The 72089-nt window shown below is 33.0% G+C and overlaps 1 protein-coding gene across 1 annotated transcript; it reads left to right on the top strand.

Moving 5' to 3' along the window:
• Window positions 1-14474: 14474 nt before the first annotated feature.
• LOC139891953 (uncharacterized) lies at window positions 14475-41537 on the top strand. Its single transcript, XM_071874978.1, has 5 exons — window positions 14475-14805; window positions 15143-15192; window positions 39888-40011; window positions 40474-40581; window positions 40804-41537. The coding sequence occupies exons 1-5, from the start codon at window positions 14610-14612 to the stop codon at window positions 41424-41426; spliced, it is 1101 nt and encodes a 366-aa protein (XP_071731079.1). The 5' UTR covers window positions 14475-14609; the 3' UTR covers window positions 41427-41537.
• Window positions 41538-72089: the final 30552 nt, after the last annotated feature.

Raw genomic sequence — 72089 nt, 5'->3', positions numbered from 1 at the left:
TACCCCTCGCGGTCCGAATATGGTTGGCTTTGCCGAGAGGCATGTCCGTAAAATCAGTGTCTAAGGTACACTCAGTGGTCACCATGCGGTTAGCTGGGAAGGCACTGGGTGGGATGTGTGGTGTCCCCAACTGAATTTCAGTTGGTATTAGAGCGGTGGTCTTAGCGAACCAGGTCTTGCATTAGTGTGTCTAACTGATAGTTGTTTAGATGCATTAGTGGGTCTGGACTTCGAGCGTGTCTGCATGTCAAAAGTTTTGCTTATCATTTTGTGTCGAAAATTACCTACTTATCATTCTTAGGAAATAACTTGCTTATCATTCTTAGTCTAGACACATCTTACTGCATTGATTGCATGAATAGTGTATAGACAAAATTCATATCTTAGCGTATCTGCTAATTCATATCTTAGAGTATCTGTTACTGTAAACTTTGCCTAGTATATTCCGTGAATTCCTCCGTAATCTATGAAATCTTTTGTTCTATATATATATATAGATATTCTATATAATTAGAATACCACCCGATAGCCGAAAATCATTTTATATCGAAAAATCCTTTACTCATTCGTACGAAATGGAACTCTTCATTAGTGCAAGTTCTTCAGAACCCGACAGCTATTCCGACATGGATGTTCACCTAAGCTCTGAAAGTAGCGTCACCAGAATGAATTAACCAATCAGCCATCCCCAATTCATCTGATGGGTTCGTAGTCGACTTAATCTATGGAGACGCGAAGAAGGCGATCCCTTCCACCAATCGAATTCACCTCTTGGTGAAGAACCTGAAGTACCTACCGGCGAACCCATTCGAAACACCATTTTCACTCGCATTTTCAGAATATCTTGCCACGATTATATTCTATCTAAAATTCTAAACCTTATTCATCCGCTCATTCCGACCGAAAATCATCCTGGAGTAATGGAAGAAGTCAACGAGCTTCGCGCCCGAGTTGTAGCCTTGGAAAATATGGTGCAAAATGTACCAGCTTCAGCAACATCACCGGCACCAACAGTACCACCAACAACCCAAGTTTCAACATCACATGCCTCAATATCTCATTCTGTACCTCGAGCAAAATCATCGTTCTACGTATCATTCTACCTCATTTATCTTCGTTCGACATGACGATTATGTAATCCCTAATTTTTTAGAGATTATGTACTCTAGTTCTAACCGTAAATCAGATGAGTTTAATATCATATTAACTCATTAAATCCATGATTATATATAAAGAAAATATATATGTATATATGTTTTCATAAAGATCGTAATTAAATTTTTTTTTTTGTACAAACTGTTAATGGTGAAAATATTTTAACGGGTAGGTAATACACGAGGAATATTTAGATTTCACATTAATAAGTACACTGTACATTCTTCGAATCAGATTCAACAGTCATTCACTATCCTACTTACATCCACAGATATACGTATCTGTTTACCGCAGAATAACTATTTTCATTCAATTTCATATTTGGATTTTGACCTATCAGAATCCAACAAGTGGCATAATGAATAAAACATTGGACAAAATAAAATTTGTTAGAAACAAACAAATTAACTATGAGAAATTCTGTTAAGAATCCACGCTAACAAAATCCTAGCTAACTGTTAATTCCTTATTACATTTATTTATCCCAATTTATATTCTCGCAATTTTATTTATCGTCATTTAATTTCTGTTATTTATTTTAGGCACTTTAAATATCGGGACACGTATACAAGGTTTTGACATATCATATCGAAGCATCTATATATATTATTTGGAATAACCATAGACACTCTATATGCAGTAATGCTTGAGTTAGCTATACAGGGTTGAGGTTGATTCTCAAATAATATATATACTTTGAGTTGTGATCGAGTCTGAGACATGTATATAATGGGTCACGACACGTATTAATTAATTCGAATATTATATATTAAACTATATATGAATTATTGAATTACTAATTGTGGACTGCTAACTGTGGACTGCCAACATTGGACAATTAAAATGAATTAAAATAATGATTATAATATATGAAACTAAACAATTCTTCAAGTTTGCCACTTGATTTCATCTTAAACCTCATTTGTATCTTGATAATTACAATCTGCGTTCAAACCTTTCATAATTCTTGAAAACACCTCAATCGAGAGGATGATCCGACCACACGTTATCTATAAAAGGGAGAACTTATGCATATGGGCATGCACCTGGAAAACTCTTGGAACCGAAGTGGAAGTTTAAAAAGAATTTATGATCCTTTGGCATTTTTATTACCGAAAATAACTTTGCAATTTCTTTTCAAATTAGCCAATTTTGTCACAGCTCCAGCAAGTCAATTTTGACTTTTTATTCGAATTAACCTTATTATAACCTTGATATATATGCATGCTCTATTATTGTTACTGGGGAATCTTTTATATTTCCCCATATTACCAGCAGACGTACTAGCAACCTCGTTGCTCTTTGGCTTAAATCCCTCCGACAAATCACTATATTTATCTATTGAAGTCTCATCATATTCTCATCCGCATCCGGTAACGAGAATTGCCATACCAATTACTGAGAATCAGCAATCAGTATTTTAAATCTCGCAGCATGACTACATCAACAGTTATATGTATACTTATAACATTTACCTCTTAGAATTATGATCTTTCATTCTGAAATCCTGAAAAGCACTCGGTCTACGAATCAATACTCTGAATTTTGAAAGAGTTGAATGGAAAAAAAAAACTGTAAACGACCTTAACCGTTGAAAGTATGATGATAAAGAATGGAGTATTAGAAACGCTCAATAGAAAATTTAGTACCAAAAAGTGGATTATGCGAAATAATGAAGGAGGTTGTGGACAAATCACAAGGACTAAACTTATACATAAAAAATCTTGATGATTCTGTTTCTGATGAAATCTTTAGCAAATACCTTACTCCTTAACCGCTCTAAATCATCGTGAATGAATTTCTTCATCACAATTTGATTCTGAAAATTCTAAGATATCATCGTATCTTTCTTTATTAATATCCTCAATATTTCTAAAGATATCTTCATAAATATTCTCGTCCAATATTAATTATCTCTCCGCGCTATTTATGTTATCTCATAAAAAGAAACTGTTTTGGTTTCTATATTCTTTAAATCTTTGAATTTAAAATATGAATGGTTTGAAGTAATGTTGGAAATTGATGCATGAGTTAGTATAATATAATGACACTTGATCAACGTGATTATATTACAGTAAGTCATGCTGAGTTTCTAATAGAACGTGATGATTCACAGATCATAACATCATCATGTGCCATATTACATACCTCTTTCATTCTGCTTAACTTCTGAACATATCAAGAAAGTATATTCTTGATAGTTCTATTCTCAGTGATTCTGGTAATTTGACAAATCAAATCGTGCTATTACATTCTTTCTTGTTTAGAACATTAAGTTCATTCAAAACTCCATACTTACGAATTCTGGACCATTACTCGTTTTACTTGAGGTCGAGAGGAGAATAAAAAAGGCAAAGAGCTTCAAAATATAAGAGAAAATATAAAGCCCAATAACAACACGGAGGTTACAAACCGTGGATATTAATACGAATAGCAATATAAAGACACGGTATAATTAAGAATAGTATCACCCCAAGGTAATAGTAGAAGTAAACAGATTTTCTGGTGGAAGATTGAAAAGAAGGATGACAGAAATGATAATTAGGAAAATATCAAGGAGTAGGACTGGATTAAGCATTTTCATAATCTTTTGGATGTATGAACTAAGAAAGAAAGTAGAGGAATGGTGAGAATAATGGAACGGAAGAGTCTAATTTATAATGGAAATATCAGATGTAGTAATCGGGACAGATCATCGCATTTAATTAAAGGGATCCTAATATCCTTAAATCACGAAGAATCAGATCTTATAGATTTTCATGATTTTCTTTTGAATCCCTTGAATTCCGGAATTCAAACATGACTACGTCAAAAGTTATGACGAAACTTATTTTTTTTCTCATTCCACTATTTTGTGATAGCTTCACTCGTACTCTTCACATAAACGATTTGTTTTATCCATATCACTCACTGATGATAAAAATCTATTTATCAACTCATATTTGTCATGAAATCATTCTTATTGTTAGCCATGACGACCTCACTCAAATTTCGGGACGAAATTTCTTTAACGGGTAGGTACTGTGACGACCCGGGAATTTCCGACCAAATTTAAACTTAATCTATATATGTTTCCAACACGATAAGCAAATTTTGTAATATTGAAATCTCAAAAATTTTGAAGTGTTTTCATTTATGCAAGTACCCTTTTGACTATTTTCGACGATTCACGAACAATAGTTATAAATAAATATATGTAAATATATATGTAGATATATAAGTTTTTGTATTAAATTAAAATGATGAAATACAATTTGATTATCAAAGTTAATTATGTAAAAATACATATAGACGATAAAAAGTTGTTATAAATCTATATGTATGATCTAAATTCATAATTAATGGAATATATAAATATAAATAATAAATATTCAATAAATGTTATATTATAATATGATACATGATTAATAAATTATGATAGTAAAGATAGTAAATGTAATTACAAGTTTTAAAGATATAGTATCATAATATTATTGTTATTGTTATTATTAATACTAATATCAATGTTAGTATTAATTATATTATTATTATTATTATTGTTATATTTGAAATTAATAAATTCTAATAATTTTAGGGTTATCATAATAAAGATCCTTATTATAAATATTATTATGAGAAAGATTAAAAATTCAAACTAATTATGAATTAAATAAATTATTAGTTATTATTATCATTAAAATTTTTAATTCTTATTATTATGTTTATCGTTACTATTATTAAATATTATTAATATTGTTATGTTAAAAATATAAGTATGAGATTGATATATAAATATTATTATCAATACAAATATAATTATTATTAAGTACTATTATTATAATTACCATTAATAGTATTATTATTATCAATACTCTAAAAATGATTATTATTATTATGACTTATTGTTATTATTACTCATATTATTATTATTATTATTATTATTATTATTATTATTATTATTATTATTATTATTATTATTATTATTATTATTATTATTATTATTATTAACATTATTATTATTTGTATTATTGGTAATAGAATAATAATTATTAATTATTAATATTATATATAAAATGAATTTAAAAAAAATAAAAATCTATTTTAAGTAGCAACCATCTTTTAGATTTCTTGTCTTGTAATATTTGTATGCACTAAATGGAATCAGATACAGCAAATTCGTTAACCATCTGTTTCTACTTTTTCTTTTAAATTTTGTTTGATTCCATATTCGATTTACTTGTCTGTTTATTATTTTTTTTCTTTTTTCTTTTCTCCACGTGATTGAACATGTTGACTCATTTGGCTATTTAAACAAATCAGATTGCTCGAGGTTAGGGAGAAAAACAACCATTCAGGTTACCACTGTCATTATCTATATTAACTGCTATCCTTAATTAAATAAGATTACACAGATATTTTTTTTTCCTTTCAGCGTACCTCTGTTCCAACTTGTTTTCTTCCAAAATTTGAATTTGAAATAATTGTTAAAATCAATTAATGCAAAGTTGTTAGTAATCCTTTATGCAAACTACCTGCAAAATCTCATGTCTCAATTCCTTTTATCGAATCCAAATTTCGGAGTCAAACTTTTAATTGTAAAAAGTCAACTTTTGTTCTTCAATTAAATTAAAGTTTTCTGTTACAATTAAGGTGAAATTGAGGATTTAGAAAGTTTATAAATAGGATTTAGAACCTTTTTCATGTTAGGATCATGAGCTAAAACTTTCTACAATTCAAAATCAATTTTTTTTTCTCAAACTCGTCGCACAGCAACTTCCGTTTCAATTTTTTTGTTTTTGTTTTGTTTTTATTTATCACTAATAATATTTTAGGCTTTTGATATTAAGTCCTAAAATTGATTTTTGCAAGTATTATTAAGACTAAAGGATTTGTTTCGACCCCTGGTTGATTTAAAATAATGAAGAAGATGAGTTAGTTAAATTACGGGTTAAATGAAATGTTTTATGTACAATTTCGGATAAAGGGCAGCAGCCCAGCTGGTTTTGTGTGATGACGGGTATACGGGAGGTCTCGGGTTCGATTCTTGCTGGTGACAACTATTTTGTTTAAACACTTTTTGAGGTAGTTTTTAATTTCAAAAATCATTACTATTATTGTTATTGTTATTATTACTTGAATATTAATTATTATCATGATTATTATTATAGTTTCGAAATTATTATTATAAATTTTAGTATTATTATTATTATTATATTTACTAGTACTATAATAATTATTAGTAATATAATTATTATTATAAGTATAAAAATTATTATTATTATTATCACAAATATAAGTATTATATCTATTATTATTATTATTATTATTATTATTATTATTATTATTATTATTATTATTATTATTATTATTATTATTATTATTATTATTATTATGAGTATTAGTTATGATATTTTTATTAATTTTAAAACTTTAATATTATTATCATTATGATGAAAAGGTTTATTATTATTATCATTATGAAAATAATACAAATTATTATTATTTTCCTAAATGTTAGTATTAGTACCTTTTTACAAATAATAGAATTGTTAATATTAACATAAGTATTATTATTATCACGAGTATTATTATTATGTAATTACTACAATCAACATCATAACTATCATTAACAGTAAAATTAATATTTTTACAAGTATTATTATTAATATCATTGTCATTATCACTAATAGAGTTATTATTAACATAAGTATATTATTAATGTTATTATCATTATTTTTACTAATAATAACTTAGTATAATTTGAACTACTGTTTTGATAAACAAATGAAATACATAAATACATATATTTAACACATATAACATAACAAAATATTTTATTATATAAAAGGAATATATGATATATAAATATATTATTAATATAAAATATAATATCATTAATAGGTTATATATATAAAATTATTCGATTATGATTATGTGTATTAATATATATATACAAATGATATATGTTCGTGAATCCATGGCCAACCTTGCATTGTTCAGTATCGTCGTATGAATATTTTTACTACAAAATATTGTAGAGTGAGTTTCATTACTCCCTTTTTATATATATTTTTAGGACTGAGAATACATGCGCTGATTTTACTAATGTTTTACGAAATAGACACAAGTGATCAAAAACTACATTCTATGGCTGGATTATAAATATTGAATATCACCCCTTTTTAGCTTGGTAACCTAATGATTAGGAAACGAGTATGGCCCCTAATCGACGCGAATCCTAAAGATAGATCTATGGACCTCGACAAGTCCCATCCGGGGTACGGATTGAAACGCCCCGTCCTAATCCATCAGGACGAAATCTATATCGATTATAAACGATTCATAACAGTTGATTACATCGCGAGGTACTTGACCTCTATATGATACATGTTTACAAACATTGCATTCGTTTTAAAAGACAACCTTTCATTTACATCGAACGTTGACAGGCATGCATACCATTTCATAATCTCCAAACTATAAATGACCTAATCTGTCATTTACTTAATAATAATCTCTAATGAACTTCAATGACTCGAATGCAACGTCTTTTGAAATATGTCATGAATGACCCCCAGTAATATCTCTAAATGAGCAAATGCACAACGAAAGATTTCTTTCAGACCTGAGAATAAACATGCTTTAAAGTGTCAACCAAAAGGTTGGTGAGTTCATTAGTTTAACATAAATAATCATTTCATAATTTTAATAGACCACAAGATTTCATATTTCCATTTCTCATAAACATACGTCCCATGCATAGAGACAAAAATATCATTCATATGGATTGAACACCTGGTAACCGACATTCACAATATGCATATAAGAATATCCCCATCATTCCGGGATCCTCCTTCGGACATGATATAAATTTCGAAGTACTAAAGCATCCGGTACTTTGGATGGGGCTTGTTGGGCCCAATAGATCTATCTTTAGGGTTCGCGTCAATTAGGGTGTCTGTTCCCTAATTCTTAGATTACCAGACTAAAAGGGGCATATTCGATTTAATAATTCAACCATAGAATGTAGTTTCGATTACTTGTGTCTATTCCGTAAAACAGTTATAAAAGCAGCGCATGTATTCTCAGTCCCAAAAATATATATTGCGAAAGCATTTAAAAAGGGAGCAAATGAAACTCACCTAATGTATTTTGTAGTAAAAATACATATGTCTATATTAAACAATGCAGGGTTGGCCTCGGATTCACGAACCTATATCATTTATATATATTAATACATATAATTGAAATCGAACAAATTTATGTATTATTCTTAGTGATATAACTATTATATTTAATAATTTATAAGTTTTCTTACTAATATATTTACTTTATTTATCTTAGATAGATAATTATTATTTATTATAAAAATACTAATATAGTTATGTTAATAAAAATAATAATAATAAAATATATAAAATTTTAATAATGAAGGTAATAATAAAAATAATCCTATTAATAGAAATAATATCAATAATAATCATATTAATAATAATAATAATGATAATAATAATAATAAAGTACAACCTTTGAAGAAAGGTGCTTTAAAAATAAAACGCCAGTGCCCGAGCTCGAACTCAAGACCTCTCTCTTAATGAACACACCCTCAACCATCCGATCTATCCTGCTTTTCTTGTTATTATACGCACGTTATATTTATTAATTATGTAGAAAGATGTTTTATCATCTTTTACATCATTACCATAATCATCATCTTAATTTGATTAATGCACGCACATCATCATCCTTACATCATTATGTCATCACCCCTATCATCATCAACTTCGTGATTCATTATCATCATCCATTATCATCAACTTACATCATAATCATTATCACTACCGATTATCACATAAACTCACACATCATAATCATAATCGTATATCATCATCTTCGTTCTTAATCATCTAATATCATTGTTACCGAAATCATCATCATCATCTAACTAAAACATCATCACGTTAACACTATACATCGACCATCATCATCATCATACGTTATTTGTCAACGTTGTTTGGCATTTTAATTCTACAGACAAATAGCTAACGGTTACCTTATGAGGTTTTGATATAATTACGACCCAACAAGAATAAAATAACGCAGCCCACTTGTGTATAAATAACTTTGGCCCAACATCTTAAAAACATAAGCCCGTTATCAAGTTTAATGAGCCTGGTTTGGTTTAAGTGTAATTACTGTCACATGAATCATCATCTTTACTTCGCTGCACAGCCTCCTTTTCATCCTCCATGACATCATTATCTTCTTCACTTCACTTTTCGAAACATAAACAATTGTAATAGCAGTAGTAGGAGAGTGGTAACGTGGTGGTTTATAGTGATGACTTGCAGTCGAAGAAACGAGGTAGGAACAAACGGGACTGCTGTAGCAGTAACCCAGAACATTATAGTAATTAATGGTGGCGATGGAATGGCGTTAGAAGGTGGTGAACGGGTGAAGGTTTGTAGCAGCAAGAAAGAAATGATCAAACGCAAACAAGCTGTAGGACGTACGTTTTAAGTGATTATTATCATCATTAACTTAACATCACATAATCAAATCGCCATCACCATGACACCATCACCATTCTATATCATCACGATATCAATATCATTATCATATACGTACCTCTTCATCATCATAATCACGATTAGATGAAATCATAAATCATATATCATCATCATCGCTTATCATCTTCTTCGTAACCGTTTCATTAAACGGGTTTCTTCTTTGCTTTCCCTTCGAACAACATCAATTAATAAAATGGATTTGGTGGTGGTTTTATGTTCGACAAAACAGAAAGAATGGTGGGTTGTAATGGTTTGTTGGGTAATCGGTTAGAAAACAGAAGAAGCTTAACCATAGTGGGTTTGTTTAGATGAGGTGAAATCAATATTACCCATTGTTGTTTTTAATTGAAAAGTTTTAGAGATTGAAACATTATGTGTCTTATGTTCAGGATCTAAGTGGGTTATTAAATATATGTATGCAAGTGTATATATTTATATCACCTTTTATTAGTGCTAGACAAACACTGTAGAGTTAATATATTAAATAGCTAATCAATTTGAAAAGAGTGGAATGTGACATAAAACATATAGTAAAGTAGCCAAGTGATGTCTAGTCTTCCAACTAAAGATCCGTGATTAATAATTGGTTTTGATGATGGCATAGTTCGGTTAGTAATAAAAGGTGAACAATCATCCCACTCGTTTTCGAATTTTGGTTTGGAGTGTCGAATAGCAAAATGGTTCAAGTAGGAGGATTATCATAAAATGATCTAGTGGTGTTGTGTTAGTGTTGGAATACACAGGAGTAATAATAATAAAAAGAAGATGTTTGTGTGTTTGATTTTAATTGAGGCAGAGAACCTGGTAGGGTAATGGTTTAAAGCATATACTACATATACATATTTACAAAAGTTAAAGATGCGACGAAAAGGTATACAGTAATATGCAATATAAATCAACAATTAAACAGTTGGCAGTCTATTAATTGGATTCTAATTACCGACAGTTTTCACGGACCGTGTATCGTCAAAATCAGTGGCGGATAAAAGTGTTCAGAAAAATCCCATATTTTTAAATTAACTATATTTATTTATTTTGGTCATTATGGTATAAAATTCGATTATTAATTTATTATATAAAAAATTACATCACATGTCCATCTCATTTATGGGTGAAATATAAAAAGTGTTAAAACTCAAATAGTTCCTAAATACATTTTTAATAAGCCTAAAATTTATAGAACTCATTTTCGTATCACCGTTTATTTTAAAATTACATAAGTTTGAATTTAACTTGCTTAATATCAATCGAAACATCAAACGAGTATTACAATCATTAAATATTTATTTTCAACATACTTTATTTATATATATAGATATATTTTAAATAATAAATATTATAATACCCTATTTTTATTTTATTAATTTTTAATAACAACAACATATAATACATCAAATTATATTTCGAATTATTATTTATATATACATACACACATATCTATTTACAATTAATTGTTCGTGAATCGTCGAGAGCAGTCGAAGGTCAATTGAATATATGAACATCGTTCCAATGTTTTCTAGACTCAACATTACATACTTTGCTTATCGTATCGAAATCATATAAAGATTAAGTTTAAATTTGGTCGGAAATTCCCGGGTCATCACACGGATGCTTTAGTACTTCGAGATTATTATTATTATACAGACGAGAGGTTCTGTTTGGGGATATTCTATGCATTAAAGTTAAGTCGGTTATCAAGCGTTCACCATATGAATGATTTTTAATTCGCGGGTTACGCGTGTTATTTTGTACTCGGGTTACATGTACAATTAAATATATGAAATCTTGTGGTCTATTAAAATGATGGAAATGAATGTTTATGATAAACTAATGAACTCACCAACCTTTTAGTTGACACTTGAAAGCATGTTTATTCTCAGGTATGAAAGAAATCTTCCGCTGTGCATTTGCTCATTTTAGAGATATTACTTGGAGTCATTCATGACATATTTCAAAAGACGTAGCATTCGAGTCGTTGAGTTCATCAAGATTATTATTTTGTCAATTATAGTTGAATGTATTATAAAATGGTATGCATGCCGTCAACTTTCATTGAAATGAAAGTTTGTCTTTTAAAAACGAATGCAATGTTTGTAAAATGCATCATATAGAGGTCAAGTACCTCCCGATGTAATCAAATATAATATATTCGTTCAGATGGATTAGGGTCCTTTCAAATTGGTCAAAAGATGAAAACTATTCAGGTTTGGGAACCAATTATAGAAAAGTTGCATGCTAGGTTAGCGGATTGGAAATCAAAATCAATGTCAATCAAAGGTTGTTTAACCCTTATCAAATTGGTAGTTTGTAGTCTTCCATTGTATGCCTTCTCCCTATTCCATACTCCTTTGTGTGTTATCAACTTGCTAGAAGGTTTGAGGCGTAAATTCGTTTGGGACAGGTCAGGTGATAATTTTAAAAATTTATGGGTTGAATGGGATGATATACTTCTACCACATAAAGGAGGGGGTTTAAATGTCGAGTCCCTTAAAGTCAAAACTAAGGCTTTGTTAGGAAAATGGTGGTGGCGTTTTCATCTTGACAAAAAAACTTTTTGGGTTAAAATAATAAGAAGCATATATGGGCAGGATGATGGGTTGGGTTCTTTTAATTAATATCGAAACACTGAAAAGGGAATGGTATGGCAAAACCTTAGGAGAATTGGTCAAATTATAGACGATCTAAACATTATTTTTTCTATATCATTTATGAGGGTTATAAACAGCGGAGATAACACTTTCTATTAGCTAGATCAGTGGATAAATGATCAGTTACTTGGCGATGCTTTTGGAAGACTGCACAGGCTCTAATCCAACAAGGAGAACTGCTAATGGATCGATTAATAAAATACAGATCATCTTGGATAGCTTCTTAGAACTGGATGAGATCTCCTATCGGTACAACACTAGCAGAATTCGAACCACTTAAATCAACATTTGCAGCTTTCAAATTCAGAAACAACGATAATGACTCACAGTCATGGATGTTTTAAAGTAATGGAATCTTAACACATTAGATCTCACAAAAGTGATCGATAAAAAGCTGCTTCAATTACCTTCATCCTCGACCAAAACAATGAGAAACTCACTGCTTGCACAAAAAAGTTAGTTTGTTCGTTTGGCGTTCTCAGCTTCAAAGACTCCCCGTTAGAGTAGATTTTTGATAGACGTGGAATAGATCTTGAACTGTGCTTTGCCCAGTATGTAATAGTGACATTGAGACCTCGGATCATATACTACTACACTGCCCGTTCGTAAAAGATTTATGGGCTTAAGTTTTTCATTGATGGAGGATGTATCTTATTCAATTTCAGAAGAGATGTTCCGTGGCAAAAATATCAACACTAGTTCGAATAGATCTTCAATTCTTTGACAAGCAATAGAATGGGCGTGCGAGTATGTTATTTGGCGTAATAGGACCCTTACTTTGTTCCAAAAGAAAAAGAGTAACGATCCTATGCTAAGCGAAATTTAAATCAAGTTGGATTTCAAGGCCCTCAAAAAAGATTAAGTTAGATTAGAATCAATGACTTATTAATTCAGTTTCCTTCGACGACCGCGATTAACTAACATAATGCTCAATTGATGCTACCATTTAAATTCGATGTATTATCATATACTGGTAGTGCTCGTATAGGTGTACATATTTAAAGTTTTAGTAATAAAATTACCTTGCCTTCGAATAAAAAAGAATTTTTACAATTTTATTCTTGTCTATTTATAAAAGTGAACAGTTAATTTAGTAAATTTTAAAAAAGAATCGTGTATAGGCACAGAGAAAGTATACCAATAGTCTTTTTTTATTAACCTGAATATTCAACATTTTTTAACTGACTAATCCCAGAACGACTACCCGCTTTGCGAGCAACCCGAAGTCATTGCAGTACGTGACCATGAGGGAAAATAACTTTGTGATAGTCATCTAGTTATCTAGTTATCTAGACACCTAGTCGTCTACAAAGGTATAAGACTGTTTTTAACCAGGCGTCAGATTTCTCCCATCATCCCAGTTGGCAAGTAGTTTGAAGCCCTTGACGCCCCTAACGCGGCGTCAAATTTGATGCCCCGGGCGTCAGTCGATAAGTTAACGGATGTGTCAAATATTTTTCAGCCAATTAGATTCACCACATATTTTTATATATTATTATTATTATTATTAATTAATAAATTATATACCCAACTACCAATAATATTTTACCACATAACCCATTCACAAATTTAACCCGCAAATTTGACACTCCCCTTTATTTAACTTCATCTCTTGACCTTGTCACATTACCAAAAAGTACATCACTTGACTTTGATGTCACCGCCACGGTTAGAAACAGTCTAAATGGCACTTTTTATTTTAATAAGCAAACGCAACCCAGTAAATAAAAAATATATTGACAATCTAGATCAAAAGTACTATACACCATATTATTTTTAGAAAATATATGTTATTATTATAAATTATACCAAAATCAATCACCTACAGCTTGTTTTTGTTTTTGAACATCTAAAGCTTGTTTATTAAGGAGTATTGCCTTATGAGTACGCATCTAATTCAGTTATATCTTGTTTTTTTTTTTTTTTTTTTTTTTTTTTTTTTTTTTTTTTTTTTTTGATTATTTCTCCGACCAATCAATATATCAATCAATTCAATATATAATATTATTACAAGATTTAATAAACCTAATACCTTACCTCACCTTACCTCTTATGTTGATAAGAACACCCGAATCATTTATTTCTATAGTACATATTCACTCCTTTGAAAACTTAAGACTGTTGATAAGAACACCCGAATCATTTATTTCTATAATATATATTCACTCCTTTGAAAACTTAAAAGACCATTTTTTTTTCTTACACAAGCTCTTTCACACTCGCTTTCTCTAAACTTATCTATTTCTTGCCCAAATTAATGACTTACAAAAGTCCAACTGTTTTGTACTATTCCATAACCACCATCATCATCAGTGTTGTGTTGTTATGGGGAGCTGTAAGTGCCTCAAAACATTTGGATATAGGAACCTATGAGCTCAACAATGGCCATTTTTCAGTTAAATTCACCAACTGGGGTGCCACCATTATCTCTGTTTTTCTTCCTGATAAATATGGTATAAAACACACTTCTCTTATCTCTCTCTATATTTTTTTAGCTTTTTATTTTATATTATATGAATTTTCTTTATACTTTTGAAAATATAAACAATCATATAGTAGTATGTTGAATTTTTCTTTTTTGGGCCTTTGTAGAATCTTTCGGTAATTCTTATGCACTTACAGAAAGTTAAGCACAATTTTGTTCTTCCTAACAAAAATGTAGCACATACACAAATTCCACCTTTATCTATACGTTTTATAATTTTTGAGTTCTTATTTATCTAGTGAAAAAACCTGAAACATTTTGTATGATTTTTGGGAAATAAGAATGATCTTTGTATATATAATCAGGGAAAGTTGCAGATGTGGTTCTTGGATATGAATCTGTGGATACGTACAAGGTAAGATATATATTTTGATTTTTATATATGTCACTATTATTCATTTCTATGCCAAAAGTGTACTAAAATTTACCATAATTTCCAATATCCCATTTTCATATATATTTTTCCAATTGAATAATTTCAGATTTAATTGTTCACATTTTTTCTTTTTATGCCCGAGATAAGTGTTCTTTTTTCACTTTTTGCCAATAACATACTGTTTTAAGTATAAAAAAAAATTAGTCTTACTAGTTAGCAATATAATGATTGTATTTTTTATGTGCAATGTACATTTGAATTGAGACGAATTAAGTAAAACATATATTGTGATAGTGAGCTTTACAAACATAGCTTTGTCTATGGTTGGATTAAAGAATTGAACTATACAGGGGATTAATATAGATAACAAAAGGAACCACTTTTTGGTATAACGTATTGAATTATTATCATGATTTTCTACCATGTTGGAAATCACATTAAAAAATATATGTTTGACCGATCTCAATAAATAATTGGTTCACCTATAATGACTCAGGTTATTCCCAAAGCGGGTAGTCGTTCTAGGATTAGTCTGTTAAAAAAAAAAAAGTTGAATACCAGGTTAATAAAAAATAAATAATTGGTAACCAAGTATGAATGATATTTATTTATGTATTTACATATTCATTAATCTATATATATAAAAGGTATAAGGCAAATGAATAGTAAATTTTATAAACTTCACAAATCCACTCTAAACTTTTCATTTTATATTAATTCACACACACACACACACTCTCTCTGTAATAGTTCACTTTATAGTTTTTATAAACTTAATACAAACTTTTCATACAAACTTTTCACATTTTTTAATTTTACCATCAAACTTCTCATTATTATAAATCGACCACATAATTTTTTCATATCTAATAACTATTCATTATTATTATTATTATTATTATTATTATTATTATTATTATTATTATTATTATTATTATTATTATTAAATCAATCACATAAATTTTCACTTTATTATTGTTTGATTTTTTTTCCTTATTATAAATTAACTACGTAACTCATTTTTTTAATAACTGTTTTATTGTTATTATTATTATATATATATATATATATATATATATATATATATATATATATATATATATATATATATATATATATATATGGGCAGGATCAATGGGGAAGTAACCAATCGGGGGGAAGCAATTTTTTTTTTTTCCGTTTTTTTTGAATTTTTTTTTTCCGGCATCAAGATCACACGAAAATATGAACATTTAGAAGAGACACTTCGTGATGAATGTTATTATTTAGGCGGGAAAACGATCGAAAAAAATAACATTCAAGTTAATATTGTTCGTGAAGAATATGAACGTTTTTTTTTTCTTCATGTTTTGTGAAGTAAAATTTAGCCCGATTTAGAGTTTAGGGTTTAGGGTTTGGTGTTTTGGGTTTATTCCATAAACCCAAAACACTAAACCCTAAACCCTAAACTCTAAACCGTTCGTGTTAAAAACTCAATCTAAATCCTAAATCTAAACCCTATATCTAAACCCTAAACCCTAAATTTCTAAACCCTAATATCTAAACCCTATAAACCCTAATATCTAAACCTCAATATCTAAATCCCAATAGCTAAAACCTCAAAATACGCTCGAAAAACATGATAATTGTTATATATTACTTCTTCGAGCGTTTTCCCGCCAAAATAAAAACATTTATCACAAAGTGTCTCTACTAAATGTTCATATTTTCATCTCATCTATAATGTTCGTGAACAAAGTTTTTTCAAAAAAGCGAAAAAAAAAATGCTTCCCCTCGCTTGGTTACTTCCCTCTTGATCATATCACTATATATATATATATATATATATATATATATATATATATATATATATATATATATATATATATAGTTTTTTCCTATTTTATTAAATAGTTTGTACCAATTGTTGATGTACGTCTCACTTTATTGATTGGGCATTTAGATCTTTTTCTCTCAACAAGACGAAAAGTAAAACAAAAATGATGAATAATTACTTTCACGCTTATTACAAATCAATTCCATAACTATTTTTGGTTCTTCCTCGACAAAACGAAAAATAAAAAAAAGATAAATAATTACTTTCTGAATAATTAGCTATGTAATTAATGTTAATTAAGGGTGAAGAACCGGCGCAAAGCCAGGTCGCCCAACTAGTTATTACTAATGAAGTATTGTTTGTATAGTTATTTTATTTATCCATGAAAAGCTTCATGCTTTTAGGCGATTTTCAGTTATTAATTTATGTGAAATTATTTGTGTGCTATTAACATGATCAAACAATAGAAAATGTCAATATTTTAGCCTTATCTTTCAACAAACAATAAGTTTTCAAACAAATTGTGAAGATAATATCTAAATTGTATACCCTACCATGTTGCAAGACGACATTTGTATATCCGTTTGTCAAAATAAGTCGTAAGTTTTGACTTGAAAAGTTCAATTTGTAGTTTTATGCAATTTAATTAGCTGTGAAAGATTCCTACTAATCATGTAACTCATCTGATGGTTACGTATTATTATTTACTATTATTAGTTTATAAACTCGCGAGTTTGCGGATTATAATCTATATGAATAAAAGTACTACGGAGTTGAAATTGAACGATGTTATGTTATTATGTAACTGAATACAATATAAAAAGACATTTAAAATATGGTTAAATTAATTTGAAATTCAACTGAAAAAATAAAACACGCATTTTTTTTTGGACAAGATTGCCAGCTGCATAATGTCTTAAGTCTGATTATTATGATTTATATTAAGGATTAAATTATAAGAATGATTATAAAAGATGTTATTAAGTGTTTATATGGATGACACTCACGGACACAAATTCCTTATATCAACGACCGGTCTACGTTTCTTTTACCCATCCAAAGATACCCGTTAACGAATTAAAATTTTTTACCCGTACAATTAACCCAAAGATACCAACGATCAATGATTTATAAAATTATGCAATCAAACTAATAAAAAAATTAACAGAGCCACCATAATTAAGAAATATAACTAATAAAAATGTGTGATTAAAAAATAAGTAATAGTTTGTTGAGTAGTGAATAGTTTGCTCAATTCTTCAAGTGGGAGAATTTGATCAAAGGAACAAGTAGAAGAGAGCTTGACTTGGTGAACAAGTCGTAGGGAGCTTGACTTGGTGAACAAGTTGTAGGGAGCTTGACTTGGTTAACAAGTCGTAGAGATTATGTTGTCTTAATTAAATCTTCTAGTAGGAATGAAGTACGGAGCAAGTAATAGATATTTATGGAATGTCTTTTGCTTGAAGGACAAGTTTAACTTGGTGGTCAAGTTTAACTCTTCTTATAAATTGTAACCCCTAGCCTCATTGTAATGTGTGCACAAAATTAATAGTAGAAAATCTCTGGTTTGCGTCCGTGGAGTAAACCTTTCTCCGTGTTTTGGAGTTAGGATATAACCACGTTAAATACTCGTGTCGTTTGTACTTTATTTATCGTTTTAATTCGTTTGTCGTTCGTGGGTTAGTGATTAAGATCAATCGCTTGTCTTGGTTGGATCCCTAAATTCCTAACAAGTGGTATCAGAGCTCAAGGTTCGAGTATGGGCACGATGGCGAATTGAAAGTATGGGGAACGAATGGCGGGTATATGATGTGATGCAACATGTATCATGATCATGGGATCAGTCAACGGGGTCGATGATCGGATCGACGGGTCTTGTTTCTGAGAGATTTTCGATAAGATCCGGGTATGAGATCATTATCATTCCTTGCGATCCCATTCGAGGGAATTATGAACTTTCAAAATTCGGATTCTACTGCGCAGATGGAGGAGAAAAATCGTAACAGATTCGTTAACCGTTGGATTGGTTTGAAATTTGTACTGAAGGTGCTAGATACATAGTTCTAGTGGCCGTAAAAATTTGAGAAAGATCGAACCGTTAGATCTCGAGATATAGTTTTTCGAAGCTGCTTCCATTCAGGTTTAAACTGTTAGGATTCGGAGCTGTTAGAGAAGAAAAATCATTACGGGTTCGTTAACCGTCGAATCGTCTTAAAAATTCAACTGTAAGTAGGGATGGCAATGGTCACCCGATCCGGTGGATATCCACCGATCCACCCGCTTCGTGATGGATATGGATGAACCTAAATGGATATGGATACGGATATGGATGAACTTAAATGGATATGGATATGGACATGGATGAAAAGTTTCATCCATGGATATATCCATTACCACCAGAAATAAATATACGAATATATAAATATAGATATATGCTTACATATTTACTATTACATGTTCATTTACCGTTAGATTTACGTTTTGTTTTCAACCATATAATGAAATAACTATAATATATTACAATAAAATACGAATATCTAACAAAATAAACTTACATATCTCATATTTAATTTTTCATAATCTATGTTTTATAGTATTTTCGACAAAGATTACACATTCTTATGGATATATTTTAATTATATCATGTTATATTTATTTTTTCTATACTACGTTTTTTATTTTAATCGCATATTAGAAATTATTATAACATTTTTTAAATATCCATTGGATATCCATCAACCCGTTTAATTCACTGGATATGGATATGAATGGATGACATGAAACTAAATGGATATGGATATGGATATGGATGAACAAAAACTAAATGGATATGGATACGACATCACCCGATCCATATCCGATCCATTGCCATCCCTAACTGTAAGTAAAAGATGTATAGATCTAGTCGTGGTCAAAATTTGACAGTGATCAGACCGTTAGATCTGGAATTATTTGTTTCGAAGTTGCAGTTGTTCGGGTTTGGAGCTGCAGTGAGAGAAAAATCATAGAGGGTTAGTCTACCGTTGGATCAACGTGAAACTTGGACTTCTGGTTCCAGAAGTATTGATCTAAGAGTGGTAAAATTTTGGTGATGAATGGATCGTTGGATCTTGAGATACGATTTTTTAAGTTGCGGCAGTTTTATGAGAGAGTTCCGGTTTTGATGTTGCTAGTGGCGAGACGATTTGTTTTGCGAATCTTCGAGCGATAAAGGCTGTGATTTTTCAGAGATGTAGCTTTGTTATGGGAGCCAAAATATATTCCGGATGTGATGGACGGCGCTGTGGGCGCACCTCTCAGCGTGCGTGCGTTCCCTTGGTAACGTTGAGTTGATCCTGAAGTCTTGTATCGAAATCTCACTGGTCCGCACACAGACAGTTTGAGAGTTCCGTTTGGCGGCGGTATAGGTTGGGTCCGAACTATCGTTGAAGGGGAGCCTCATATGGATTTGGGTTTGAGAGGAGGTTTGTTATAGTGCAAACAATAGTCGTACATCGGATATAGGGAAGAAACAAATGTGTGTTTAAGAGGTGGTTTCTCTCAGGTTTGGGCGGTAAGGTAGCAAACAGTAGGGACACTCGTTTGGAAATCGACGGTGGGAGTTATCGTAGAAGTTTGGATAATCGCGGGTTGTAGTCTGGATGTGTGGATAGCGCAATGTGACATTTGCAGCATGTCGACGGTTGGTGCACCCCGTACTTGGCGCACGCGGTTGTGCACCCTCAGTGGATGAGTTGATCTTGGAGCCTTGTACCGTAAGTAGACTTGATGTGGTCCCATTCAAGTTGTGTTTCGAGGTTACGACAGGTACTAAAGAAGGTAGGATCTTGACTATCATTTGAGGGATGCCGAGTTGAACTTGGGTTTGAGGGGAGGTTTGTTATGGTGCAAACCAAAGTCGAACATCAGATTATTGAACGGGTAGACTAATGTATTTAGTCGAATATTCTATAGTATATGGAATATGTGGTCAGGGTTAGAGCTTCTCTCACTGAAGAATTGGTTTGAAGTTGTCAGATTTGAAGCATTCGACTGACGCTTTGGGTTTGGTTGACATTAGCACAACAAAGCAAGCGGGTTTCCTTTAGGGTGACCAATTAGGAATCTTCATATGATGGTAGAAGTGGATAATCTTGTAAGTCCTGGAACTTGAGCTTTCTAGAGGTTGTCCGGAATTCGATGGGAGTTTGGTAACCGATGAAAGTACCGAGCTAGTGGGAGTTTGACGACTAATGGGAGTTATGGAGACGGTTATGCAACGTGGGTCTCTGGTATTCACATGATTAGTGCGTATAACACTAGGGTACTTGGATGCTGCAAACATACCCTCGAATGGCAAATAGATTTGCAACTGACCGGTGGAACGAACCATATTCTTCTCAGATAGCCGCAGTTTTATTTCTTACTCGTACAGTGGAGCGTGCTTGGGATGAGAAGATGGGGTTTGTGATATTCATAGCTATGAGGAGGTCATTGTACCAGCGAGAAAGCGGAAAGTTGAAAAATTAGTAGATTTCGAGGTTGTGACTGCGTTCTCACTGGAGCCTTGATGAAGAGTCTACGAGGGCGTCTGTTGGATTTTCTGATTGTCGGTAAAAGGAAATCATAGATAGACGGGAAATTCTGTACGAGGGTGATCACTGACATGTGAGTTCGGGATTGGACATGTCTAGAGTGATCAGTGAGGCGGTGTAGTCTCATGAAGAATCCTATAATTGAAGAGTTGCATACTTCAATTGATCTTCTGGTGTAAGAAGATGATCTTCGGGTAAGAAGATGGTGGTGCAAGAAATCGAGATGGACCATGTTAGTAACTGGAGATTGGGTTGAAGCTTAGCGGTTTTGATGTCGAAAGACTTCCTTCCCACATGTGTGGAAGAGCGGCGTGACCCGAATGTTTGATTCCAGCGGTATCAAAAGTCGTAGCTGATAGGAGACCGAGAGTTTCTATGGGTATTTGAACAACATTGACAGTTGAGGCGGTTATTGGTTTCTAGTTCTGACAAGTAGTGTTGAAGACCTTGTATCGAAAGTCTACTCATTCGACGTATGTGATGAGTGTGCGTGTCCCAAATAGAGTTTGGCGGTATAATGGTGGTTTGACGTTCTTGGTTGGAATGGAGATTGATGACCGGGTTTGTTCAAAATCTTCAAGTGGGAGATTGTTGAGTAGTGAAGAGTTTGCTCAAAGTCTTCAAGTGGGAGATTGTTGAAGGTGTGAAGAATTTGGTCAAAGGAACAAGTAAAAGAGAACTTGACTTGGTGAAAAAGTCGTATGGAGCTTGAATTGCTGAACAAGTTGTAGGGAGCTTGACTTGGTGAACAAGTCGTAGAGATTATGTTGCCTTAATTAGATCTTCTAGTAGGAATGGAGTATGAACCAAGTAATAGATATTTATGGAATATCTTTTGCTTGAAGGACAAGTTTAACTTGGTGGACAAGTTTAACTTGGTGGACAAGTTTAACTCTTCCTATAAATTGTAATCCCTAGCCTCATTGTAATTGTTGGAATTCATCATATTAACAAGTTATATTAACAAGCATGTCAAAACCCGATTTTAAAGTGAAGTGGAAGCAATTTTACATAAACAAAATTAATATGAGTTTAACCTTTTAAACATGAATTCCAAAATAGATCAAGTCTAGAAATATACTTACAAATATAAGAGTGCTAGTAATGGGATGTACCTACTCCAAGTTAGGAGGTTACAAGATGATGAAGATGATGATGAAATAGCAACTTCTAACTTGAAGTCTCAAGTGTGTAATACCCCAAGCTATAACCCCAACACTCTTGCCTTTAGTTAGGATTTGTATGACACTTGAATTGAGCTTGTAAAAAAAAATTGTGAACACTCCTTTGAGCTACAAAGGCCACGGCCTAGCAGCCTTTTTTGCTGCAGAATATTCAGTTTTTTTACTAGCTTAGAATGTGTATATCACTTGAAAGATGATGGTCAAGCATGGGTACAAGTAATATGCCATGCTCCTATGTAGTTGTGTATGTTGGAAGTAACAAAAAGAGTATGGAATCTTGTCTTGGAGACCAAAATTCTGCACTCTACTTATTTTATAAAACCATGTCTTAATAAATATATGAACATGTTATCTACATATATATAAAACATGTAATAGTTTTGTTACTTTTATATTTTATAAACCTTTTATAAAATATAACACAACATAATTATTTAAACTTATAAACAATTATATATAAATTATCCAAATAATTTATCTCAAGTGATATTATTTTAGAAAACCGATTTTCTAAAATCCAAGTGTCGCGTATTTATTTAATGATCCAACCGTTAAGATTAAATACTTGTAAAGTGTCGGTAAGCTTGTTATTGGGTATGACCCGACTTGGATCATAACATATCAGCCACATTAATTAAATATGTCTCTCGGGCATACGAAAAACCTTCAATCTCCCACTTGCACGAGGAACATAAGAAATTAATGCAAGTGATGGATACCACCTAACGACCGTCCATCACCCCCAATATGTTATGACTTTTGCCATTCAATAACATCATCCCTTTCGAGTTTCCATCTCGAATATGAATAGGTGAATCTTTCATTATTTCCTTTCGTCCTAGATGTCATGTTAAATCCAAGAGACACAGAGTGATCACTCTCTTCTAGATTTAACTTTATCAGGCCTTAGACATCTGACTCTCAACGAATAAGAGGGACAAATTCCATCTTGACTACATACGTCCTAAATATGTACCTTGCATTGTACCTGAGCTCTTCCTTATGAACTACCATATTTCAGAATAGCGAAGGAAAGAATCAAGGCACCATACTTGGTAAATATCCGAACCCAATATGTATCTCAGGTCAGAGGATACAATGATATTCGCCTTTACTCAAGATTACATGTGATCAACCACAAAGGCTCCATTTAGTAAATCTTGAGGGCGGGTCTTCCAATATTTGTATCCCACAAATATCCACGAACCTTGGTTGCAACCTTGCCCCACATTCATCCCGTGAATGTATACCAATCCAAGTTCATAATAGTCTAAACCTCACACTTGTTCCCACGAATGTGATCGACTACGGAATTTAGAATAATTACTTATTCATGGATAAAATATGCAAAATAGGAACATGACTCAAAATAAATTAATACCATAATTATATTAATGAGTTTGAATAATTTCGTTCCGTTACAATACTTAAAACAGATTATGACCAATCACTAGAATATCGAAGCCCTAATGCACAAACATGTCCTGTATGTTTTGCTCCATGTAAGAGCTTCGTGAGAGGATCCGCTATATTAAGATCTGTGTGAACTTTGCGAATACATATCTTTCCCTTTTCAACTTCATCCCTTATGTAGTTGAATCTCCGCTCAATGTGACGGGTCTTTTGGTGAGCACGAGGTTCCTTGATTTGAGCAATCGCACCCTCGTTGTCACAAAAGATCTCAAGAGGGTCCTGAATGGAAGGGACCACTCCTAAGTCGTCTATGAATTTCTTCATCCATGCAGCTTCCTGAGCTGCCAATGAGGCGGCAATGTATTCTGACTCTGTAGTGGATAATGCAACAACATCCTGTTTTGAACTCTTCCAAGAGAACGCACCACCATTTAATGTGAAGACATAACCGGATTGTGATCGAGAATCATCTCGATCAGTTTGGAAACACGCGTCCACGTAACCCTTTACAGCAAGTTCCTCCTCACCAGATCCATATATTAGAAACATATCCTTAGTCCTCCTAAGGTATTTCAATATACTTTTAACCGCAATCCAATGACTGTTTCCTGAGTTATTCTGGTATCTACTTGTCAAGCTTAGGGGGCATGACACATCCGGTCTAGTGCATATCATTGCATACATGATTGACCCAATAGCAGATGCATAAGGGACTCTCTTCATTCTCTCTTGTTCATCTTTCGTGGTAGGGCACTGAGATGAACTGAGAGGCGTTCCTCTTTGAATAGGTACCAAACCACTCTTAGAGTTCTCCATCTTGAACCTTTTCAAGACCTTTTCAATGTATGCACTTTGATTCAAACCTATCAGTTTCTTGGATCTATTCCTATAGATCCCAATCCCCAAAACGTATTGTGCTTCTCCAAGATCCTTAATGGAGAAGCATTTACTTAGCCAAGTTTTAACACTTTGCATTGCCGGAATATCATTTCCAAATAACAATATATCGTCCACATAAAGTACAAGGAACATGATTGTGCTCCCACTAGCCTTCTTGTATACACAAGCTTCATCACCATTTTTAATGAAGTCAAATTTCTTGGCTTCCTCATTAAAACGATGATTCCACATTCTAGATGCTTGTTTCAATCCGTAGATTGACTTATTTAGCTTGCATACCTTTTTAGGATATTTCGGATCAACAAAACCTTCAGGTTGAACCATATAGACATCTTCCTCAAGATGTCCATTTAGGAAAGCGGTCTTGACATCCATTTGCCATATTTCATAATCATAATGAGCAGCAATGGCAAGTAATATCCTAATAGACTTTAGCATTGCCACAGGCGAAAAAGTTTCATCATAGTCAACCCCTTGAGTTTGAGTGAAACCTTTTGCTACAAGTCTAGCTTTATATGTATCCAAGTTTCCATGTATGTCGGTTTTCATCTTGAAAAGCCATTTACAATCAACTAGCCTAGGGTCAGTAGGTTGTTCAACAAGTTCTCAAACTTGGTTGTCATACATGGATTGCATCTCAGCGTTCATGGCTTCCTGTCATTTATCCTTATCAATCCTTGATAAAGCATCTTGGTAGTTTGTTGGTTCATCCAAATCAACCACATAGCAACCATCCATGAGAAACCCATATCTCTCAGGAGGATTACTAATCCTACCAGATCTGCGAACGTCTTGTGCATTTTGATCATCCATTTGATCACTCTCAACATTTTCATGTTGAGTGCTAGTGTCAACCAATTGTGTATCATCTACTTGATCTTGAACCTCTTCAAGATCTATCTTCCTTTCACTATTTCCTTCCATTAGGAACTTAGTTTCAAGGAATTCAGCCTTTCGAGCAACAAATACATTCTGCTCGGATGGATCATAGAAACAATATCCCATATCATCCTTGGGATATCCTATGAAGATACACTTCGTGGATCGAGCATTCAACTTATTAGGGACGTAACGCTTAGGATAAGCTTCACATCCCCATACCTTTAAGTATGATAGAGATGGAGGTTTTCCAAACCACATCTCATGAGGAGTTCGTTCCACTTTCTTGGTTGGGGCCATATTTAAAATACGAGCCGCGGAGCATAGACAATAACCCCAAAATGATAGAGGTAACGAGCTTCTAGCCATCATAGATCGAACCATATCCATTAGGGTTCGGTTCCTCCTTTCGGAAACTCCATTTAGTTGGGGTGTTCCAGGAGGAGTGAGCTGCGAGATAATCCCACAACTTTTAAGATGATCTTGGAAAACATCGCTTAGGTATTCACCTCCTCTATCGGTACGAAGTACCTTGATTGTCTTATTGAGTTGATTTTGTACTTCGCTTTGATACTCTTTGAATGCTTCAAAAGTTTCGTCCTTATGTCTTAACAAGTAGACATATCCGAAACGACTGAAGTCATCAATGAAAGTAACGAAGTATCTTTCACCATTCCGAGTTATGGGCTTAAAGGGTCCACATACATCTGAATGTATTAATCCCAATAAGTCCTTAGCCCTTTCGTAGGTCCCTTTGAAAGGTGCTTTAGTCATTTTGCCTTGTAAACAAGATTCACATACATCAAATGAGTCTAGTTCATTTGATTTCAAAAGGCCATTCTTTTGAAGTGTATGCATTCGATTCTTGTTTATGTGACCAAGGCGACAATGCCATAAGTAGGAATCACTCAAATCCCTTTTGAGTTTCTTGGTGCTAGTATGGTATATTGAGCTACTAGATGATGTGTCATCATGAACCAATTCATAAATTCCATTTGAAGGCGAAGCCTTAAAATAGAATACATTATCTAAATAAACGTGGATATCATCATTAACAAAATTAAGATAAAAACCACATTGTTTTAAACGGGAAAATGAAATAATGTTTCGACATAAATCCGGTGCATACAAAACATTGTTCAAAATAAGTTTCAAACCACTTGGAAGCTTTAATACAAAGTCTCCTTGAGCCTTCACTTGCACTTTGGCTCCATTACCCATAAAGAGACTTGATGTTCTCGTTTGCTTGCTACTTCTTTTGAACCCCTGCAAAGAATTGCAAATGTGAGTTCCACATCCAGTGTCTAATACCCATGTATTAGAAGAAGTGATACTAAGCTCTATATATACCATATATATATTACCTGAGGTTTGCCCCGCATCCCTCTTTTCCTTCAACTCCTTAAGGTAGACCGGGCAGTTGCGTTTCCAGTGACCCATTTCACCGCAACCGAAGCACGGGTCTTCCTTGGGGTTTGCTTGTCCGGCAACCTTTTGCTTCTTGTTATTGTTTTTGGTTGGGGTAATCATCCTCCCCTTTCCCTTGCCTTGATGGGTGGGTCCTTTCCTCTTAGCCGCCTTTGGCTTAGAGGTGTTGTTACCTTTGGACCCACCATCATTGATCATTAGCACGGGTGAAGCCCTCTTACCCATGCTAGTTTCCGCCGTCCTAAGCATGCCATGAAGTTCGCCAATGGTCTTATCCATCCCATTCATATTGTAATTAATTACAAATTGGTCAAACCTCTTTGACAAGGAGTTTAGGATAAGATCCGTGGCTAGCTCATTAGATATGTTGAGATTAAGACGGTTTGCGCGATCAGTGAGGCTTTTCATCTTAAGGACATAAGATGAAACGGATTGGGAGTCGTCCATACGACATGCATGAAGCGCTCGAACGGTCTCGAAGCGCTCGACTCGTGCTTGTTGAAGGAACATCTCCTTCAATTGCGTGATCATGTCGTATGCAGTATGATGCTCGAAATCCTTTTGGAGTTCGGGTATCATAGTCCCAAGCATTAGGCAAGCGACTTGCACCGAATCGGCGCAATACTTATCCCAATAAGCCATGCCTTCCGTATCATCCTCGTCGGGTTGATCGGGAATGGGGTCTTCCAACACATACGCCTTATCCTCAAGTTTGAGGACAATCCTAAGATTGCGGAACCAATCCATAAAGTTCGTATGGTTGAGTTTGTCTTTCTCGAGGAGAGACCTTAACGATAGGTTGTTCAAGTTAATAGGTGCGTTTTGCATGTTGTTGTTATTGGCGGCCATCTACAAAATTTAACAAAGTTCATTTAAGTATCGATTTTAAATTTAATAAACAATACCCTTTTAAATTTTAATTGACTTATTAAATATTAGAATCCAACGGTAAATCAAATTTCGGTTAGGTGACCTTTATCCCGTTATTTGATTTAGCTAGGTAGTCATTTATATGACAATTGCAATCCTTTTGCAACTTCTAAATTATGGGATCATGCAATCGGATTGCATGGCATATTTATCCCATCAACGCCTATTTGTTCCTCATGCTTCGGTGACCCTAAGTTCATGATTCCCAAATCAAGTCGTCCTACTTGTATAAACATGTAAAATTAACATACAAGTGGTTAGGTGACCTTTATCCCACAAGCATGCGAATTTTACCTTAACCATATTAGTTAGCTCATAACGGTTAGGTGACCTTTATCCCATTATGAGTTCCCTACTATGTTTAAGTATCCCACAAAAGGATGGCGTTATACTTGTTTACCTTGTTTTAGTTTTAAAGGGATTTTCGGCTTTCTTTATTCTAGTTTAAGAAAACATATTGCCATACACCAACATGCATTTGGTGTATAGTACATTATGAAAAACCTATTTTCATGTCTTAGTAATAAAACCAATTACTTGATATAAACCATTTTATATACATTGTCATCTTGTTCTTAATAACCATTTATTGGTGTCCTTTTGTTGTTTTAAATATAACCAATTATACTGTCGTTTTGCAAGTTGTTAACATGTGATTTTCTTGTATCAACCAAACATACAAACACAATAATCATACAAGCATGCATAACAACAATGTTCACAATCAAGCCAAAGTGGTGGACACTTGTTTAGCCGAAAACAAGTGTCACCGGTAAAGGGTTAAATCACAAAGTAAGAGATTTTTAAAATCTCCCACTAACTCTTGCATCCATATGCTCCATCTTGTGATTTTCTTCATCATCTTGAATCTTCATTTCTTTTTACAAAAAAAAAATATACAACCTAATACATTTTTTCTAGGAAAAAGAAATTACATCCTAATCTATTTTACATACCAAGATAAAATAAATTACATCACCAAATTACAAAAAATAATTACAATATTACAAACCAAATGAATGAATTAATATTACAAGCCATAAGAATGAATAAAACAACCAAATCATTCAACCATCCAAACATAAGGTCTAGGCTTAATTGTGAACAACAACAAACAACAAAACTTGACCAAATTTGAAGCTCCAAACCCTTTTGGAAGCCCCAAAAATTCGGCCAAAAAAGCACCCCACCCAAAACCCAAATTTTTTTTTACATTCTAATTTCATGCATGTTACTAGAATGTAATCTAAATGGGTTTTAAAGCCAAATACAAGAAGCATATTTCTATGACCTCGGCTCTAGATACCATTGTTGGAATTCATCATATTAACAAGTTATATTAACAAGCATGTCAAAACCCGATTTTAAAGTGAAGCGGAAGCAATTTTACATAAACAAAATTAATATGAGTTTAACCTTTTAAACATGAATTCCAAAATAGATCAAGTCTAGAAATATACTTACAAATATAAGAGTGCTAGTAAAGGGATGTACCTACTCCAAGTTAGGAGGTTACAAGATGATGAAGATGATGATGAAATAGCAACTTGTAACTTGAAGTCTCAAGTGTGTAATACCCCAAGCTATAACCCCAACACTCTTGCCTTTAGTTAGGATTTGTATGACACTTTGTAACGACCCGTCAAAATCGCTATTGACGCGGCACGTTAATCATTGATTCCACAGTGAGGTTTTGACCTCTATATGATACGTTTTGATAAAATATTGCATTCATTAAAATAAGTGACTTTCTAAACATAGAAAGTTATAAACATGTGGGCGAGTGCTTAGGTATAAGCAAAACCCCAAAATACATAAGTCTTTAATTTACAGGTTGACATCACAGTCCAATTATTTATTACACAACGCAGTTTTATTTTGAATGCAATAAACTTTGTACAAAGCATGAGAGACTCCATGCAGGCAACAAGCACATCACAGCGGAAGCATTCTAAGGACCTGAGAATAAAACATGCTAAAAAGTCAACACGAATGTTGGTGAGTTATAGGTTTAATTGCTCGAGTCATAAACATATATAAAGATAGACCACAAGATTTCATCAAAAGTTTATCAATAGATTCTACGTAACAGAGCACCCTGGTAACTAAACTTAACGCTATAGTGATAATTACCCCATTCGTTTTAATACGCGCAAACCAACGTGTCTTAAACTCAAATAATATACGTCCGTTAAAAGGCTAGCGCTCTAGCTCGGACGGGGATGTCAAGCCCTATGGATCCATATACAATTATTCGCGCCCACCAGTCCATATCCTATGTACTGGCAGCTACTAGTTACCAAAGCTAAGGGATTTTCGGTTTAACTCAGTGTAGAATTTTGTATGTACTTGTGTCTTATTGCGTTTAAAATAAATTGCATGTATTCTCAGCCCAAAAATATTTAAAGTATTTAAAAAGGGAGACTATAACTCACAGTTCAATATTGCGATTCAATATTGTAGGCAAATTGCGTAGACGTAATGATGGTAGACGACTGTATGGTTGGCCTTGGATTCAAGAACAATACCCCGAATAATACCTAATATTTCCTTAGCTTAAAGCGGTTTGAAACCCGAATTAAAACACCCTCGTATATAACTTATTATAATTAAACTTAAATTTAAAATTATAATTATAATATAAATATAAATATAAATATTGAGAGTTTAATTTGAAAAAAATTCGTCGAACGAACTGCGTATTTATATTACTTTTCGATTTACTGTAGCTCATGCGATCGCATGAGTTTTCAGTGTTTTTGCCATGCGATCGCATGGCCGCCTTTTCCGTTTTTGTTTGCTAGTTCGTCGACATCAAATAGTGTTACTGTAGCAAATAGTGTTTTACTGTAGCAAATAGTGTTTTACTGTAGCAAATCACTGTAGCAAACTCGTTTTCACTGTAGCACTGTAGCAAAATACGGTTTCACTGTAGCAAATAGTGTTTTACTGTAGCAAATTCATTTTTACTGTAGCAATTAATGTTTTACTGTAGGAAAGTCGTTTTTACTTGTACATCTTATAATATATATATATACATACATAATATTAAATCATAAAGAGAATTGGTTTAAATTAGTAGAAATTTTTCGGGTCATCACAGTACCTCCCCGTTAAAGAAAATTTCGTCCCGAAATTTTGAGTAGTACCTGTTTCATGAGCGATATCAGTGAACAAATGTGGATACTTTTGCTTCATTTGATCTTCACGTTCCCAAGTAAACTCGGGTCCTCGTCTTGCGTTCCAACGAACCCTAACTATCGGTATTTTGCTTTGTTTTAATTGTTTGACCTCACGGTCCATGATTTCAACAGGTTCTTCGATAAAATGGAGTTTATCATTAATTCGTATTTCGTCAAGAGGAATTACGACATCCTCTTCAGCTAAACATTTCTTCAAATTTGACACGTGAAATGTGTCGTGAACACTACTAAGTTCTTGCGGTAGCTTTAATCGATAAGCAACTGCTCCAATTCTTTCGGTGATTTCAAAGGGTCCTACGTACCTAGGACTTAGCTTTCCTCGTTTACCGAATCGTACAACGCCTTTCCAGGGTGACACTTTCAACATGACTTTGTCGCCCACTTGAAATTCTAGCGGTTTTCTTCTTACATCAGCATAACTCTTTTGGCGACTCATGGCCGTTTTCAATCGCTGTTGTATTTGAATGATCTTTTCGGTGGTTTCTTGAATAATTTCTGGTCCAGTAAGTTGTCTTTCTCCTACTTCACTCCAACAGATAGGAGATCTGCACTTTCTACCGTAAAGTGCTTCAAATGGTGCTGCGTTGATGCTCGTATGATAGCTGTTATTGTATGAAAATTCTGCCAACGGTAAGTGTCGATCCCAACTGGTTCCAAAGTCAATCACGCATGCCCGTAACATGTCTTCCAATGTTTGTATTGTTCTTTCACTTTGACCATCTGTCTGTGGGTGATAAGCGGTGCTCATATCTAATCGAGTTCCCAATGCTTTTTGTAATGACTGCCAGAAACGTGATGTGAATCGGGTGTCGCGATCAGATATGATAGAGATGGGTACACCATGCCTGGAAACTACTTCCTTCAAATATAGGCGTGCTAATTTCTCCATACTGTCTGTCTCCTTTATTGGTAGAAAGTGAGCTGATTTAGTTAGACGATCAACTATCACCCAAATAGTATCATGACTACTTGCAGTCCTTGGCAATTTCGTAATGAAATCCATGGTTATTCTTTCCCATTTCCACTGTGGAATTCCTGGTTGTTGCAGTAATCCTGACGGCTTTTGGTGCTCAGCTTTAACCTTTGCACACGTCAAACATTTGCTTACATAAGTAGCAATTTCTGTCTTCATATTAGGCCACCAATAAAACTTCTTGAGATCGTGGTACATTTTCCCGTTTCCTGGGTGAATTGAGTACCTCGTTTTGTGTGCTTCATCTAGTACTAGTTGCCTTAGATTACCATGTTTTGGTACCCATATCCTATCAGCAAAATACAGGGTTCCATCGGCTTTTACTTCAAGCTGTTTTTCTAACCCTCTGCTCATTTCGCCTTTTTCATTTTCTTCTTTTAAAGTCTCTAACTGTGCTACTTGAATTTGCTTTGTGAGATCAGTACGAATTGTAATATTCAAAGCTCGGACCCTAAGAGGTTTTACTCTTTCTTTTCTACTTAGGGCATCAGCTACAACATTAGCCTTTCCGGGGTGGTAACGGATTTCACAATCGTAATCGTTTAACAACTCTACCCAGCGACGTTGTCTCATATTGAGTTGTTTTTGATCAAAAATATGCTGAAGACTCTTATGGTCGGTGTACACTGTACACTTGGTGCCATATAGATAGTGTCTCCATATTTTGAGTGCAAAAACTACAGCTCCAAGTTCCAAATCGTGTGTCGTATAGTTCTTTTCATGAATTTTTAGTTGTCGTGAGGCATATGCGATAACTTTTGTGCGTTGCATTAATACACATCCTAAACCTTGGCGCGAAGCGTCACAATAGATCACGAAATCATCATTTCCTTCTGGTAATGACAAAATGGGTGCAGACGTTAACTTCTTCTTTAATAACTGGAATGAGGATTCCTGTTCCGTGGACCAATCATACTTCTTTCCCTTTTGAGTCAATGAAGTTAAGGGTTTGGCGATTCTAGAGAAATCTTGAATGAATCTTCGGTAGTAACCAGCAAGACCTAAGAATTGGCGGATTTGTGTTGGAGTCTTCGGTGTTTCCCATTTACTAATGGCTTCGATCTTGGCAGGGTCAACTTTAATTCCATGTTTACTGACAACATGTCCCAAAAATTGTACTTCTTGTAACCAGAAATCACACTTCGAAAATTTTGCGTACAATTCTTCTTTCTTGAGTATCTCCAGTACCAGTCTTAAGTGTTGCTCATGTTCTTCCTTGTTCTTCGAGTAAATCAATATGTCATCGATAAAAACAATGACAAATTTGTCTAAATACGGTCTACAGATGCGATTCATTAGATCCATGAATACTGCTGGAGCATTAGTTAATCCAAAAGGCATGACTAAAAATTCATAGTGACCGTAACGGGTTCTGAACGCTGTTTTAGGAACATCTTCTTCCTTCACTCTCAGTTGATGATATCCGGAGCGTAGATCAATCTTAGAATAAACACTTGATCCTTGCAATTGATCAAACAAATCATCAATCCTCGGTAATGGGTACCGATTCTTGATCGTTAATTTGTTTAATTCTCTGTAATCTATGCACATTCTCATAGATCCATCCTTCTTCTTGACGAACAGAATAGGAGCACCCCAAGGTGAAAAACTAGGACGAATAAATCCACGGTCCGATAATTCTTGCAACTGGTCTTGTAATTCTTGCATTTCTGAAGGTGCAAGTCTATATGGAGATCGGGCTACAGGTGCAGCTCCTGGTATGAGATCAATCTGGAATTCTACACATCTGAGTGGAGGTAGCCCCGGTAATTCTTTTGGAAATACTCCGGGATATTCTCTTACAACTGGCATGTCATCAATGCTTCTTTCTTCAGTATCGATCTTCTTTACGTGTGCCAGAATAGCATAACAACCTTTTCTTATAAGTTTCTGGGCCTTCATGCAGCTGATAAAGTTCAGTTTTGAGTTGTTCTTCTCCCCATAAATCATTAATGACGTTTCATCCTTACGAGGGATGCGGATTGCTTTCTCAGCGCAAACAACTTCCGCTCTTATTTTGGACATCCAGTCCATGCCAACGATTACATCAAAACTTCCTAATTCTACGGGTATCAAATCAATTTTGAAGGTTTCACCAGCGAGATTCATTTCGCAACCATGGCAAATTTTATCGGCTTTTATCAGTTTACCATTAGCTAATTCAATAGTATATTTATCGTCTAGAGGTAATGATGCACATTTTAGTTTAAAACTAAAGTCTTTACACATATAACTTCTATCAGCACCCGTATCAAACATAATAGAAGCTAGTTGATTATTAACGGTAAACGTACCCGTGACAAGATTAGGATCCTCACGTGCTTTACTGGCACTAACATTAAATGCCCTCCCACGTGCGGGTTCTTTGTTCTTCTCCTTATCAGGGCATTGATTTATAAAGTGACCAGACTTCCCGCATCCATAACATTTCTTGACATCGGTCGATTTTGTCTTTACTTCAGAAACGGTGGCATAACAATCTTTCGCCACATGTCCTTTCTTGTTACACTTGTCACAGACCACTTGGCAATAACCTGCATGATGTGTGTAACATCTTTTGCAGAACGGATGGGGTCCCTTATAGTTTGGACTTGCAGTTGCCCCATCTTGGTTACCTTTAAAAGTTTCTTGTTTCTTCAGGTGAGTACTTTTGCCCTTATAGTCTTCCCATTTCCTCTTTCCTTCAGTTGTCTTGACTTCGGTAATTGGTGCCTTAATCGAACTCTCTGTGATCTGGTCCATGAGTTGGTGTGCCATTGTCATGGCTTCCTGCATCGTATTCGGTTTGGACGATGTAACATTTCCTTTGATATTGATCGATAAACCGTCAATATACATTTCTATCTTTCGTTTCTCGTTTGGCACCAATTCGGGACACAACAAGGCTAGTTCCATGAAACGCTTTTCATAGTTATTGAGATTCGCGCCGATAACCTTCAGATTACGTAACTCAGATTCCATTTTTCTGATCTCGTTTCGAGGACAGTACTCCTCGATTAGCATCTTTTTCAGTTCTTCCCAAGAGATATCATATGCCGTATCTATTCCTTCTGCTTTAGCATAATTGTTCCACCAAGTAAGTGCACCATCTTGCAACGTGCACGAAGCATACTTTGACTTGTCTCCGTTCGCACAATTACTGATTTTGAAAACGGACTCCATCTTTTCAAACCATCGGGTTAGACCGACTGGTCCCTCAGTTCCACTAAACGTCTGTGGTTTGCATCCTTGAAAAGTTTTGTATGAGCATCCGTTTCGTGAGTTTGTGTTTACGGCTGCTGCTTTGGCTGCTGCTTCGGCTGTTGCTTTTGCTGCCTCGGCTGCAGCAATTCTTTCATTCACACGTTTCTCGACTAGTTGCTCAAACTCAGCATCCGACATTTGAGACATGTTTCTTCAATAAACACAACAGATATAATTTAATCATATAGAATATTATAGGTAAAATGAGTTGTCAATAGTTAATCGTAGCATATTAATAATATGAACCGATTATTATAAAAGCCTTTTCTTCTTATTAGCATTTTATAATTATTTCTAGGGTATTACCTACCCATTAAGTTCATACATAATAGCTAGTACAAAGAATCAACTACTAAAATCCTAATAATATTCCACTATGAAAATTATAGCGAGTTACTACATTATTATGTAATAATAATAATAAGAAGTAGTAATAATACAAATAATCATTCCATGCATTTATTATTAATAAACCAAAATAATACAATACCATACAATACTGATATTTTACATATGCTTATTTTACATAACAAGATAGAGTAGCACACATAAGCAATAAAATAGCGCATGGAAGATTTATGGTTGCGAGGTCGTTTATTCAGAACTATCAGAAACTTCTTCCCATTTGGTTCTCTCTGCCAATTGTTTGTGTGCACATGGTCCGACAGACATTCTGGCAGTGTATTTTATTTTTAGTTGGGGTTTTGAGGTACCCGTTACCTCAGTGGGTTTATTACAATATGGGTGGTTACGGATCGAATGGTCCTGTTCTTTTTTAATAATTAAGGACATTTTATTATTGTGGTTGTTTTTATTATCTATAGCAAGTTGGAATTTCTCCTTAGTGATCTCTTTTATTTCATTAGCGAAATCCTCCTCCTTACTGATCTCGTCTGATGACGAACTGTCTGAGTCATGTGTAGGAGAATATGATGACGAACTGCAAGAATATGTACCGGTGGTCATGAACCGAAATCTGCCAGGCGTAATCGGCACAACCCGCCCGTCGGCGGTATATCTGGACCAATGTCCATATTTGTTTAAAAATGGACGATCCTCTTTTACTCCAGGGATCATGGGTCCATGCCAACGATACTGTGGCTCCGGAAAACTAAAGCTGGGTGGAGCTGGAACCTCCTCTGGGTTTACCGGGAGTTGAGATTCCCCGGCTAACACAATTTCTTCTTTAATAGGTATTTGAACGCCCTTTTCAGTTGTGGATAGAATAGATTCAGTGTCCGATTCCGAGTCGTACAAAATGATAGGATTAGAAGAAGTCATCTATCACATAATTGAAACAACAATTACGTTAGCATATAAATATATCACATATAATGTTTTTGACCAAATAATAAGCAAAAATCAGGAAAAACAGATATGGTCATAGTCCAGACTCACTAATGCATCCTAACAATTACCAGTTAAACACAATAATATAATTTCTGGTTCCCTATGACCTCAAGCTCGGATACCAACTGTAACGACCCGTCAAAATCGCTATTGACGCGGCACGTTAATCATTGATTCCACAGTGAGGTTTTGACCTCTATATGATACGTTTTGATAAAATATTGCATTCATTAAAATAAGTGACTTTCTAAACATAGAAAGTTATAAACATGTGGGCGAGTGCTTAGGTATAAGCAAAACCCCAAAATACATAAGTCTTTAATTTACAGGTTGACATCACAGTCCAATTATTTATTACACAACGCAGTTTTATTTTGAATGCAATAAACTTTGTACAAAGCATGAGAGACTCCATGCAGGCAACAAGCACATCACAGCGGAAGCATTCTAAGGACCTGAGAATAAAACATGCTAAAAAGTCAACACGAATGTTGGTGAGTTATAGGTTTAATTGCTCGAGTCATAAACATATATAAAGATAGACCACAAGATTTCATCAAAAGTTTATCAATAGATTCTACGTAACAGAGCACCCTGGTAACTAAACTTAACGCTATAGTGATAATTACCCCATTCGTTTTAATACGCGCAAACCAACGTGTCTTAAACTCAAATAATATACGTCCGTTAAAAGGCTAGCGCTCTAGCTCGGACGGGGATGTCAAGCCCTATGGATCCATATACAATTATTCGCGCCCACCAGTCCATATCCTATGTACTGGCAGCTACTAGTTACCAAAGCTAAGGGATTTTCGGTTTAACTCAGTGTAGAATTTTGTATGTACTTGTGTCTTATTGCGTTTAAAATAAATTGCATGTATTCTCAGCCCAAAAATATTTAAAGTATTTAAAAAGGGAGACTATAACTCACAGTTCAATATTGCGATTCAATATTGTAGGCAAATTGCGTAGACGTAATGATGGTAGACGACTGTATGGTTGGCCTTGGATTCAAGAACAATACCCCGAATAATACCTAATATTTCCTTAGCTTAAAGCGGTTTGAAACCCGAATTAAAACACCCTCGTATATAACTTATTATAATTAAACTTAAATTTAAAATTATAATTATAATATAAATATAAATATAAATATTGAGAGTTTAATTTGAAAAAAATTCGTCGAACGAACTGCGTATTTATATTACTTTTCGATTTACTGTAGCTCATGCGATCGCATGAGTTTTCAGTGTTTTTGCCATGCGATCGCATGGCCGCCTTTTCCGTTTTTGTTTGCTAGTTCGTCGACATCAAATAGTGTTACTGTAGCAAATAGTGTTTTACTGTAGCAAATAGTGTTTTACTGTAGCAAATCACTGTAGCAAACTCGTTTTCACTGTAGCACTGTAGCAAAATACGGTTTCACTGTAGCAAATAGTGTTTTACTGTAGCAAATTCATTTTTACTGTAGCAATTAATGTTTTACTGTAGGAAAGTCGTTTTTACTTGTACATCTTATAATATATATATATACATACATATATGTATATTTACATAATATTAAATCATAAAGAGAATTGGTTTAAATTAGTAGAAATTTTTCGGGTCATCACACACTTGAATTGAGCTTGTAAAAAAAAATTGTGAACACTCCTTTGAGCTACAAAGGCCACGGCCTAGCAGCCTTTTTTGCTGCAGAATATTCAGTTTTTTTACTAGCTTAGAATGTGTATATCACTTGAAAGATGATGGTCAAGCATGGGTACAAGTAATATGCCATGCTCCTATGTAGTTGTGTATGTTGGAAGTAACAAAAAGAGTATGGAATCTTGTCTTGGAGACCAAAATTCTGCACTCTACTTATTTTATAAAACCATGTCTTAATAAATATATGAACATGTTATCTACATATATATAAAACATGTAATAGTTTTGTTACTTTTATATTTTATAAACCTTTTATAAAATATAACACAACATAATTATTTAAACTTATAAACAATTATATATAAATTATCCAAATAATTTATCTCAAGTGATATTATTTTAGAAAACCGATTTTCTAAAATCCAAGTGTCGCGTATTTATTTAACGATCCAACCGTTAAGATTAAATACTTGTAAAGTGTCAGTAAGCTTGTTATTGGGTATGACCCGACTTGGATCATAACATATCAGCCATATTAATTAAATATGTCTCTCGGGCATACGAAAAACCTTCAGTAATGTGTGCACAAAATTAATAGTAGAAAATCTCTGATTAATTACATTCAAAATGATTTAACTTGATACTTAAGGGAGCTTCGGTTATAGATAGTGTTCGAGATGGTTGCCTTTTAAGTACGAGATTTCCCGTTTCCCCTGTATTTTTGTAACTCTTGTTGAGGACGTTTCTTCTGAAAAACAACCTCGATTATATATAAGTTTTCGTTATTTTTGAAAAAAAATAAACAAATAAAATTAACTTGATACTTCTCTCTAGTTTGTGTTGCAGTCTTCAAGACTTGAACACATGGCCTTGAAAAATAAACAATCATATTGCAAAATGTCCTCTTATTTTTTGTTCAAACTCTAGATGTAATAGTTCTTGTAATTTAAACTCTTTAATTGGTCATCCTTTGCTGATCTAGCTCAAATGCTAGTTCTTTTTAATAAAATTAACCGTTCCAAAAAAAGATTGCTCTTTTAATATGTTAAGAAAATCACAACTTGTATTTTATTCATCGAAGCCAGTAATTAAGTAACTAAAATTTGTTTCTGTTTCATTTTTATGTTATCGTAGAATGATACCACCTACTTTGGATCTATAGTGGGACGGGTCGCAAACCGAATTGGAGGAGCTAAATTTACGTTAAAGGGAACCACTTACAAGTTGGATGCTAATGAAAAGACTAACATGCTTCATGGTACATCTCACACATCGTCACTCTTTATTAATGTGTACTTACACACATTAAACTACATTATATTTAATAAACTCATTTTTTTAACTATTTAAATTTGTAAGTAATAATATACACACATAACAAAGTAAATATTAATTTGAATTGATTAGTGTAATCCAAATTGTATTATTTTAAAAAAAAATTATAGCTTAATTAAATACTTCATAACTTGGGTCACATAAACACGTATTAAAACTCTTTTAACAACTATTTTTTACAAAAAATAAATAAAAAATAAAAAAAATAGATAGCCAAAGTCAAACACTGCCACGTCTAGTATTCCTTTCCATGGTTTAAATTTTAACAAGTAAAATGTGGAGTTTGCAATTACATTGTATGAAATACGATTTGAGATCGATTTCGTTGACTCGTTTATTTTAGCGTCTCTCGAACTCAGTTTCAATAGCTTCCTTTCGATTTCAGGAGGGCATCGAGGATTTAGTGATGTTGTTTGGGACGTCACAAAGTACCAAAAGGACGGCGAAACTCCAAGCATTGTCTTCACATATAATAGTTTCGATGGTGAAGAAGGTAAAATTTCATCTCGTATTCACATAATTGCCCTTTTAGACATCTCGCATATTTATATAACCTAATGAATATTAGACTATTAGGATGGCTCAACCCAATTGTATAGATGAGCTCGGTACATTAAAATATATTACAGTTTTAAATGTTCAAATGTACTATATATATAATTGATCAATGATACTCAATAATCGACATGGTTTCTATTGTTATATATTGAATCAGGATTTCCTGGAGCTCTTAAAGTTGCAGTGACCTATTCGTTAGTTGGTAAGTATATACTAAGCGTAAAAATGGAAGCAAAATCGCTAAACAAGGCTACACCAGTCAACTTAGCGCAACACACGTATTGGAACCTTGGAGGTCATAATAGCGGCGATATCTTATCAGAAAAGATCAAAATCTTCGGGTCCCACTTCACGCCAACAGACGCCAACCTCATTCCAACAGGAAAAATATTATCCGTTAAGAATACACCCTATGATCTCCTAAAACCAACGGTCATAAAAAACAAGATCAAAAAACTTCCTCATGGTTATGACATAAACTATGTGTTAGATGGCGAAAAGGGTAAGAAAATGAAAGTTGCCGCTGTTGTATGGGATGAAAAGAGCGGTAGATCGATGAAATTGACAACAAACGCGCCAGGTGTGCAGTTTTATACGGGGAATTATATAGATAATGTGAAGGGAAAAGATGGATGTGTTTATGAAGCGCATGCTGGATTGGCTTTAGAGACACAAGGGTTTCCGGATTCGGTCAATCATCCTAACTTCCCTTCGCAAATTGTTAATCCTGGTCAGATTTATAAGCATAGAATGTTGTATACGTTCTCAATTGAGCAGTAGTGGAAATATAGTTATTGAAATTGAAATAAATTATGCATCTTCTATGAGCTTAAGGTTGTGTGTAATGTGATTGGTAATAATGGAGATATGATTCTTGTTTTTGCTTCTACATTTACATTAGATTGATTGTTTGAAACTAATAAAAAGCATTGCCTTTAGTATAGGTTGATTGTTTGAATAATAAAAATGAATTTCTGAATAAATAAAAAAAACACAAGACAAAAAATTTAGTTACTCAAAGATATTTACTAGTAAGGCCTAAATTATGAGCAGTTAATTGTTGAAATGTTAATCAAAAGGATAAACGGATGAAGTTTGAACAACCTCTGTAATATTTTGAGACCATTTTGAACATTTTTTTCTTGATTGAATTTTATAATCTTGTTAATATTAAAATACATTAGATAATTTTCTCATAATAATTTTCTCTCAATAATTGTCTGTTTGTTAATATTAAAATAGGTTAGATAAATATTAAATTTTCAATTGTTATAATTCAGTAGGCTTATAACTACCTTTAATGGTTTGATGTTATAATTCAGTAGGCTTATAACTACCTTTAGTGGTTTGATTCTTGATTAAGAATACAAATAAAATTATAAGAGGAGCAAAGAGAGTATATGAGAAGAGTATATATTATAAAGTCATCATACTGCAACATTACATGGTTCATATTTATAGTGCAACATTTACTGTTCAATTATCACGCTATATGCATCAAGTTAGATTGGATTTGTTGAAATTGTCGGCCACCATTTTTGGCATTATCATAACACTCCCCCTTGGATGACAATTTATTTTAAATAGATATCAACTAGTACTGTCTCATTAAAAACCTTGCTAAAGAAAAACTCATTGGGATAAAAACTTTAGTCAAGGGAAAAAAGTGCAGTATAGAGTTGACTCCCCCTCAAGTAGACATCGCTGAACTGTTACATCTTTTGAACATGCCTCATGCCAATATTGTGAACGTGTGTTCTGAAAATAGCAGTTGAGAGTGCTTTGGTGAAAAGATCAGCAGAGTTTTTGCTGGATTGAACATATCTCATTTCAATCTGGTTGTCCTTAATGAGATCTTGAGTGTATGAGAAGAATCTAGGAGGTATGTGTTTTGTTCGGTCACTTTTGATATACCCTTCTTTCATATGTGCTATGCAAGCTACATTATCTTCATACATAGTTGTTGGACTTTTATCGCGTTCTAGTCCACAAGAATCAGTAATGAGTTATGTCATTGATCTCAACCAAAAATATTCCCGAGTAGCTTCATGTAATGCAATCACTTCAGCATGATTTGATGATGTTGCAACAAGTGTTTGTTTTTGAGAACGCCATGATATTTCGGTACCTCCATTTAGGAATACATATCTAGTTTGAGATTTAGCTTTATGTAGATCAGATAAATAACCTACATATGTATAACCAACCAAATCTTGTTTTGAATCGTTAGAGTAAAATAATCATAAATCAGTAGTTCCTCAAGGGTATGAAACATGTGTTTGATCCTATTCCAGTGTCTTTTTGGAAGGAATTGAGCTGAACCTTGTTAACAAATTAACTGCAAAAAAAAATGTCAGTTCTTGTATAATTTGTAAGATACATAAGAGCCCCAATTCACTAAGATATGAAACTTCTGATCCAATAAGATCTTCATGATCTTCAAATGGAAGAAATAGATCAGCTTCAACATTGAGTGACCTAACAACCATAGGAGTACTTAATGGTTTTGCCTTGTTCATATTGAAACGTTTCAAAATCTTTTCAGTATATGTTGTTTGATGTACAAGTAAACCATTAGGCATATGCTCAATTTGTAAACCAAGGCAATACTTGATTTTTCCGAGATCTTTCATTTCAAATTCTTTCTTTAGAAGTTGAATGGCTTCATGGATCTCTTTATTTGTACATATGATGTTAAGATCATCGATATAAACAGCTATGATCACAAATCCAGATGTTTTTTTTTTAATGAATATACATGGGCAAATAAGATTATTTGTATACCCTTTGCTTATCAAGTAATCACTTAATTGTTTATATCATTGTACAACCCATATAAAATTCTTTGTGATTTAATGGAATATATTTTCTTGTGTTTTGCATTAGATGCTTCTGATACCTTAAACCCTTCAAGTATCTTCATATATATCACTATCAAATGATCCATATAGATAAGCAGTAATAATATCCATTAGAAGTATTTTTAAATTTTTAGAAACTGTCAGGCTCATTAAGTATCTAAAAGTAATTGCACCTATTACAGGATGATAAGTTTTCCTCATAATCCATTCCCGGTCTTTGAGAGAAATCTTGAGTTACAAGTCTGACTTGACCTTGTAAGTTCATTTTTCTTATTTCCTTTTCGAATTAAAATTCATTTGTATCCCATACGTTTCACATCTTTAAAAGTGATAATGATTTATCCGAAAACTTTTCTTTTATTGAACAATTCTAATTCAGCTCGTATATAGTCATGTCTATTTTTGACATTCAACGACAGATTTTGGTTCCATCTCATCATCTTTATTCATGATGTCATTATATAAAAAATTCTCATCAATATTTGTCATTCCATTTCGGTTCCATATTATTGCATAATTTATTACAATTTATGTATTTACATTTATTAATATCCTCTGTAGAAGGAATATTTGTGACGACCTGATAATTTCTGACCGAATTTAAACTTAATCTTTATATGTTTCCGACACGATAAGCAAAGTCTGTAAAGTTGAAATCTCAAAAACTTTGAATTGTGTTCATGTAATCAATTACCTTTTGACTGTGCTCAACGATTCACGAACAACTATTTGTAAATAGATATGTGTGTGTGTGTGTGTGTATATATATATATATATATATAATTGGAAATATAATTTGAAATTGATAAAATGCACTTTATTCAATCGGAATTAAAAATGTAAAATAGGATACAACTAATTGTTGTAATGAATCTATATATAAATGATTTTTTTTTAAATATGACTACGATTATATGTATATTCTAATATATTAAAATATATAAATAATTAATATTAAATGTATGTTATTATTAAATATTACATAATTAATAAATTATAATATTAATATATTTAATTACAAATTAAGATAAATGTTATATTACTATTAGTAATTTCATTATTATTACTAAAGTTAAAATTAATATCTGTATTATTAATATTAGTATTTATAATATAAATATATAAATATGATATTTGATACATGTAACCTGTTATATCTTAATTATTATTTGTAGAATTATCAAATATTATTATTACCTATATCATTAAAAATCATCATTATTAACATTAATAATATTATTATTATCATTTTATTATCATACTTACCATGATTTATTTTAATATTTGTATCATTATTATTAATATTATAATTAATAATATTAGTATTATTAATATTATTATCATTATTTCTATTATTATTATTAGATTTATTCTGATTAATAATAATATTATTATTATTCTATTATTATAGTTATCTGTATTTTTTTAATATTAATATATTTATATTTAATAATTACTAATCTTAATATTAATTATAAATAAAATTATTTACAGCATGAAATTCGGGTATGCATCACAATCACAATGTTTTATATTTTTGTTTATGTCTCTAAATTGGTACGAATCTAATACTTAGTCAGATAGGATCCAAATTCTGCAGATTTTCACGATCCCCTTTTATATTTTTTTATTTTTTTTGCTCCCTGTCTATGTTAATGTCGATACCCACACATTTTTATATAACTCGAATTCCTTCAAGCTTTTAAAGGAACCATTAGGTTTCTCCCTTTATCAAATTATCACTTACAATTGTTTTCTTTTTATTTGGCGAATTAAAACAGAAATAAAGAAGGTAAAACCGTTCACTCTGTTATTGAACAAGAAAATCAAAAATTCAATTTTTAATCGTTTTTAAAAATCTAAAAGTGTAGAAGTGTTAAAAATCTATCACTTAAACAATCTGCAAAGTTTCAAATTCAAATTCTTATTATTGAATTCTAATTTTGGAGTCAAAGCTTTATTTTCAAAAAGTCAAACGAGGTGTTCATGATGAAATTCGAATTTGTTTCAAAGTTTTAAGTTTAATTGATGCTTCAGATAGTTTATAATAACCATTTACAATCTTTTTCATGTTGTGAGTTTTAGTTAAAACGAGCTCTAAATCAAAATCAAGATTTATTATATTTTTTTTTGCGAGACTGCAGTAGCAGTTCATTTCATTTTTTTTCTTTTTCTCGCTTTCCTTTTAATACAAAAATATGATTTTGATTATTGACGATTGTTTTCAAATATATTAATCATTGTGGGATGATTTAAAATGTCTCTGGTCGATTAGAGGTGAGGAAGAAGATGTGTAAACAGTTTACGGGGTAAATAAATATGGAAGTGGTAATATAACAGAAAAACGGGTTAGTGCAGATGGTTAGGGAGATGTTGGGTGAACGGGAGGTCTCGGGTTTAATTCTTGTCCGGGGCATTTCTTTTTAGAAAAACTTTCAAAGGGTATACACTCTTACTTTTAATTCCATTATTATTATTATTATTATTATTATTATTATTATTATTATTATTATTATTATTATTATTATTATTATTATTATTATTATTATTATTATTATTATTATTATTATTATTATTATTATTATTATTATTATTATTATTATTATTATTATTAATGTTATTATTATTATTATTATTATTATTAATATTGTTATTAATATTAATATTATTGTTATTATTATTTTTTTGTTATTAACACTAAATATTATAGATTTTAATTATTATTATTACTAATAAGTATTAGTTATCCTTTATCATCATTATTATTATTATTATGATTATAGTTATAATTAAGAATATTGTTATTATTATTATTATTATTATTATTATTATTATTATTATTATTATTATTATTATTATTATTATTATTATTATTATTATTATTATTATTATTATTATTATCATAGTTATTACTAATATTATTATCAATATAAGTATTATTGTTAAGTAATATGATTATTAATATTATCATTATTAATATCAAAAACTACTTTTTAAACAGATAAATATTTTGTACCTAAAATATACTTGTTACATATACTATAATAATATTAAAATTTCACATAATTATATATATCAAACCTATTAATATTATTTATATAAATACATACAAATAACAAACTATCGATTTTTAAATATAACATTAAACAATTATGTATATAAATATGGATATATTAATATAACTATATAAATATTTTTCATTATGAATATATACACAAATTAAACATACATAATATATAAATTAAAGATATAGTAAATAAATTTGTTCAGTTACGATTATATGTTTTAATATATATATACAAATGATATAGGTTCGTGAATCCAAGGCCAACCCTGCATTGTTCAATGTTGTCATATGTATTTTTACTACAAAATACAGTATTATGAGTTTCATTACTCACTTTTTATATATTTTTGGGACTGAGAATACATGCGCTGATTTTATTAATGTTTTACGAAATAGACACAAGTGATCAAAAACTACATTCTATGGCTGGATTATGAATATTGAATATCACCCCTTTTTAGCTTGGTAACCTAATAATTAGGAAACGGGTATGGCCCCTAATTGATGCGAATCCTAAAGATAGATCTATGGACCTCGACAAGTCCCATCCGGGGTACGGATGCTTTAGTACTTCGAGATTATTATTATTATACAGACGAGAGGTTCTGTTTGGGGATATTCTATGCATTAAAGTTAAGTCGCTTATCAAGCGTTCACCATATGAATGATTTTTAATTCGCAGGTTACGCGTGTTATTATGTACTCGGGTTACTTGTACAATTAAATATCTGAAATCTTGCGGTCTATTAAAATGATGGAAATGATTGATTATGATAAACTAATGAACTCACTAACCTTTTGGTTGACACTTGAAAGCATGTTTATTCTCAGGTATTAAAGAAATCTTCCGCTGTGCATTTGGTCGTTTTAGAGATATTACTTAGAGTCATTCATGACCTATTTCAAAAGAAGTTGCATTCGAGTCATTGAGTTCATCAAGATTATTATTAAGTCAATTATAGTTGGATGTATTACGAAATGGTATGCATGCCGTCAACTTTCGATGTAAAGAAAGTTTGTCTTTTAAAAATGAATGCAATGTTTGTAAAATGTATCATATAGAGGTCAAATACCTCGCAATGGAATCAACTATTGTGAATCGTTTATAATCGGTATGAACAGGTCCTTTTAGTTGGTATCAGAGCGGTGGTCTTAGTGAACCAGGTCTTGCATTAGTGTGTCTAACTGATAGTTGTTTAGATGCATTAGTGGGTCTGGACTTCGACCGTGTCAGCATGTCAAAAGTTTTTCTTATCATTTCGTGTCGAAATCTACCTAATTATCATCCTTAGGAAATTACCTGCTTATCATTCTTAGTCTAGACACGTTTTACTGCATTGACTGCATGAATAGTGTATAGACAAAATTCATATCTTAGCGTATCTGTTAATTCATATCTTAGCGCATCTGTTACTGTAGACTTTGCCTGACATATTCCATAAATTCCTCCGTAATCTACGAAATCTTTAGTACTATATATATAGATATTCTATGTAGTTAGAATATCATCCAATATTCGAAAATCATTACATATTGAAAAATCCTTTATTCAATCGTACAAATGGAACTCGTCATTAGTTCAAGTCCCTCGGATTCCGATATGGAGTTTCACTCGAGCTTCAAAAGCAGTGTGACCGGACTGGATCAACCAATTAGCCATCATTTATTCTGGATGAATTGGGGATGGGTTCGTAGTCTACTAAATCATTGGAAATAAGAAGAAGGTGATCCCTTCCATCCACCACATTTCCCTCTTGGCGAAGAACCTGAAGCACTTACCGGCGAACCAGTCCAAAACACCATTGTTGAAATGTCCCGTTCTTATTGATTAAAAACGTTCCATATTAATTGATTTCGTTGCGAGGTTTTGACCTCTATATGAGACGTTTTTCAAAGACTGCATTCATTTTTAAAACAAACCATAACCTTTATTTCATAAATAAAGGTTTAAAAAGCTTTACGTAGATTATCAAATAATGATAATCTAAAATATCCTGTTTACACACGACCATTACATAATGGTTTACAATACAAATATGTTACATCGAAATCAGTTTCTTGAATGCAGTTTTTACACAATATCATACAAACATGGACTCCAAATCTTGTCCTTATTTTAGTATGCAACAGCGGAAGCTCTTAATATTCACCTGAGAATAAACATGCTTTAAACGTCAACAAAAATGTTGGTGAGTTATAGGTTTAACCTATATATATCAAATCGTAACAATAGACCACAAGATTTCATATTTCAATACACATCCCATACATAGAGATAAAAATCATTCATATGGTGAACACCTGGTAACCGACATTAACAAGATGCATATATAAGAATATCCCCATCATTCCGGGACACCCTTCGGATATGATATAAATTTCGAAGTACTAAAGCATCTGGTACTTTGGATGGGGTTTGTTAGGCCCAATAGATCTATCTTTAGGATTCGCGTCAATTAGGGTGTCTGTTCCCTAATTCTTAGATTACCAGACTTAATAAAAAGGGGCATATTCGATTTCGATAATTCAACCATAGAATGTAGTTTCACATACTTGTGTCTATTTTGTAAATCATTTATAAAACCTGCATGTATTCTCATCCAAAAAATATTAGATTTTAAAAGTGGGACTATAACTCACTTTCACAGATTTTTACTTCGTCGAGAAGTAAGACTTGGCCACTGGTTGATTCACGAACCTATAACAATATATACATGTATATCAAAGTATGTTCAAAATATATTTACAACACTTTTAATATATTTTGATGTTTTAAGTTTATTAAGTCAGCTGTCCTCGTTAGTAACCTACAACTAGTTGTCCACAGTTAGATATACAGAAATAAATCGATAAATATTATCTTGAATCAATCCACGACCCAGTGTATACGTATCTCAGTATTGATCACAACTCAAACTATATATATTTTGGAATCAACCTCAACCCTGTATAACTAACTCCAACATTCACATATAGAGTGTCTATGGTTGTTCCAAAATATATATAGATGTGTCGACATGATAGGTCGAAACATTGTATACGTGTCTATGGTATCTCAAGATTACATAATATACAATACAAGTTGATTAAGTTATGGTTGGAATAGATTTGTTACCAATTTTCACGTAGCTAAAATGAGAAAAATTATCCAATCTTGTTTTACCCATAACTTCTTCATTTTAAATCCGTTTTGAGTGAATCAAATTGCTATGGTTTCATATTGAACTCTATTTTATGAATCTAAACAGAAAAAGTATAGGTTTATAGTCGGAAAAATAAGTTACAAGTTGTTTTTGTAAAGGTAGTCATTTCAGTCGAAAGAACGACGTCTAGATGACCATTTTAGAAAACATACTTCCACTTTGAGTTTAACCATAATTTTTGGATATAGTTTCATGTTCATAATAAAAATCATTTACTCAGAATAACAACTTTTAAATCAAAGTTTATCATAGTTTTTAATTAACTAACCCAAAACAGCCCGCGGTGTTACTACGACGGCGTAAATCCGGTTTTACGGTGTTTTTCGTGTTTTCAGGTTTTAAATCATTAAGTTAGCATATCATATAGATATAGAACATGTGTTTAGTTGATTTTAAAAGTCAAGTTAGAAGGATTAACTTTTGTTTGCGAACAAGTTTAGAATTAACTAAACTATGTTCTAGTGATTACAAGTTTAAACCTTCGAATAAGATAGCTTTATATGTATGAATCGAATGATGTTATGAACATCATTACTACCTTAATTTCCTTGGATAAACCTACTGGAAAAGAGAAAAATGGATCTAGCTTCAATGGATCCTTGGATGGCTCGAAGTTCTTGAAGCAGAATCATGACACGAAAACAAGTTCAAGTAAGATCATCACTTGAAATAAGATTGTTATAGTTATAGAAATTGAACCAAAGTTTGAATATGATTATTACCTTGTATTAGAATGATAACCTACTGTAAGAAACAAAGATTTCTTGAGGTTGGATGATCACCTTACAAGATTGGAAGTGAGCTAGCAAACTTGAAAGTATTCTTGATTTTATGAAACTAGAACTTTTGGAATTTATGAAGAACACTTAGAACTTGAAGATAGAACTTGAGAGAGATCAATTAGATGAAGAAAATTGAAGAATGAAAGTGTTTGTAGGTGTTTTTGGTCGTTGGTGTATGGATTAGATATAAAGGATATGTTATTTTGTTTTCATGTAAATAAGTCATGAATGATTACTCATATTTTTGTAATTTTATGAGATATTTCATGCTAGTTGCCAAATGATGGTTCCCACATGTGTTAGGTGACTCACATGAGCTGCTAAGAGCTGATCATTGGAGTGTATATACCAATAGTACATACATCTAAAAGCTGTGTATTGTACGAGTACGAATACGGGTGCATACGAGTAGAATTGTTGATGAAACTGAACGAGGATGTAATTGTAAGCATTTTTGTTAAGTAGAAGTATTTTGATAAGTGTATTGAAGTCTTTCAAAAGTGTATAAATACATATTAAAACACTACATGTATATACATTTTAACTGAGTCGTTAAGTCATCGTTAGTCGTTACATGTAAGTGTTGTTTTGAAACTTTTAGGTTAACGATCTTGTTAAATGTTGTTAACCCAATGTTTATAATATCAAATGAGATTTTAAATTATTATATTATCATGATATTATCATGTATGAATATCTCTTAATATGATATATATACATTAAATGTCTTTACAACGATAATCGTTACATATATGTCTCGTTTAAAAATCATTAAGTTAGTAGTCTTGTTTTTACATATGTAGTTCATTGTTAATATACTTAATGATATGTTTACTTATCATAGTATCATGTTAACTATATATATATCCATATATATGTCATCATATAGTTTTTACAAGTTTTAACGTTCGTGAATCACCGGTCAACTTGGGTGGTCAATTGTCTATATGAAACATATTTTAATTAATCAAGTCTTAACAAGTTTGATTACTTAACATGTTGGAAACATTTAATCATGTAAATATCAATCTCAATTAATATATATAAACATGGAAAAGTTCGGGTCACTACAGTACCTACCCGTTAAATAAATTTCGTCCCGAAATTTTAAGCTGTTGAAGGTGTTGATGAATCTTCTGGAAATAGATGCGGGTATTTCTTCTTCATCTGATCTTCACGCTCCCAGGTGAACTCGGGTCCTCTACGAGCATTCCATCGAACCTTAACAATTGGTATCTTGTTTTGCTTAAGTCTTTTAACCTCACGATCCATTATTTCGACGGGTTCTTCGATGAATTGAAGTTTTTCGTTGATTTGGATTTCATCTAACGGAATAGTGAGATCTTCTTTAGCAAAACATTTCTTCAAATTCGAGACGTGGAAAGTGTTATGTACAGCCGCGAGTTGTTGAGGTAACTCAAGTCGGTAAGCTACTGGTCCGACACGATCAATAATCTTGAATGGTCCAATATACCTTGGATTTAATTTCCCTCGTTTACCAAATCGAACAACGCCTTTCCAAGGTGCAACTTTAAGCATGACCATCTCTCCAATTTCAAATTCTATATCTTTTCTTTTAATGTCAGCATAGCTCTTTTGTCGACTTTGGGCGGTTTTCAACCGTTGTTGAATTTGGATGATCTTCTCGGTAGTTTCTTGTATAATCTCCGGAATCGTAATCTGTCTATCCCCCACTTCACTCCAACAAATCGGAGACCTGCACTTTCTACCATAAAGTGCTTCAAACGGCGCCATCTCAATGCTTGAATGGTAGCTGTTGTTGTAGGAAAATTCTGCTAACGGTAGATGTCGATCCCAACTGTTTCTGAAATCAATAACACATGCTCGTAGCATGTCTTTAAGCGTTTGTATCGTCCTTTCGCTCTGCCCATCAGTTTGTGGATGATAGGCAGTACTCATGTCTAGACGAGTTCCTAATGCTTGCTGTAATGTCTGCCAGAATCTTGAAATAAATCTGCCATCCCTATCAGAGATAATAGAGATTGGTATTCCATGTCTGGAGACGACTTCCTTCAAATACAGTCGTGCATACTTCTCCATCTTGTCATCTTCTCTTATTGGCAGGAAGTGTGCTGATTTAGTAAGACGATCAACTATTACCCAAATAGTATCAAAACCACTTGCAGTCCTTGGCAATTTAGTGATGAAATCCATGGTAATGTTTTCCCATTTCCATTCCGGGATTTCGGGTTGTTGAAGTAGACCTGATGGTTTTTGATGCTCAGCTTTGACCTTAGAACACGTCAAACATCCTCCTACGTATTTAGCAACATCGGCTTTCATACCCGGCCACCAAAAATGTTTCTTGAGATCCTTGTACATCTTCCCCGTTCCAGGATGTATTGAGTATCTGGTTTTATGAGCTTCTCTAAGTACCATTTCTCTCATATCTCCAAATTTTGGTATCCAAATCCTTTCAGCCCTATACCGGGTTCCGTCTTCCCGAATATTAAGATGCTTCTCCGATCCTTTGGGTATTTCATCCTTTAAATTTCCCTCTTTTAAAACTCCTTGTTGCGCCTCCTTTATTTGAGTAGTAATGTTATTATGAATCATTATATTCATAGATTTTACTCGAATGGGTTCTCTGTCCTTCCTGCTCAAGGCATCGGCTACCACATTTGCCTTCCCCGGGTGGTAACGAATCTCAAAGTCGTAATCATTCAATAATTCAATCCACCTACGCTGCCTCATATTCAGTTGTTTCTGATTAAATATGTGTTGAAGACTTTTGTGGTCGGTATATATAATACTTTTGACCCCATATAAGTAGTGCCTCCAAGTCTTTAATGCAAAAACAACCGCGCCTAATTCCAAATCATGCGTCGTATAATTTTGTTCGTGAATCTTCAATTGTCTAGACGCATAAGCAATCACCTTCGTTCGTTGCATTAATACACAATCGAGACCTTGCTTTGATGCGTCACAATAAATCACAAAATCATCATTCCCTTCAGGCAATGACAATATAGGTGCCGTAGTTAGCTTTTTCTTCAATAACTGAAACGCTTTCTCTTGTTCATCATTCCATTCAAATTTCTTCCCTTTATGCGTTAATGCAGTCAAGGGTTTTGCTATTCTGGAAAAGTCTTGGATGAACCTTCTGTAGTAACCAGCTAGTCCTAAAAACTGGCGTATGTGTTTCGGAGTTTTCGGGGTTTCCCACTTTTCAACAGTTTCTATCTTTGCCGGATCCACCTTAATACCTTCTTTGTTCACTATGTGACCGAGGAATTGAACTTCTTCCAACCAAAATGCACACTTTGAAAACTTAGCGTACAATTCTTCTTTCCTCAATACTTCTAACACCTTTCTCAAATGTTCACCGTGTTCTTGGTCATTCTTTGAGTAAATAAGTATGTCATCAATGAAAACAATGACAAACTTGTCAAGGTATGGTCCACACACTCGGTTCATAAGGTCCATGAACACAGCTGGTGCATTAGTTAAACCAAACGGCATGACCATAAACTCGTAATGACCGTAACGTGTTCTGAAAGCAGTCTTTGGAATATCATCTTCTTTCACCCGCATTTGATGATACCCGGAACGTAAGTCAATCTTTGAATAAACAGACGAGCCTTGTAGTTGATCAAATAAGTCATCGATTCTCAGTAGTGGGTAGCGGTTCTTGATGGTAAGTTTGTTCAACTCTCGGTAGTCGATACACAACCTGAATGTACCATCTTTCTTCTTGACAAACAAAACAGGAGCTCCCCACGGTGATGTGCTTGGTCGAATGAAACCACGCTCTAAAAGTTCTTGTAATTGGCTTTGCAGTTCTTTCATCTCGCTGGGTGCGAGTCTGTAAGGAGCACGAGCTATTGGTGCAACTCCTGGTACAAGATCTATTTGAAATTCAACGGATCGATGTGGGGGTAATCCCGGTAATTCTTTCGGAAATACATCGGGAAATTCTTTTGCAATGGGAACATCATTGATGCTCTTTTCTTCAGTTTGTACTTTCTCGACGTGTGCTAGAACAGCATAGCAACCTTTTCTTATTAGTTTTTGTGCCTTCAAATTACTAATAAGATGTAGCTTCGTGTTGCCCTTTTCTCCGTACACCATTAAGGGTTTTCCTTTTTCTCGTATAATGCGAATTGCATTTTTATAACAAACGATCTCTGCTTTCACTTCTTTCAACCAGTCCATACCGATTATCACATCAAAACTCCCTAACTCTACTGGTATCAAATCAATCTTAAATGTTTCGCTAACCAGTTTAATTTCTCGATTCCGACATATATTATCTGCTGAAATTAATTTACCATTTGCTAATTCGAGTAAAAATTTACTATCCAAAGGCGTCAATGGACAACTTAATTTAGCACAAAAATCTCTACTCATATAGCTTCTATCCGCACTCGAATCAAATAAAACGTAAGCAGATTTATTGTCAATAAGAAACGTACCCATAACAAGCTCCGGGTCTTCCTGTGCCTCTGCCGCATTAATATTGAAAACTCTTCCACGACCTTGTCCATTCGTGTTCTCCTGGTTCGGGCAATTTCTAATAATGTGGCCCGGTTTTCCACATTTATAACAAACTACATTGGCATAACTTGCTCCGACACTACTTGCTCCGCCATTACTCGTTCCGACACCATTTGTTCCTTTCGTTCTATTAAGCCCTGGTCCGTAGACCTCACACTTCGCCGCGCTATGACCATTTCTTTTACACTTGTTGCAAAATTTGGTGCAGAACCCCGAGTGATTCTTTTCACACCTTTGGCATAGCTGCTTCTGATTGTTGTTGTTATTGCGGTTATTATTGTTGTTGGGATGATTGTTGTAGTTGCTGTTGTTGTTGTTGTTATTGTTGGGCCGTTTGTTGTAGTTGCGATTGATGTTGCGATTGTTGGGATAATTGTTGCGATTATTGTTGTAATTGCTGTTGTTGTTGTATTGGTGATTCTTATCACCGTTTTCCTCCCACTTTCTTTTGACTTGCTTCACATTGGCCTCTTCAGCAGTCTGTTCTTTAATTCTTTCTTCAATCTGGTTCACTAGTTTGTGAGCCATTCTACATGCCTGTTGTATGGAGGCGGGCTCGTGTGAACTTATATCTTCTTGGATTCTTTCCGGTAATCCTTTCACAAACGCGTCGATCTTCTCTTCCTCATCTTCGAATGCTCCCGGACACAATAGGCACAATTCTGTGAATCATCTTTCGTACGTGGTAATATCAAATCCTTGGGTTCGTAACCCTCTAAGTTCTGTCTTGAGCTTATTGACCTCGGTTCTGGGACGGTACTTCTCGTTCATCAAGTGCTTGAATGCTGACCACGGTAGTGCGTACGCATCATCTTGTCCCACTTGCTCTAGATAGGTATTCCACCATGTTAACGCAGAACCTGTGAAGGTATGCGTAGCGTACTTCACTTTGTCCTCTTCAGTACACTTACTTATGGCAAACACCGATTCAACCTTCTCGGTCCACCGTTTCAATCCGATCGGTCCTTCGGTTCCATCAAATTCCAAAGGTTTGCAGGCAGTGAATTCTTTGTAGGTGCATCCTACACGATTTCCTGTACTGCTAGATCCAAGGTTATTGTTGGTATGTAGCGCAGCCTGTACTGCGGCTATGTTTGAAGCTAGAAAAGTACGGAATTCCTCTTCATTCATATTCACGGTGTGTCGAGTAGTCGGTGCCATTTCCTTCAAAATAGTTAAATGGAACAAGTTAATCATACAGAATATTAAGAGTAGTTAATAGTATTTCGTAGCATAATATGAACTCATTTATAAAAGCTTTTTCTTCATATTAGCGTTTTATAAGTTTAAATTCGGGTAGTACCTACCCGTTAAGTTCATACTTAGTAGCTAATATACAATTCAACTACTACAATTCTATATGAAAAACTGATTGTAATAATATTTCGCGTTCAAACTTTTATACAATATTTTACAAACTTACAATACCGCTTATTTTACATAAAGCATGAAATATAGCACACAATAACTTTGATACAAGATAGTTGTGAAGACAATTCTAGCTAGTACACAAGTCGTTCGGCAAAGGCAATAAAGACACGTAATTCATACGTCCAGAAACAAGTCATGCATTCTGGTTTTACTAGGACTACTTCCCATCCTTGGTCTTGTGCAACATAACCGTTATGGCCGTTGATAAGACAGCGTGTTGTAACGTCATCAAAGGGACGAGGGTTACGTAATGTCCAACAGTCCCGTAATAATCTAAAAACCTCATTTCTTACCCCAATTACCGACTCCGTCACTTGTGGAAACGTTTTGTTTAATAGTTGTAGCCCGATGTTCTTGTTCTCACTTTGGTGAGAAGCGAACATTACTAATCCGTAAGCATAACATGCTTCTTTATGTTGCATGTTAGCCGCTTTTTCTAAATCACGAAGTCCAATATTCGGATATATTGAGTCAAAATAATTTCTTAACCCGTTGCGTAAAATAGCATTTGGGTTTCCCGCAATATATGCGTCAAAGTAAACACATCGTAACTTATGGGTTTCCCAATGTGATATCCCCCATCTTTCAAACGAAAGTCTCTTATAAACCAAGACATTCTTGGAACGTTCTTCGAATGTCTTACAAACTGATCTCGCCTTAAATAGTTGTGCCGAAGAATTCTGGCCGACTCTAGACAAGATTTCATCAATCATGTCTCCGGGTAGGTCTCTTAAAATATTGGGTTGTCTATCCATTTTGTGTTTTTAAACTGTAAAATAGACAAGAGTTAGTTTCATAAAAAAATACTTATTAATACAAGCAATTTTTACATATATCATAAAGCATAAGAACACTATATTACATATATTACACCACACGAATACAACTATCTTATTCCGACTCGCTCGTTTCTTCTTCTTCGGTTTTGGTTCGTTTTGCCAAGTTTCTAGGGATATATGATGTTCCCCTAATACGAGCCGTCGTTGTCCACATTGGTTTAGAAAAACCTGGTGGTTTAGAGGTTCCCGGGTCATTGTTACAACTTAAGAACTTCGGGGGTTGACGATACATATAAAGTTCATCGAGGTTGGAATTAGATTTCTCTATTTTTATGCCCTTTCCCTTATTATTTTCTTTTGCCTTTTTAAATTCAGTTGGGGTAATTTCTATAACATCATTGGAATTCTCGTCGGAATCCGATTCATCGGAGAATTGGTAATCCTCCCAATATTTTGCTTCCTTGGCGGAAACACCATTGACCATAATTACCCTTGGTCGGTTGGTTGAGGATTCTCTTTTACTTAACCGTTTTATTATTTCCCCCACCGGTTCCGATTCTTCTTCCGGTTCCGATTCTTCGTCCGGTTCCGATTCTTCTTCCGGTTCCGACTCTTCTTCCGGTTCCTCTTCGGGAACTTGTGAATCAGTCCACGAATAATTCCAATTTACATTTGACTCTTCATTATTATTAGGTGAGTCAATGGGACTTGTTCTAGAGGTAGACATCTATCACATAATATCAAACACGTTAAGAGATTAATATATCACATAATATTCATATGTTAAAAATATATAGTTTCCAACAAAAATGTTAAGCAATCATTTTTAAAGAAAACACGGTCGAAGTCCAGAATCACTAATGCATCCTAACAAACTCGATAAGACACACTAATGCAAATTTTCTGGTTCTCTAAGACCAACGCTCTGATACCAACTGAAATGTCCCGTTCTTATTGATTAAAAACGTTCCATATTAATTGATTTCGTTGCGAGGTTTTGACCTCTATATGAGACGTTTTTCAAAGACTGCATTCATTTTTAAAACAAACCATAACCTTTATTTCATAAATAAAGGTTTAAAAAGCTTTACGTAGATTATCAAATAATGATAATCTAAAATATCCTGTTTACACACGACCATTACATAATGGTTTACAATACAAATATGTTACATCGAAATCAGTTTCTTGAATGTAGTTTTTACACAATATCATACAAACATGGACTCCAAATCTTGTCCTTATTTTAGTATGCAACAGCGGAAGCTCTTAATATTCACCTGAGAATAAACATGCTTTAAACGTCAACAAAAATGTTGGTGAGTTATAGGTTTAACCTATATATATCAAATCGTAACAATAAACCACAAGATTTCATATTTCAATACACATCCCATACATAGAGATAAAAATCATTCATATGGTGAACACCTGGTAACCGACATTAACAAGATGCATATATAAGAATATCCCCATCATTCCGGGACACCCTTCGGATATGATATAAATTTCGAAGTACTAAAGCATCCGGTACTTTGGATGGGGTTTGTTAGGCCCAATAGATCTATCTTTAGGATTCGCGTCAATTAGGGTGTCTGTTCCCTAATTCTTAGATTACCAGACTTAATAAAAAGGGGCATATTCGATTTCGATAATTCAACCATAGAATGTAGTTTCACGTACTTGTGTCTATTTTGTAAATCATTTATAAAACCTGCATGTATTCTCATCCCAAAAATATTAGATTTTAAAAGTGGGACTATAACTCACTTTCACAGATTTTTACTTCGTCGAGAAGTAAGACTTGGCCACTGGTTGATTCACGAACCTATAACAATATATACATGTATATCAAAGTATGTTCAAAATATATTTACAACACTTTTAATATATTTTGATGTTTTAAGTTTATTAAGTCAGCTGTCCTCGTTAGTAACCTACAACTAGTTGTCCACAGTTAGATGTACAGAAATAAATCGATAAATATTATCTTGAATCAATCCACGACCCAGTGTATACGTATCTCAGTATTGATCACAACTCAAACTATATATATTTTGGAATCAACCTCAACCCTGTATAACTAACTCCAACATTCACATATAGAGTGTCTATGGTTGTTCCGAAATATATATAGATGTGTCGACATGATAGGTCGAAACATTGTATACGTGTCTATGGTATCTCAAGATTACATAATATACAATACAAGTTGATTAAGTTATGGTTGGAATAGATTTGTTACCAATTTTCACGTAGCTAAAATGAGAAAAATTATCCAATCTTGTTTTACCCATAACTTCTTCATTTTAAATCCGTTTTGAGTGAATCAAATTGCTATGGTTTCATATTGAACTCTATTTTATGAATCTAAACAGAAAAAGTATAGGTTTATAGTCGGAAAAATAAGTTACAAGTCGTTTTTGTAAAGGTAGTCATTTCAGTCGAAAGAACGACGTCTAGATGACCATTTTAGAAAACATACTTCCACTTTGAGTTTAACCATAATTTTTGGATATAGTTTCATGTTCATAATAAAAATCATTTACTCATAATAACAACTTTTAAATCAAAGTTTATCATAGTTTTTAATTAACTAACCCAAAACAGCCCGCGGTGTTACTACGACGGCGTAAATCCGGTTTTACGGTGTTTTTCGTGTTTCCAGGTTTTAAATCATTAAGTTAGCATATCATATAGATATAGAACATGTGTTTAGTTGATTTTAAAAGTCAAGTTAGAAGGATTAACTTTTGTTTGCGAACAAGTTTAGAATTAACTAAACTATGTTCTAGTGATTACAAGTTTAAACCTTCGAATAAGATAGCTTTATATGTATGAATCGAATGATGTTATGAACATCATTACTACCTTAATTTCCTTGGATAAACCTACTGGAAAAGAGAAAAATGGATCTAGCTTCAATGGATCCTTGGATGGCTCGAAGTTCTTGAAGCAGAATCATGACACGAAAACAAGTTCAAGTAAGATCATCACTTGAAATAAGATTGTTATAGTTATAGAAATTGAACCAAAGTTTGAATATGATTATTACCTTGTATTAGAATGATAACCTACTGTAATAAACAAAGATTTCTTGAGGTTGGATGATCACCTTACAAGATTGGAAGTGAGCTAGCAAACTTGAAAGTATTCTTGATTTTATGAAACTAGAACTTTTGGAATTTATGAAGAACACTTAGAACTTGAAGATAGAACTTGAGAGAGATCAATTAGATGAAGAAAATTGAAGAATGAAAGTGTTTGTAGGTGTTTTTAGTCGTTGGTGTATGGATTAGATATAAAGGATATGTTATTTTGTTTTCATGTAAATAAGTCATGAATGATTACTCATATTTTTGTAATTTTATGAGATATTTCATGCTAGTTGCCAAATGATGGTTCCCACATGTGTTAGGTGACTCACATGGGCTGCTAAGAGCTGATCATTGGAGTGTATATACCAATAGTACATACATCTAAAAGCTGTGTATTGTACGAGTACGAATACGGGTGCATACGAGTAGAATTGTTGATGAAACTGAACGAGGATGTAATTGTAAGCATTTTTGTTAAGTAGAAGTATTTTGATAAGTGTATTGAAGTCTTTCAAAAGTGTATAAATACATATTAAAACACTACATGTATATACATTTTAACTGAGTCGTTAAGTCATCGTTAGTCGTTACATGTAAGTGTTGTTTTGAAACTTTTAGGTTAACGATCTTGTTAAATGTTGTTAACCCAATGTTTATAATATCAAATGAGATTTTAAATTATTATATTATCATGATATTATCATGTATGAATATCTCTTAATATGATATATATACATTAAATGTCTTTACAACGATAATCGTTACATATATGTCTCGTTTAAAAATCATTAAGTTAGTAGTCTTGTTTTTACATATGTAGTTCATTGTTAATATACTTAATGATATGTTTACTTATCATAGTATCATGTTAACTATATATATATCCATATATATGTCATCATATAGTTTTTACAAGTTTTAACGTTCGTGAATCACCGGTCAACTTGGGTGGTCAATTGTCTATATGAAACATATTTCAATTAATCAAGTCTTAACAAGTTTGATTGCTTAACATGTTGGAAACATTTAATCATGTAAATATCAATCTCAATTAATATATATAAACATGGAAAAGTTCGGGTCACTACAATTGTCACCCTCATTTCCCGGATAGCTCGCAACAATTACGTAATATCTACTATTCTAAACCTTATTCATCCACTCCTTCCAACCATCAACCATCCCGGAGTAATAGCAGAAGTCAACGAGCTTCGCGTCCGAGTTGTAGCCTTGGAAAATATGGTGCAAAATGTACCAGTTTCAACAACATCACCGGCACCAACAGTACCATCAGTAACAGCACCAGTACCATCAACAATCCATGCCTCAACATCTCATTCTGTACCTCGAGTATAATCATCGTTCTACGTATCGTTCTACATCAATTATCTTCGTTCTTCATGGCGATTATGTAATCTCTAATGTTTTAGAGATTATGTATTCTAGTTCTAACGGCAAATCAAATGAGATTAATATCATATTAACTCATTAAATCCATGATTACATCTGAAGAAAATATATATGTATATATGTTTTCATAAAGATTGTAATTAAAAATTCTTTCGTACAAACTGTTAATGGTGAAAATATTTTAACGGGTAGGTAATACCCGAGGAATATTTAGATTTGACATTAATAAGTTACACTGTACATTCTTCTAATCTGATTCAACAGTCATTTACTATTTTACTTACATCCACAGATATACGAATCCGTTCACCACAGAATAACCATTTTCATTCAATTTCATATTTGAATTTTGACTCATCAGAATCCAACAAGTGGCATAATAAAGAAAACATTGGACAAAATAAAATTTGTTAGAAACAAACAAATTAACTATGAGAAATTTTGTTAAGAATCCACGCTAACAAAATCCTAGCTAAGTGTTCCTAGCTAACTGTTATTTCCGTATTACATTTTATTTATCGCAATTTATTTTATCGCAATTTAATTCTCGCAATTTTATTTATCGTCATTTAACTTCTGTTATTTATTTTACGCACTTTATTTATCATCATTTAAATACTGTTATTTACGCATTTTAAATATTGGGACACGTATACAATGTTTTAACATATCATATCGACGCATCTATATATATTATTTGGAATAATCATAGACGCTCTATATGCGGTTATGCTGGAGTTAGCTATACAGGGTTGAGGTTGATTCTAAAATAATATATATACCTTGAGTTGTGATCGAGTATGAGACATGTATACAATGGGTCATGATACGTATTAATTAATTCGAATATTATATATTAAATTATATATGAATTGTTGAACTACTAATTGTGGACTGCCAACATTGGATAATTAAAATGAATTAAAATATTGATTATAACATATGAAACTAAACAATTCTTCAAGTTGCCACTTGATTTCATCTTAAACCTCATTTGTATCTTGGCGATTACAATCTGCGTTCAAACCTTTCATGATTTTTGAAAACACCTCAATCGAGAGGATGAACCAACCTCACTTCATCTACGGAAGGAAAGATTTATGCATATAGTTATGCACCTGAAAAACTCTCGGAACCTGAGTAAACGTTTAAGACGTATTTGTGCTAGCTCCTTTGGCGTTGTTATTACCGAAAAATAACTTTACAGTTCCTCTTCAAATTAGTCAATTTTGTTACAGCTTCAGCAAATCAACTTTGATTTTTATTTGGATTAGCCTTATTATAACTTTGATATATAAGTTTACCTTTCGTCATCGTTACCGAAAAACCATTTATATTCCACCACATTAGCAGTAACCTTACCAGCAACTTCATTACTCATTAACTTAATTCTCTCCGAAAAATCACTATATTCATTCATTGAAACCATATCACAAACTCATCTGCATCTTGTAACAAGAATTGCCATACCAGGTATCAGGAAATCAACAATCAATAGTTTAAATCTCGCAGCGTTTCTATATTAACGGTTATATGTATACATATAACATTCATCTTTTAGAATTATGATCTTCCATTCTGAAATTCTGAAAAGTACCCAGTCTACGAATCAATACTCAGAATGTTGAAAATGCTGATGAAGTAGCAAAAACTGTAAACGATCTTAGAAATCGAAGGTTTGATGATAAGGAATAGTGGCTGAAGAAGCTCAAAAGATGAGAACAATTGGTATTGGAAAACGGATTGAGCAAACCATGAAGGAGGCCGTGGGCAAATCACAAAGGCTAAATCTGCCTTCAAAGAATCCAAATGATTCGGTATCTGCTATAGTCGTTAATGAATACCTTGCTCCTGACTCTAAACTTTTACAGACAAATCTTCTTCATCATCCTCTGTTATTAGAAATTCTAAGATATCATCATATCTTTCATTATAAATATCCTCGATATTTCTGAAGATATTTTCATAACTATTCTTATCTAAAATCATCTATCTTCTCGCGTTATCTGTATTACATCAGAAAGGAAACTGTTTTAGTTTCTAAATTCTGAAAAATTCGAATGTAAATTATGAATGTTTTTGAAGTAATGTTGGGAACTGAAGCATGAGTTAGTATAATATAATGACACTTGATCAACGTGATTATACTACAGTAAGTCATGCTGAGTTTCTAATGAAATGTGATGATTCACAGACCATAACGTCATCATGTTCATGTTACACGACTCTTGCATTCTATCTAATCTATAAACATATCAAGAACATATTTTCTTGATAGTTCTATCTTTTCTCTTGAATTTTGGTAATTTAACCAATCAAGATCGTACTATTACAATTTCTCTCTTGGAACGTTAGCTATGTTCATTTTGAATTTCATGTCTATGAAATCTGGACCATTATTCGCTTGACTTAAATTCGGAAAGAGAAAACAAAAGGATGGAACTCCAAAATATAAAGGAAACGAAGGGAGTAGATTTATAGTGAAATATCCGACAGAGCAATCGAAACAGTTCATCGCATTTAACCAAGAAGGATTCTAATCTCCTTAAGAACCAAATCTTATTACGAAGATTTTCTTTTAAATCCATTGAACTCCAAAAATCAACCCTATCTACGTCAAGAGATATGACGAAACTTTACTTTTCACCTTTCATTCTTTTGGGATAGCTTCACTCGTACTCATCACTTAAGCAAATTGTTTTATCTATATTACTCAATGATGACAAAACTTTAATTTTCAGCTCGTATAAGTCATGAAAACATACTTATTGTCAGCCATGACGATTCCAATCAAATTTGGGGACGAAATTTCTTTAACGGGTAGGTACTGTGACGACCCAGAAATTTTCGACCGAATTTAAACTTAATCTTTATATGTTTCCGACACGATAAGCAAAGTTTGTAAAGTTGAAATCTCAAAAACTTTGAATTGTGTTCATGTAATCAATTACCCTTTGACTGTGCTTATAACAACCCTCACTTTTCGACTTCTAAATTTACTGAATTGACCCTAGGGTTTTCTGCCTGACTATATGTATTAATTATTTAAGGGTTGTTATATACAATTAAACATTGACCGAATAGAAATTTTTTTTTAACAACGTACGCTTAAATAAATTATATAATATTAATTTATATAATTTGACATAATTTAATTTATCTAAACTTTATATTACCTTTAATATAATAAATACAATTAAAAAAAATGTAATAACATTAGTAAACCTAATAAAAACCATAAGTAATAATCATAATTAAATTAAAATCATAATTTTTAATTAACATATATATATAATACCGAAATAAATCATAATTATGTATTAAAAATGTAAAATACTAAAATTATTTAATATTTTACAAAAATTCGTAATTATTAATTTAAAAAAAAATTAAATTTTTTTTTATTTTAAAATTATAATGGACTACTACTTTTATTATTTTATTTTGTAGATGACTCATGACCTAACATTTAATACTTTTAATTATTAAAATCCCATTAAGAATTAAAATATTTTTTTCTTTTAATTATTTTATTCTTTTTACCTAATTTTTTTCAAGTATAAATACCCCTCATTTCTCATTCAAACTCACACCAAAATTTCTCTCATTCTCTCTTTGAAGAATTACTACTAGTAAGTATTTTTTTCTTACTTTTTACTTTTTACTTTTTACTATTTACTTCGGTTTATTTTTTTTTACCGAAACATGTAAATAATGTTTTAAATTAGATGCAATTAAGATTAAAATAAATAACATGTTATAATTAGTAATATATGTTACTAAAGATTATAAAAGTATTTTTATGAATTAATATATAGGAATTATAATTAAAATTGAATTAATGAATATATATATGTATATACGCACATAACGTGAAGGTTATAATTAAAGATAGCGTACAAAGACTACAAACATCATCGCTACTTGTGGCCTAGGGTGATCCTTGTTACCATTATGGGACGCTTGTGGATCTCGAATGCCAAGACTTAGATTCTGGTCAAGAGATCCTGGGCCGCTCGGTAACAATAGATCATTCGAGTGACTCGCATGTTAGCGACGAAGTTTGGGCGAGATTGTACAACATCTTTGTTAAGAATTATAACCCGAACATTCTTAAACTAGAAGCTTACTATAAGTGGAAGCTTTTCATAAATAGTAGGTTTCCAAAAATAGAAACTTTTGAGAAATAGGAACTTTTCTCGAAAACCGTCACTGTCAATATAGTTGCTATATTAATAAACATACTTTATGTCAAGTTAGACATTAACTAATCAAACGTTATACCTCTAGGTTGATATCCAGATCACTTACTTGCTTTACTTTCCTTTATTGCGTGGAATACTTCAACTGCTATTTAAGGTGATTTTCATAGCCCTACTTTTACTGTTTACTTAACTGTTTATAACTTTTGGGGTGAGACACATGTTTGCTTTATAACTGTTTTACGTTTAGACACAAGTACTAAAATGTTATTGTGCTGTCGTGCTTTTTCATGCAAATCTCCACCATAATATCGTTAATTGCTGAGGTATAAGATGCAAACTTAGTTATTGTGAGTAGCGCTACTGAGAGTGACGTCTCTAACTATTTGACTGATGGTATTTGGTTACATAATAATGATTCAACTGACACTGACTGTTCAAGGTGTCGCGGGGTAAACTTTTGTCTAGTAGCGATATTACAAACTGCAGCAACTCTTTTTAGATTGATATAATTGGTATCAAACAGCTTTAAACTAAATCTTGTGGTCTAATACATATTATATAAACCTATGAATTTCACTCAACCTTTTTGGTTGACACTTTAAGCATGTTTTGTCTCAGGTGACGAATAAGGTGATTGCTATGAATGCTACATGATGAATTGAATGCTGCTGCATGGAGTCTTCATTTCATTACATTTACTTTGCATGTTAAAACTAATACTATTTTGGTTTGGATTTGATGTAAAAACTTTTAATGCTTCCGCTGTTTTATTAATAAATGTTTTATCCAAAACGTCTCATATAGAGTCGTTCTCGTTTATACAACTGTGATTTGATATAATTAGTCACAAATACCCCATGCCCTATTGGGGGGTGTGACAGATTGGTATCAGAGCAGGTTGTTATAGAGAACCAGGATTGCATTTTATGTGTGCCTTATGTGTTAGCTAGGGTGCCTTAGCAATCTTTAGGACTATAGCCTTTCCTGCTTTAGTTTTAATTACCTATTCCTTATTATATTGCTATCTGTTATCCATACTTTTACTTCTTGCCCTACGTATTCTTTAGAACGCTAACCTTATTGTGTTTTGAAGAAACATGGTTCACGGCGAATCAAGAAACACAATTCCAAACGTCACCTTGACATCTCCCCAATTCCAACAACTGCTGGCTGCGGCACGAAGCAATGGCAACAACAGTGCACCGTAAAATCTTCCGACTATTTATTCATATCAGAATTTCATGAACTACCAGCTCCCTACATACAAGGGTATTGAAAGACCTGAGTTTGGGAACATGGAAATGATGGATGCTGATCTCATAAACTACACCAACCAATTCCAAGAATTTTCTTTCATGAATCCTTACATAAATACTCCCGAGTATCTAGGGATCCAACACTACATCAATGGGTTACCTGATGGACTCCGAAGGGGCGTCGCTGTATTAAACCCAAGGACCATACAAGAAGCCATTTGTATGGCAAACCAGCTAATTAACAAACCTGGGAGGAAAGGAGATGCTAAAAGAAAGTGAGAAGAGATAGAGCAAAAAGACTCTAAGGGTGAACCTGACAAACGCTATAAAGGAACCCTTCCTTGTTGCCAAAGGTGTGAGAAACATCACCTTGGGAAATGTAACGCTATGTGCTCCAAATGTAAGAAAGTGGGTCACATAGCCAAAAACTGTAGAGTTACGATTCCCACAACTCAAACTTCTGCAACCAAAGCTAATGCAACCATTCCTACTTGCAATATATGTGGAGGAGTAGGCCACCACAAGCATTAATACCCGAATGGGAAAAAGGATCAACACAAACCCTCCATTTCAAAGAAGAACTGATAATCCTCAGGATTTTCGTTTTGTCCATTATGTCTATTTCATTTATGTAAAGGCATTGTCTACCGTACTTCTCATTTCCTTCTATGTGTAATAAGGATGATTTATCCATTCGTTGTTAATAACAAGTTAAGTGGTTTGTTTTTATATGTCTTGACTTATCTTGCCATATGTGTGTGATTATGTAATTATTATTGATGATAATTACAGATTATAATTATTGCACCAGAACTCTTCAACTAATACTATAATTATGTATTGAAGAACAATGACTGGAGAACAACAACCAAGTAACAACATCAACTCTCCTAATGTTACTCTCACAAATGAGCAATTTCAACAACTCCTTGTTGCCGCTCAAGGCAGCAACAATAATCAAAACAACAACAACGGAAACCGAAACTCTCTAAATTCATGTTCACATAAATAATTTATGAATTGTAAGCCACCAAGCTATAAAGGAACCGAAGGACCAATTGAACTAAACCGATGGTTCGAAAAGATGGAATCTGTGTTTCGTTTGTGTAACTGCGGTGAAGCTGACAAGGTCAAGTATGCTACTGGAAATCTTTCTGGTGGAGCTTTAACTTGGTGGACTGCATATGCTGGTACAGTTGGATGGACTACTGCCCTAGCCATACCATGGGAAACATTAAAAACCATGCTGGCTTGTAAGTATTATCCCAGGAATCAAGTCCAGAAATTTGAAGTCGAATTCTGGGTGTTAAGAATGAAAAATCTTGAAGTTGAAGAATACAGCTGTTGGAAATATGTTCTCGGGTTGGTTACGGTTCAACCGTGGTTTGATCGTGGTACATATATTTCGAAGGTATGCCCATGACATTAAATAATATAAAGTCCATTTATCCTATTCGGTCACACACGAAGACCAATCGTAATTTGTTTGATATACCTTATAATCGGGAATTAATTTATTAATCAATTGTTAATGATTTAATAAATTAAATATATTTTGAGATTAATTAATTAATAATTAATTTATTATTCTCATCATGCTTGACAAAATATGGCATGCTTATGACATGTGTACCTAAAAAGTACAAAAGATGGCATGTTTTGTGGAGATATATCCGATACATGCATGTTGAAAAGAGCACACACTTAACTTTTCTCTTTTGAATGGTATTTGACCAAGAAAGGAAAAAAAAAAAAAACCACTTCAGTTTTCTTATTTTATGATCTAGACCAAAAAAACAACTCATATACACTTTGAGAAGTATTAGGGGAAAAGAAAATAGAAAACAAAAGAAAGGAAGGGTTTTGATAAATTAGAAGGTATATATCAAAACAAGGTTGGAACTTTGGGTGTCAATCGTTTAGAGGAGCTCTCATTTGGGTTCTCTCCAAGCTAGGATTCTCAACAAAGGCTACAAAGGTTGTAATCTAACCTATTCTTGTTCGTTTATTTAATTTTGTTTGCTAAAAGTTTTGTACATGGGTCCTTGGAGGAGTATGATTTTATAAATTTTAAAATGCTTCCGCTCGCTTTGTGTTTGTATCATACTCCAACAAGTGGTATCCGAGCAATCTTGTACAAGTTTTAGCAAACTTTTCTTATGATAATAAGTTTTGATGAATGTGTTATGCATGATACTTAGAGATGATTATGCATAACGAACATGTAAAACTATTATCATGATTTGTGTTTTTATGTTTCCTAAATAATATTTGAATCTTGGGTTTTGGCAAAATGTTAAATGGTTAATCTCATTTTAAAATTTTTTTTCAGCTTGGACAGTCCGTCTTTGATGGACTGTTTCGAGGCTTTAAACTCCATATTTTCGTATGAGGCCAATTGAATTTGAAAGCTAACTGAAAGAACTTAAATTTGAAAAAAAAATTCATCGAAAACGGATTAGAAATGAGTAAGATATGACCATTTAAATTTGATGTATAAATCTGCCAAAAATCCGAAAATTTTAATGGTAACTTGCATGTTGACTATTAAAGATTCAATGTTTAAGATAAAGTACATAAATTATATTCATGTTTTACATGAAATGGGAAAATTAAAATTGTTAATTTTAGACTTGTATGCTTTGTTAAAGTGAATAAATCTCCAACATATTTTAATTCACTTGATATGTTTGTTTGGATGGTTTTGGCTTGAAAACCATACTTACAAAATATGAAGTGGGTTTACATACATATGTTATGTAAACAAGGATTGAATATAATAAGTGCCATTAAGTGTTGTTTCAATCAATCCTTATAGAAACATGTAATATGAAAATGGACGGTTGGCACTCCATTTATTATGTATGTGATTGTTGTATGAAATCGGTAGTATTTGCCTCAATAAGACCCTTGTGTGGATGTTTGGTTGTATGATTTAATTTATTATTTATTCGGGATGAATGTAATAATTTATAAAACGGCTTGCATGTCGTGTTTATTATTTATTCGGAATGAATGTAATAATTTATTAAACGACTTGCATGTCGTCTTTCTATTTATATTGTATTTGTAATAGTATAGGAAATAGAATAGTTTTTATTTTTATTTTGTAAGATAATGCAACCAAGAATGGAATCAAGAAGACGATGTTCACAAGGTGGCCCATCCGAGCATATAATGGAGATGGCGGTTTTAGTGGGAGCCAATTCTCACACAAGGTTATGTCCCTAGTTGACCATGTTTTTTCGTGTGTTGGCTCACCGGAAAAACGCATAGGACTCGAGGCATACTATCGATAATTGCGTGTCATGATTATTATTGTGTTCTTATTTGTCTATGCCATGCTAGCTAGAAAATTAGTATAGAAACAAAAGACAATAATCACTTAAAATGGTTTGGTTAAAATCAGTTTAACAAACGCAACATGCAAAACATAATTAGCAAATGTTTTAAAATGGAATAAACTACTTTTGCTAAAAGAAAACAAAACCCCGTTTTAAATGTAAACTTTACGCTATCCATGAGTAGTACACACATCTGAACCTTCTACCTGTTAGAGTTCGCGATACCCGAGAGTCTTGGGCTGGACTTTAATTGGGTGTTGGGAAGGGTGAGGTGAATTTCGCGATACCCGAGAGTCTTGGGCCGGATTTCACGTGTATCTATCACGGACAGTTTACAATATGAAATCGTGGTTTGCGGCAAACCCACCACGAGGAAGCATTAGCGTAGAAGGGATTAAACATGCCAAGTGAAATAATTGATTATCACTAAATCCTGCAGAAGCTAAGAATTTCATAATAGATGAAATTGGTAATATGTTTACCTACCTAAATAGCTTATGATTAGTGATCCGCGGCAAACCCGTCGTTACCATAAGTGAAATATGGATCTTAACCTTGTTAATTATAATTATTTGAATATTGAACACACTTGGGTAATTATCTTAACAAGGATTAAACATATCAAACTAACTAATACATCTTACTTTAAAAATATGACAGATGTCTGCAACAAACACAAATCCAACTCCGTCATCAATCACTAATTTCTGCCTTAAAGGGCTCCTTGAAAAGGACAAGCTTACGGGCTTGAACTACATGGACTGGCTTCGTAACCTAAGAATTGCTCTTAGGATGGAAGGAAAGATCAGGGCAATTGAGGAACCCTTACCGGCAGAACCCGGATCGAGAGCTACTCAAGCGGCTAGGGATGCGTTTGAAAAATGGCGTTCCGAGTCTAATGAGGTAGCATGCTTGATGTTGGCGACCATGTCTCCAGAGCTCCAAAAGGGCATGGAGAGCTTAGGGTCGTATGACATGCTTAACCAACTCAAGGACATGTTCTAACAACAAGCAAAGCAAGAAAGGTTTGACACCGTGAAAGCTCTCGTATCTTGCAAAATGGCAACGGGAAGTAGCATTAGTGTCCATGTACTACAAATGAAAGGGTACATAGACCGGCTGGAGCGCCTTGGTTTTTCCATAAGTCAGGAGCTTGCAACGGATTTTATCCTGAACTCGCTGACTAGTGCATATGAAGGATTCATTATGAACTATAATATGAACAATATGGAGAAAACAATCATGGAGCTCCATGGCATGTTGAAAACCGCTGAGGCTAACATGGCCAAAGCTAAACCCGCAACTACCGTCCTAGCCATTCGTGAAGGTGGGATCAAGAAGAAGAAAAACAAAACAAATGGCAAGAACAAGGGCAAGGGTAAGGTTGGCACATCCAACTTCAAACCTAAACCTAAGGGCATTGCTAACTCTTGTACTTCAAAGATCCCGTAAACCAAATCTCCTGAAGAAGCAATATGCTTCCATTATG

Source organism: Rutidosis leptorrhynchoides, chromosome 2 (assembly GCF_046630445.1).
Source record: "Rutidosis leptorrhynchoides isolate AG116_Rl617_1_P2 chromosome 2, CSIRO_AGI_Rlap_v1, whole genome shotgun sequence".
Classification (NCBI taxonomy): domain Eukaryota; kingdom Viridiplantae; phylum Streptophyta; class Magnoliopsida; order Asterales; family Asteraceae; genus Rutidosis; species Rutidosis leptorrhynchoides.
Note: the sequence above shows the minus strand (reverse complement) of the source record. Positions and strands in the feature narration are given on the sequence as shown.

Coding starts and splice junctions, on each gene's coding strand:
- LOC139891953 (XM_071874978.1), top strand. CDS start 14,610: ATGACTTACAAAAGTCCAACTGTTTTGTACTATTCCATAACCACCATC. Junction 14,806..15,142: donor TTTTCTTCCTGATAAATATG/GTATAAAACACA, acceptor ATATATAATCAG/GGAAAGTTGCAGATGTGGTT. Junction 40,582..40,803: donor TAGTTTCGATGGTGAAGAAG/GTAAAATTTCAT, acceptor ATATTGAATCAG/GATTTCCTGGAGCTCTTAAA.